The following is a 72089-nucleotide window of genomic DNA, read 5'->3' as shown; positions in this document are numbered from 1 at the left end:
GCTTCAAACGGGACGTTAATGTAACTAAAACCTTGAAGCCTAAAATTCGTCATCAACCCAAATTCAACTCATTTTCAACTTGAAAATCTTCAATCGACTGATGAAAATGCGATCCTTTAATAATTTTCTCACTTGTGACGCTGTTATCAAAATTACTAATTCAAGAAGTTTGGCGCCATGTGTTAGAAGAGGAATTCTCATCCGATATGGAATTACGCTATCAGTGATGGACTAAACATTTTGGTAGAGATGCATAATCCACGATTTTTTGAATAACAAATAATATTGCTATTGTTATTTTTAAATATGCGTTCCAAATATCTGTTATTTCAATCATATTATTAATTAAAAATTATTACTTAATATTAAATATAAAATTTATTAATTGTAATTAATACTTAATTTACTAATTTAATTAACGTGTGAATGAATTAATTTATCTGTTTCAGCTTACTTCTTAAATTTTATTTCTTTTCTCAAAACTATTTATTTAATTTATTTATTAGAGTGAACCATTTTCTGGAAAAGATGAGTTAAAAATATATGTCATTTCTTTAAAATGTTTACTTTAATCCTATATTCTACCAATAGATGGCGCCAGCAATAAACAGAGTACATGTAATCAAAGTCAATCATGTCACGAGCAATAAAAAATGATCTGTATGGAATAGTGCATCATCAAATACGAATATCGGTGACTTCGCACTTTCCAGTGAAGCCTCGCACTTTCCGGTGAAATCACCGCTGCTATAAATTTCAGTGATATGCAATTCAATGATACGATACGATAATTCCAATAACCGGTCCGTTCACTTTTCAATCCAATCACAGATTTCTTTCGAGAGCTTCCATTGGACAGATCGTATCGTCACCGCTCCGGCAAATTTCAGTGATATCGTATCGATTGTTAGTTTCTATCGTGATCCAAAACTTGTAATCGAAATATCATGATTAAGATCGTATGAAGGATTTAAATCACACCCCTCTTTGAAAAGTATTGATCACTTGTATTTGTGACTTTTTAATATTGGTTATGTAATAAGCGCTCTGAAAATATTCGTCATCCCTACATTTTGGTAGACAAAGCGTACATGTGAAAAGACTGGATTTGTAAACAACTAATGACTTTAGTCTTTTTACTATTTTTTTAGTTAAGATTTTCTCAAATATTTTAACTTTCATGTATATTATATATATTTTCTATTCATTTGAATTGCCTCAGGTTAAATTTATCTGCAAGATGAAAGCCAGAAGTTAAGTATTATTCCCAATATCTAATGTCTTTTGGATTTTTTGCTTTGATTATGCAAATTTACATTAATTTTGTTTCGAAATGGAATCTGGAAACCCGATTTAAAGTTAATTTCTTTTATGTTAAATTTTAAGTTATTAAAAAGAATTATCTTTAGAGCCCTGAGAAACGACACTAGCTCTAGAAATATCTTGATCTCATATAATAACCATATTTCAGATCCTTAGTTTTTTTTCCCCTGCATATTACCAAACAACGGCAAAATCCATTTCTTTTTTTTTTTCAGTGAAAAAAGAAAAAAGTTATAATCATCCTTTTACAATTACAAAATAATAAATAATAAATGAATCAATTTCCCGAATACACATTTCGTACCCATGGACTGATATCATCAAAGTGAAACTTATTAAATCTTATCAATATATAAAGGCTTTTGGTTAAATAAAGGTATCCCCAAAATTTGGAAATTTCAGAAATCAGCCTTATTCGAAAACTACTGAAACCGAATAAAGAAGCTTCTTTTTTGGGTCAAATCTTTCTCTCCTCTATGATGCGTAAAGCCTATCGTATGATGCTCAAAAAAATATTTCATTTTTCAATTTTTATTTGGACCATGTAGGCTTTCTTTAAAAAAAATATTGCAATTACATCCAATTCACCACAAAATTGTTAAGATTAAAAGTAATAATAAATGCATTACAATGATTAAATTGGATATTATGGCGGCTTATGATTCAGTGTGGTGCGATGGCCCCATCTTAATTCTTGCACCCACACAGTGGCGGATTTCGAAGTAGACTGTTAAGTACGTCCACTATGCTGAAAAGAGGCAGCACGAAGATCGAATGATATCTTAGTTGCCTAATAAATAAATTTATTAAAAAAATAAAAGACATAAAATATTAGGGTAAACTGATAAATTATTTTTCCACTAGGCATGTCTCGTTTCATCAATTGAAATTAATGATACGATGTTTGACTAGGCGACAAAAAAAAACTCCAATACAGAATATCACCAAAGAGGTCCTATATCAAAACTGCTCCATATTAGTACAATATTAACATTCTATTAAGTATAATTAGTCATGTTCCTTTATGTTTCATTACATTCACTCATTTATGAATCGAACATTTATTTCATTAATATAGTGTACAAACGAGGATACTGGGTAATCTGGAGTCATAATTTATAAATAAAATTAATAAATAAAGTTAATATTTACAAAGTGTTAAAATAAAAGAATATTAAACCAAAATAACTCATTAACATACTAAAAATGTGTTGAAATGTGAAACTAAATTGTTCGTCTTAATAATAGAGGGTCTCATAATGCTCACACCATAGGACCGTAAAATATCTAAATCGGCAAGTGTATCTACATTTCAAAGGAAGCCTTCTGAGATGCCTTTTTAAGTTTATGAATGAAGAGAAATTCTTAGTATTTTGAAAAAATTAGCATCTTATCAGAAAGATCTATTTCGTTGCATTCCTCAAGAAAACGTTTTAAGCGATTTTTTTTTTTTTTTTTTTTTTTTTTGACATCGTAACATTGGGAATGTCTTGTTATGCTTAAGCCGATAATATTTTTTTTTTACCCGATCCTATTATTCTAACTGCTATCTAGCAAGGGTTATCCATGATGTCCAATAGACTTTCTATAAAATTCATAACTGGCGCAGTATTTGGTACTTCACTAGAAACCTCATAAATGCACTGTGATTTAATTTTTTTTTGTATCAGAAGGCAATTAATAGTCATTTCCAAATAGGAAATAAATACATTCCTTGGAATTAAATGATTAACGTAAGCGGCATTCATCAAACCTCACATTTATTATTTAAACATTATTTCGATTACCTGAAAATGAAATCTCATTGCCAGTTAAACATTATTAAACAGTTAACTCTTTTTGACGTGTATACTCGTCATGGAAAAAGTACATTTTGCGTTATAAGAGTTTGTTCGTCAGGAATAATAAGTATTGACAATTTGAAGTTTGAATCACAAATTTAGAAAAAAACTCATACTCGTAAATTTTAAGCTGTTGAAAATCAAGGAACAAATAAAGAATTATTAATATTTATTATAAAAATACCCCCGTATATATTATGAATTGTCTTTCATAAATGTATCGCCGTGTTGTTAGAGATGCATAATCCACGATTTTTTGAATAACAAATAATTTTGCTATTGTTATTTTTAAATATTTGTTCCAAATATCTGTTATTTCAATAATATTATTAATAAAAAATTATTACTTAATATTAAATAAAAAATTTATTAATTGTAATTAATACTTAATTTGCTAATTTAAGTAACGTGTGATTGAATTAATTTATCTATTTCAGCTAACTTCTTAAATCTGATTTTTTTTCAAAACTATTTATTTAATTTCTTCATTGGAGTAAACTATTTTCTGAAAAATTTGAATTAAATATATATGTTATTTCTTTAAATTGTTTACTTTAGTTCTATATTCTACCAATAGATGGCGCCAGCAGTAAACGGAATATATGCAAAGTCAAGTCACAAGTAATTAAAAAGGATTTGTATGGAATAGTTCATCATCAAATGCGAATATCGGAAATTCAAGGTTACTCTCATGAAGTGAAGTGGCGACTTCACACTTTCCAGTGAAGTCACCGCTCCGATAAATTTCAGTGATATGTTCGATTTTGTGATAATATGCCAGTAGTAGAATTACTTTTCTGCAAACCAATAGAACACAAAACAATAGTGCTCGCAATATTTGCTATTTTAAATTATTTTATGAATGAGGCAAACATAGAATGGAAATATTGCCTCAGAATATGCACCGAAGGTGCTCGTTCAATGTTCGGAAGATTCCAAGGTACACAAGCACTTGTAAAACAAAAATCGCCTCAGGGGGTCTGGATACATTGTATGATCCACAGAGAAGCTTTGGTTTCGAAAGAAATGAGCCCTGGTCTGAATATTGTGTTAACTACGGTTGTAACCGTAGTAAATTATATAAAAAAGAGACCCCTGAAATCGAGAATCTTTTCCGCACTTTGTAAAGACATGGGTTCAGTACATTCAGCGTTACTATTTTATTGCGAGGCAAGATGGTTATCGCGTGGGAAATTTTTGCAACGTGTTTATGAATTAGGAGAAGAATTCGCCATTTTCCTAGAAAAAGAAAACAGACCGGAGACCGAGAAGTTTCGTGATGGTTTATTTGTAATGAAATTGAACTACTGGGTCGACATATTGAAGAAATTAAATAACTTGAACCTTCAACTCCAAGGAGCAAATAGACATATGTTGGATACGAGTGATAAAGTTAATGCTTTTTGTAGAAAATTGGAATTGTGGAACAGAAATTTAAAGGAAAAAAACCTAACAATGTTTGCAAATGTGGATGATTGTACTAAAACTTACAAAGCTGAAGAAGAACATGTAAAAGTTGTTTTTGTAACCATTGAAAATCTTTTAGCTATGCTGGTAAAGAATTTTAAAAAGTACTTTTTTGCTGACGACAAACTGATAGCAAGTTACGAGTGGGTTAGGGATCCATTTCATAAGACTTCCGAAGGACTCTCAATTGATGAGGAAGAAAAATTCATAGACTTCACTACAAGTGTCGAAACTAAAAGACAATTTAGTAATAAATCACTAATTGAATTTTGGGCAGGAGTAGAGGATGATTTTTCTGCACTAAAAACAAAGGCATTTCGCATTCTATTACCATTTTCAACATCCTACCTTTGTGAAACTGGATTTTATGCTGTGGCTTCTTTGAAGACAAAATACAGATCTCTGCTCAGAACTGAGATTGGCTACTTCTAATATTAAGCCTTCCTTCGAAAAATTTTGCTCTGAAAGACAGCCCAAGGTAGTCACTAATAATTATTAAATTTACTTTTAATTTAGTATATTTTAATTAAGTAAATTTTGATTTAGTAAGTTGTTTTATTAAAATAAGTTATTAAATATGTCGAAATGTGTTTTGTTTTCTATGTGTATGTGTGCTTTCCTTTCAATCAGTTGATCAATTTTTTTAAATAATATTTTATCTTGGATATTCTCGCCCCCCCCCCTCTAGTGAGCTCGCGGCTCCCTAGGGGGGTGCGCCTCACAGGTTGAAAATCGCTGGGTTAAAGCAATAGTAGATATCTCCAGGGGAGCAAGTCGCATCATTTTATATTGATTATGAATGCAAAAGTTCGAAATAAACTAGAATGTGGCAGTTATTTTTTTCTTACAACAAGCGAATCTTATTTTTTCTCTTTAGGAACGTCATATCGTTCTATACTTCGTGTTTACCAAAATATACTCCCATTCCACTACTTAACCATAAATCTGATCAATCACATTTATGTAAGATATATAATTTCTTGGCTTCCCATGTTTATATCAAGTAAATACCTTTGGGACGAATTCAGGTTTAATTCCATTTCTCCGACCTGCGCAGCTAGATAAATGTGTTTTTCTCCAATATATTTTTTAACGAAGCTGGCACAAATTCCAACATTTTCAGTACACCAATTATCTTCCAAGTCATTTTCCAAGATTTTTAGAAAGTAGAATCTTGCAAACGCAATTATTCAAAGTTTTTTCAGGATCATAAATTGCTTTCTGGAACAATAAGATTGTAAATGCAATTGATGTAGCAATGATAAATCTATTCTAGCAGCAATCAACACAATGGCAAATCAATAAGTTTTTAGTACAACCTCAAATTAAATCATTTTTTTCTTGCGAATTCGCCTAGCAATCCCTCAATTTTGCATGAGAGAAGATTATGTTATATTCACGGATAATTCAATGGCCGTAAAATTCCTTGAAAATATAAATAATAAACCACCTAGGATCATATTCATTCAGTAACAACTAGCAATTTCCCAAAATTTAATTCAATCTCTTGCATTAGTATGGGTATGAGATTATGCCAGCATCCCAGAAAATTAAAAGGCCGATAGCTTACCAAAAGAGGATCACATTTCTCATGTCTTAAAATGGATCTCTCTGGAAGACATATACAAATATCTTTAAAAAAACAACCAGTCATTGAAAGCAATAATAAGGAACAGAAAGAGAGCAAATATAGCAACTAATTTTCATATCTACAAAGTATCAAACCAAATTATCGCTACCGTTTATCTAATCCTAAAGAGGATGTATCACGATATTATATCATAATCACGAACTGGGGTCTTTCAAATTAATGAAAAATTTCATATATTTGGATTGATTTTCTTTCACATTTTTTTCCTGTAACGAAGTTTAAAGCATCAAAGATATTCTTTTTTTTTTTTTGCCGCAAAAGGTTCTCTCGTTACTTCGGAAATGTTTGGGAATCTGTGCAATTTATTTTCCTTGTCTTTATGATATTATGAAAAATGCAGGGGAAAAAATGCAATTCTCAAATACCGGCAGCAAATTTTAGACTCAAAATGTACTTGCGCCATTTTGTTTCTTTATTTTTCATCTGCAATGAACAAAGTTTTATGGGTCTCACCGTTTTTCCTCCCAAGAAATTATCTGGCCAGTAACTCGCAACCATTACTTATCTTTGATAGATGCAAGAAAATTTGAGACAAAGCGGTCAAAAGGCAAGCACAAAATTTAAAACCAGCCAATTACAATGCTGAATAATAAAAGGAACCTTTCTTTAATACAGAAATATTGGAAAAAAATGCACCAAAATCATAGTTGATTTGCCTTGTATATTTGAAATTTGAAGTCATAATAACATAAAGATACCAACTTCTTCTACTAACAACTGTCTTCATGTTTTAGAGAATAGAAATGTACAACTTTTTTTTATTTAATTTTAGTGAAATATTTATAGATATTTGGGTCTCTTTTCCACAATAGTTTTAGAAAACGTTCTTGTACAAAATTATTTCCACTCCATTTTAGAATAATCTTTTTGATGATACCAATTGCAATGCCATATAATCCCCCCTTTAAATTTCAACAATTCTTTAAAATTATCATTTTTAGTTGCGAGTTATTATTGAAAGGGCAACTGACCATGGCTATTGACATGAAGGACAAACACCTGTACAAAGATAAATAGATTTTAAAATGTTACAATTAGCAAAAAACCTTTAAAAAAGTATAAACGCTATGAATTATAAAAGTATTAGCACTTTGTCAAATTTCTATCTGCTTATAATGCTTACTTCTTTATAAACTCTATGGTCTGATTATATAACATGGATACTGTTCAGTCAGGAGTTATAATAAATAAAAAAAATATATTTTCCTAAAGTTATTAAATTAAAAGTTAACTTAAAATAAATAAGATATTGTTTAAGTTAAAAATTTGAAATTAAATTGATCAAAAAAGGTTATATCTCAGAATGTGCACTGTTTAGGACCGAAAATCCGTTACTGGTTTTCAATCTTTCAATGAAATTCAAACCATTTTTATACTCATGGAATATTCAATCACTGGCTTTTCTTCCATTGTGGAAAGCTAAGAAAGATTTTGTTTATTATTAGCATAGTTCATATGGAATAAGAAAGTGAAAGAGAATGTGCTATTAGAAAATAGATTACTCACACTATTATGCTTTTAATGATGCAATAATTTTATAGGACTTCATTAGGAAGATTCATATATTCATGTATACAACAATGACATGTGTAAGGCTACTAAAATAACACAGTTTTGCATCGATCACAAACTGATACTTAAAAATACTTTGTTGTTATAAGAGAATCATGAATATTATATATAAGAGATTGACAATGATCATTACTAATATTCCTCGTTAACAGCTTGTCACCACAGATGGCTAGTTTAGAAATAATAATGTTTCTTAACTTCAAGTATGAAAAAAAGAAAAGAAATTTGAATGAGTGTATTTTAGAATGCAGATTAAATAATCATTCTACTTCTTCAAGTCAATTTTTGGTGTTGGAATTCAATTGTCACAAATGTTTTGTTACAGTAGAGTAATTTATGAACAGTCTCATCTTTAACATTTTATGTAAGATTTTTGCTTCATTTATGTAAACTATTAATAAAAAAATGATTGTTATAATAATCATATTCCTTATTGAAATTAAGTTATGACAAACCTTTGTTCTAGTAACTTCAGATTTTTTATAACATATTTAAGTATTGTAATTTACAGGTACTTTATTTAAATGTAACTACTTTTATTTCTTTTTCTTTTTACAAAGTATTACAAGTAAATAGTAAAGCATTAAGACTTTCATTTTAATTATTTTCAACAACATTTACTGTTTAATAATAACTGTTAAATAGTTTACATGCAATTACCTTTTACACTTTTTTCACACATGCCTCGAATTTCTAATGCTAAATCATACATTTGTAATAATTGACTTCAAAACGCAATTAGAATTCTTGTTTTTACTCAAACTTAAAGAAATGAAAAGTTGAGTTCATCCAGCAATACACAGAGTTGAGTTGTTACAAAATGTAATGTGAGTATCTTGTGTATAAGCAATAACTGTTTAACGTCACAACTGAATTATCTTTTACATTCGACCATCCTGATTATGGGACGACCTCGTCCCTCTAATACAGCTTATAGTCTTTCAAGCGGTGTGGTATGCGTTTACCCTTGGTGGTCGAGTGTTCTCTATACATGAATTTTCATCGGAATCGTCATTGCAGAACTGGTCTGTTATCATCAGATAGATCTTGATCTTCTGTGATAAGATGAAACAGTTTCAACTGAGAAGCATGAGCGGTAGTTGTATAATTAGGTTGTCTTTTTCTCCCTTGTCCAACTGTGCGTAGGTCAGTAACTTGATAAGTATCCAATAGTAATACCTTGATAATTGTTAAAGGACTTCTGTACTTAGCTTGAGTTTTAGAATTCGGTAATAAAGTTTGTTCAGACAGTCGTCTTACAAGCACAACATCACATATATTGTAATTTTGTGCTCTACATCGATGTTTGTCATAATTCTTTTTCATCTTTTCTTGAGCAACCCTAATATTTTCCTGGGCATCTCTTTGCAATTTGATCGGCTTTACGTACTCATAGGACGTTGGTAGCAGATCTTGAGAAAATATCCCAATTTTACTTCTGCGTATCCATACAAAAGTTCAAAAGGAGGTTTAATGTTTTTTTGTGTATGCAAATATGTTATGGCTGAACAATCAGTGACCAAAGTGAAATGTAAACCTAATAAGAGAGGCCTAAGCTTAGTCATCGACCAGACAGCAGCTATTAGTTTCAAACGGCTTGAATGATACTTCTCTTCTTCATGAATGGTTCACGGCTTACACAATAAACTAACTGAGATGCATTATTATATTTATTTCGTTGTAATAGCATACCTGCTAATCTTACTGAACTAGCATCTGTGTGAAATTCAGTTTCCTCCTTTGATCAAATAATTTTAATGCTGGTCTAGATATTAACTTAGAGCGTAATTCTTCAAATGCTTCATTTTGATCTACAGTACATATAAATAAGAAATTTTTCTTTAGTAACCTTGTGAGGGGTTCAGCTACTGAAGCGTATCGTGTTATAAAACGGCGAAAGAAACTAGTTAAACCAAGAAAACGACGTAATTCATCTTTGATCTTAGGAACCGGATACTCGGCAATTGCAGCAAGTTTTCTTGGACCTGGTCATATTCCATCTTTGTCAATTACAAAACCCAGATATTTTATTTCTGACATCCCAGATTCACATTTAGATAATTTCAATGTCACTCCAGCATTTAGCACTTTTTCGAGCACTTGTCTCAGCTTCGATATCGTATCATCAAAATTGATCGAACCAAAGAATATGTCGTCCACAAAGCATAAGACACCGCTCCATAGCAAATCTCCTAGAGCCAAAGATATGGCTTGTTAAAATACAGGAGGTCCATTCGACAATCCAAAAAATAAACGTGTCAGCTCATAATGTCCATCAAGAGTGGTAAACGCCGCTTTTCGTGAGGATTCTTCATCCATGGATATCTGATTGAATCCCTGGCATGCATCAAGAATGCAGAACAAACTAAAACCTGAAAGTCCCTCAACCAAATCATCAATGCATGGAAGCTGAAATTTATCTTTAATAGTCTGCAAGTTCAAATGTCTGTAATCAATTACCATTCTTCTACCTCCTGTTTTCTTTGATACCAGCAAAACTGGACTACTATATTCTGAACAACTATCCCGAATGACACCCTGTCATTTTAGTTCTTGAACTATTTCTCTTAAAACTTGCCTTTCGTAGTTAGATGCTCGATATGGTGAACGAGATACAGGTTTGCTGCCTGGAATCTCAGTTATATGCATTGTTGTGTTAATACATCCTAGTTCGTCTGACTTTAGAGCAAAACACAGTTTAAATTCACTTAATAACTTGCCTAAAATTTGATGCTGTTCTTCATTTATGGATGTACCCAATTTAACAGACTTTAAATCGACAGGAGTTAGCAAAATTTCTTTTGTTAAAAGTACAGTAGACGTTGAAGTAATTTTTTCTTCGATATTAAAGTTACATTTGTTTTCAGGCACCCAATTTCCTCTAAAAATTGCACAATTTTTCTTTAGTTTTAAATGTAAATTGCTTGGATTCATTACAGGTACTTGCGCTTTGCCATCATATACAGTTAAAGTAACACCATGAGACACATTGTCTTGAGTACTGTAGGATACATATCCATCACGTTTTTTAATCTCACTAAAAACAGTGACCCATTGAACTGTGCGTGGTTCAATCACAAATTCTTAAAGAGTCCCTAACACTGCTCTATCAGGCATTCATCCACTTAAAAATTACGTAAAAAGTTCAACTCATCAATATTAACTAATTTGGATCACCCTTGATTTCGCACCATAACCACATTGGGAAAATCAATAACGTCATTGCCTATGAGGACGTCAAAAGTATCATCATTCACAACATAAAATAGCATTTCACGTAGATTTACTTTGTCTATAATCACGTTAACAATAATGATTCCGAAAGATTCTTTCACACCTCCAATACCTCTAATTGGAACAGTAACTTTTCTGTTTATGTTTTTATTTAACCGTTGAGCAAAACTATATTTCAGCATAGATATATCAGCTGCGGTATCCATAAGAGCACTTGTATTTTCTCCTTCAATACTGATATTCTTTGCTGTGTTATTAACGCAACTAGCAGCCGAAATTGCGTTCTGATGGCGAAGGCATTTTATTTGGACATTCTTTTATCCCGTGACCTTCCTTCTTACATGCAGGGCAAAATTTTGGTCGCTTTGTTTGTGCACAATTACGAAAATGTCCACTTTCAAAATAATGATAGCAGATGGTTGGGTTGTTTTTAAATCGACTTGGATCAGTTTGTTTACTAATGGCATAATTTTTTTCTTTTGGAAACTTAATGCTATTGAGTTTACTACTAAAATGACCACTTTTCCTGAAATTATTCTTTAGTTCAATAAATTTATCAACCTTTTCAGCAAGCATGTATGGGGAAACTATTTGTGTCCATTGATCTAAATAATGCTCACGAGTTTCTGGAGGTGCGCGGGATTTCATTTGATCTCGGATGATTAAATCCTTCAAACTCGCAAAACTGTTTATTTTAAGCCTTGCGGTCCACCCATTAAAAAATGTTTGCAGCTCTTAATAATATTCTTTCCATGTCTTACCACAAGTAATCTCATGTGAATAAAATAATTGCTAAATTTTTCAGCACTTAATTTATAACGTTTAAGTAAAAGTGACTTCACATACTCATAATTTTCGGACTATTCTTCCGGTTCTCTCACAATCAATTGCACAATTTCAGTTGGTAGCCGATTACCCAAGCATGCCATCCACAGCGTATTTTGTATTTGTACTCGTTTCTTGACCCTTTCAAAATGAACTAAATAAAGGCCGATGTCTTCACTATTAGAGCAAAATTTTCTCAATTGTGATTGCCAATCAACTTTTGGCGCCGATGGTAATAATTCTGAGCCAACGAAATCTGAAGTTTCAGCAGCAATCTCTTAACTTTTTTAGTTCCAAAGCCTGTTTTCTTTCTGCTTCTTTCCGTTTGGCTTGTCTCTCGGCTTCTTCTCGCTTGGATTGACGATCCTGTTCAGCTTCTTCAACTAAAATATCAACCATTCTCTTACCATTTCTTCATTATAGTTTTTACTATTTAATATTAACTTTCTCAAATCTAGAATTTTCAAGTCACTAAATGTAACATCTTCGGATAATTCTTCGGCTACGAAACGTAACTGTTCCTTACGTAGTCGCGTTAAAAACATTTTTTACATTAAACAGAATTGAAAATTAAAATGGCATGTAAATCCCACTTCTGAATTGTAATAATTGACTTTAAAACACAAACACAATTCGTATTCTTGTTTTTACTCAAACTTAAAAACGTAACAACAACAGTTTCAAACTTAAATGAAAAGTTGAGTTCATTCAGCAATTCCACAGAGAGTTGAGTTGTTAAAAAATGTAATGTGAGTATCTCGTGTATAAACAATAACTGTTTAACGTCACAACTGAATTATCTTTTACACATTCCTGCTTGGCTATTTCTTTTCACATGATTTAATTCATGCATATAAACAATTCATTGCCTGTTTAATTACAATTATTTTAAATTATTTTATTTTAAATATTTTTATATTAATTAATTATTTTAAAGACTTAATTTTCAATAAAATTAGATTATTGCTAATTATAGTAAGATGAAATAAAACAAAATCATTAATGATACCAGAGGAACAGAAATCGTTGACATAAAAAAAATATTGGATTTCTTTGTACATTAAAATATTTCTGTATATGAAACATTAATGTGCAATATTACAGTATTTTATTGAATTTGTCTGCACAAGAACATATTTAAAAGCAGAAAAGTATGTAATTTTCCTATTAAGAAAACAACAAGCTTAAAAAGAATTAAATTTTTGCTTAACAGATTTTTAAAACTATTCTAAAATTTAGTGCTTTTTAAAAATTTAATAAATTTGGCAGAATAATGTTACAATGAAATAATGAGTATAAATACAGATTGTTTGAAATTTAATAAGGCCTATTATTTCTAAAAATTGAAGTGCTTTTTATTTTATTATTTTGTTTACATAAATGCATATTTAGTAAATATTTAATGACATATGATTAAATACAAATGATTTACAAAATAATTAATTTTATTCTGCATAACATCTATTTATGTTTAAACTTTTTCTTTTTGAAATGTGATTTAACCCCTTTGGATTCTTCAGTATCATCTTCATCAACATTCTTCTGTTTATGCTTTCGTTTTCTATCTTTTCCTTCCATCTCTTTCATTTCCTAAAGTTCATTAAAAAAAAGAAAAGAAAAGAAGGTAATTAAACCATTAATACAAATTTCGGAATATTTTTTTATACAGCAAAAACATAAATTTCAAAGATATGATAATTAAAGAAACAAATGTTTTAACATATAACAGAATAGACTGAATGATTTATTTAATATAATTTTCAACAGTTTAAAACTTATTTGAAGCTCTAGAATGAATAGCAAAATAATAAAAGTGCAAGCAAATATATTTTTAAAAAAATTATAAATTGAAAATATTTAAAAAAAATGTATACTTGCATTTAAACATTTTTTTTCTCAATACAATGCTAATTCAAAAGATCAGCAATAAAATATTTGAATGTTTAATATAATATGGAATATATTTGATATTAATATCACGAAAACATTTGGGTTCAAGGTGTATTTCATATATAAAATTAGTTTGAAAAGTGTGGTGGAAGCTTATAAGCCAGTTAACAGCTGTTACAAGGGCAATTGCTTTTGTATTGGTCATGTTACTTGGCTGCAAACCACAAGGTCCCACGTTCTATCCTGGCTCATACCAATCCGCCACAAAAGTATCAGAAACATGTTTTAAGATTATTTGACAGAAAAAATAAAATTTATACCAAAAATGACACTTTTTTTTTTTTTTTTTTTTTACAAACAAAAGATATGATTAATAATTTTTGTCAGTAATTTTAGTAAAAGAACAAGGAAAGATAACATATCAAGCCAAAATCCAATTGTTATTTTTAAAATTATTTAAATAGAAAATAACCATGTAGCCTTACTGCAAAACTTTTTATTCTCTCAGGTGGAATCTTTATTTTTAAAAAAAATTACATTCAGTAAAGGTCTTTAAATTTCCACTATAATAAGAAATGGAACTAAAATTGAACCTGCCTGTGTTATAGCAGAGAAATAGTTTCTTAGCAGTTAAACAGTACTTTTACACGATATTATTTTTTATTTTCACACAATTTTTTTAAAAAAATGCCACACAATATCTAAAATATGATAAGCATTAAATGCTTTTATATCATAAAAATAAAAAACCATTACTTTATTAGCGAGTAACTGAGCTTCTGTCACTCGATCAACTAACATCATCACTTCTTCAGTCTGAGTGGGATACAATGGTAGCTTTTTACCAATCAAAGTTTCTATCTTTTGATACAGTTCCACATCATACCTACATAAAAGGAAACAATTATTATGATGATTTGATTCTTAATTGATATTGCTGTCTATCTACTGAATGTTTTTTCCACATTATTCTTTAAATACAATACATAAAAATTTAATTACAGAATCATATAATTGAATCAAAGATGTAATTATTAAACAATTTTTTTCACACATATCCCTGTCCCATTTTCCTAAAAAATTAAGCATTAGATAACCAACATTATTGAAAATATATCCCTATCATAACAAATTTTTTAATATAAAAATCCTTACTGATTTTCAAACTACTTAGTAATTCTTGCATAGTGGATATTTTGGAATCTTTGATTTATAAAATGGAACTTTCATCCACATGCACTAGAATGTTTCCCATTTAATTTTATACTTTAAGGAAAAGATAGTTTATGTTACAAAAAAAAAAAAAAAAAAAAAAAAATGTATTAGCAAAAGACTTTTTAAATAATAAATTTCGATTTCAAGCTCTGAAGTTCAAGACAAGCTCTCTGAAGACAAGCTCTTTGAAGTTCTGAAAACTTTTAAAGCATCTGCTTTTATTAGAACCTTCAAAATTCATAAATAAAAATATACAAATCATAAATATACATCCCCATATTAATTAAAACATAACACTGGATTTCTTTCTTTTTCATCCAGTTAGTCATTACTTTTAATTAATGACCCATTTCCATTCTTTATTTCCTGTATAAATGTATATTTAGGTATGATAAATAATTTTATCAAGCATGGAGATGTACAAATTTTTTTAACACTGAAAGGCAATTGGGAGTGGAAGAAGTTTAAGAAAAAGAGCACATTGTTACAATGATCATAATGAAACAATTCATGTGAGTTACAAATACAAAGGAATTAAAAAAAAATCATTATTTAGTGATTTTCTTAATTAGCATAGAAACATTTTTCTTACTAAAAATAAGAAAACTAATGTCCTGAAATTGACAAAATATAAACAAAAGAAATTTTAAATAATTGTATATGTTATTTAATTTGATATTTAATAAAACTTTACCTGCCAACCTAAAATATTAATTTTAATATGTATAAATACACATTTCTGTTTTATACCAAGAATATTGTAATTCATTTATAGAAAATATTACAATTACTGTTAAAATAAGTTTATTCAGCAACAAAAATCCGAAAAAGTAAGGAATTGTTCTTTTACAAAAATGAGCAGTTTGTAATAATAATGTTAGAAAAAGAAATTGTGCATGTGAACATAACAAATTTTGGAAGAATATTTACAATTAACATACTGTGTGACAAATGTTATAGATTTTCCACCACGACCAGCTCTAGCAGTTCTACCAACTCTATGAATGTAATCTTTTGAATTTCCAGGAATGTCAAAGTTTATGACAACATCTACATGCGGTATATCCAAGCCTCTATAAAAAAAAGGAATTTTTTTTAGTTATTTAAAAAAAATTAAATATTATTATTTTATTATTATTAAAATGGTACACATTTTACTTTCAAAGCCCTTAATAAAATTTACCTGCTGGCAACATCAGTGGCTATTAGTATTGATCTAGTTTTTGCTTTAAATTTCTGCAATGCACCCAATCTTTTAGCCTAGAGGAGGAAATAAAAACTATAGTTGTATATTAAAGTTAAAAAAAGTGTTTTACTAAAATACAATGCTAACTAATATATTTACAGAATGAAAAAGCTAAATAAGTTACCAGCACATTAAACAACAATTTTGTTTGCTTCTCCTGAAAACATCTTAACTATAAACAGATTTAAAAAAAAATAGCATCAGCAGCATAGAAGTTTTCTTATTACTAGAAAACTAGTTCATTGAGCTTCAATAAAAAATGGAAATCATCGAAAGAAAAAGAAAATCAAAACACAACAAAATTAATATGCACAATTCTTGAAATTAGTTTTAACACAAAAATTAAAAGTCAATCTTTCAATCAAAATGATGGATTTTCATTACAGTAATTAAAACTACGTCAGATTTGAAGCAAATTCCAATATTTACAATATTTTCTAAATTTATAAAACAAGGGGAAAAAAATCCCTATTTTTGACCAACGAAAGCCTTAAAAAAATTAATTTTGGTCTTCACAGTTATCTTATTTGAAAACAGATAAAATCCTGGCATTATTGAATGTATGTAGAAAATTGAAAATATTATTTTAATTCCTCCAATTAAATTTTAAATGCTTTATTTTTTTATTCTTTTCTATTCAAGAGAGCATCTCAATCAATAATTAGCTTAAGACATTGGAAAAGCTTTACATTTTCATTTCAATAATTAAGTTTAAAAAATGCATACTTCAATAAAAACTGGAATAAATTAATACTTTAGATCAATTTAATTTTTTAGAGGGATTCATACTGAGTAACAGAAAGGTGTTCACAAGTTATAATTCAAAAGGGAATAAATAAATAAATTGATTAAATTAAGAAAAGGTAAAAATGTTTAAATCAATTTGCTTAAAAAAATCAGAAGCTAACAGATACTTTAGGACAAGTTTTGTAATTAGATGACGAGACAAACTTCAGCAGTAAAAGTAGGCGGTAAGTTCATATTATATTCATTTTAATGAGTAAGCTGAAGGAGAGATGATTGAGATCATATTATCTAAGATATTAATTTGTCAACAAACATCAGAAATATATTTCAACACTCTGAATTTAATAAGCTGCAGGCCCATATAAACAATGGATTTTCATGAACATGGGTTACAAATCAGGTAGTTTCCCATTATAAAGCTGAGACTCTGTCACATGCTATTTAATCTGCACATTTAAAAAGTATTCTTATTTTTTTTTTGGATTAAAAAAATTACCTATATGATAAAAAATCTGGAATTCGAAGTAATTTCTAAAAATTATAAATAAGCTGTATAAAGCTAAGGGTTGTATTTTAATTTGATCCATACATTAGAACAGACTAACACATAGACCCAAAAACAGATATGTTATTGTTCCAGATTCTAAATATAATGCCAATTTAGAATATGGAACAAATAAAAATCCACAGAAAATGACATTTTTTCATATCAAAATTGGATTTTAATTATTATTAGTTCAAAGTAATGTCAACATATATAAATTACATAGCATACTTAATTAAGTTTAATTATGTTATGATCAAATGATACTTCAGATTGCAAAAATTAAACAATTATAGACAACACTTGATTAAAAGAATTTAATAAATAACAGAATGTACATATTCATAGGTACCTGACTGAGTTTCCCATGTAAAGGAATAGCAGTGAAACCAAGATTTCTTAAAAGAAAAGCAGTTCTTTGTGTATTTGCACATGTAGCGCAAAATACCATAATTGAATCTCCAGGCAATTCATTCAGCACATGCACTAAATAGACATCCTAAACAGGAAAGCAAGATAAAAATATTAGAATAATATATTAAAATAAAATTTTATATCACAGTTTTCATTATATAAGTCTCCCAAGAAAAATGCTATTAATTAATATAGCACTGTAAAAAATACAAAATAAAGAATTGACAGGGAGTTCATATAAAAGAAATTTAAATGAATGATTGCTTATAGCTAAAAAATAATTAAATAAGAATAATTAAACAATAAACAACAGTACAATAACAATAAAAAGTTTAATAAATTAAAAATTGTTAAACTTTTAAAATTAATCTGAGAGCAGTTTAAGTATTAAAAGAAACAGCAGAAGCTTGTGGAAAGCAGCTTCCTATTACTAAATAAAGATCTTTAAGGATATCAAGGTGCTAAAAAATTAAAAATATAAATATTTCCAAAAACAAATGAGAATTCTTTGGTTTAAATACTAAACAATATTTGATTTGAACAGATATTAAATGCAATTTAGTTTATGCATTTTTTTAAAACAATAAATTTAGATTATGCAATTTCTTTTATGAAAGTGAAAAAATTTTCAACACAGATTATTATCTTAACACATATTAACAGGTACAGATTTTTAATTTTTGATTATTATTCAAGGTTTGAGAAAAATAAAAACAACCATATTTATAATCAGAATTATTAGAAGAACAGAAGAGGATTTATTATAAAGTATGAGCATAAAAAGATAAAGTTTTGAAAAAATATACGGAGCAAGATAAGGAAGAAGCCACAATTAATTTTTAGTAAATACAATAAATATGGCAATCAGCAATTAAATATACATATGTAGAAATATATTGTTAATATGTTTTTTTGCCATTTAATTTTACAAATAATTAAACATCCATAAATATACATTTCACTTAAGTAAAAAAAATCATTCATTTATTTCATTTTGCAGAAAATGCATTCTTTGCAAAATGAAAGAAAAGAAATTCTTCTATAGTAGAAAATGTTTCTACCAATTAAACAGCTTAAATTGGAGATTTTAAGGTAAAGAGCAACAAAAACATGTAACCTACTTTATGTTTTAAAGGTATAAACAAATAATGCTGCTGTAATTTTTCAACTGTTTGATACTTTTTTGAAACTTCTACTTTGACTGGATCATTCAGAGAGGCCCTCTGCAACTTTTGAACCTAAATAAAAAATAGCAGGCTTTTGATAAATAAGTCCCATTTACATAATAAAAAGGCAGCAATTAGAATAAGTTATAATCTTAACATACCTTTTGGGTCATTGTAGCTGAATAGAGATATGTATTTCTTTCTCGTGGGATTACTTTAAGTAATTTATCTACTTCTTGTTCAAAATCCATATCCAAAATTCTATCAGCTTCATCCATTATCTAAATTGTAAAGGGGGGAAAGTAATGCTGTCATCTTTGAACAGAATGCAAAATAAATACTAATTCAAATGATTCAACAATATTTTTAATTATTTAGAAAGATTAATATGTGATGTCTTTTAACTCTCTAAGCATCCAGTTATTTTTAGATTTGAAAAGTTCTTCTGAATTGACAAAACAAAGATTTTCTGCATTTAAGAAAATCATGATTTATTCAAAGATTTTCCAGAAAGTATATACATTAAGTGAATAATCTGCTTTTGAACTGACTATTAAAAATGGAAAACATTGGTTTGGCAATTTGAAAGGCTAATTACTAATGGAATTTATTATTTCCTGCTTTTATTATGGATAAAATATTCTCAATAAAAATAATTATTAATGGACAATCTTAGAAAAACTTACAAGAAATTTCAAGGCCCTCAGACTGAATCCTTTTGTATTTTCCAAATGATCAATAAGACGGCCTGGAGTAGCTAATAAATAAGAAAAATAAATAATGTTAATAATCAGTTTCTATGAATATATATATATATATATATCAGAACCTAATTTTCAAAACTTAATATGGTTTCATTAAGGAAATATTATTGGTGATTTGAGATATAGCTTTGTACATACTAACGTCATTCTAAAGATCTTTTCAATTGCCCACATATTTTACACAGGTTATGTCATGGGACAAGCATACTTTTGGCTTAAACAGATGTTATCGGTGAACCTTTGACTTAATAACATGTCACTGCTGAAGGTAATCAATAAATTAATAGATTTAGCAATTAATTGCTAATGGCATGAAACATGAAAAGTTTTGGCAATTTTTTTTCATGATTTGTTTACAATTAATATACAAATATCACTACATATAAATCCACAATTAAAGATTAAAATTTTTATTTTTGTAAATGTATCTCTTATTCTTATTACTATAAGTTTTTGAAAATTAGAATGAAATCTTAGTTAAAAAGATATTAAATTAAGAAAACTTTACATAAAAATTTGATCACACTGCTAAAATTTAATTTGTAAAGATAGGGAAGCAAAGACCATATTACAAAAATACATTATAGAATGAAAATTTCAGAATACACTGAGACTTACCTATTATGATATGTGGCTTTTTAGAAAGTGCTAAACTTTGAGTTACCATATCTATTCCTCCAACAATTACAGCTACAAAAATAGACAAAATATTTTTTTTATTTGATTTATTCGGTGCACAGGCTATTGATAAATAAGACGATTAAAATACTGTCAGACTTAAGAATACAATTTCACGAAACTAACCTGTTTTTACACCCATAACTGCTCCTAAAGCTTCAAATTGCTCAGCTATTTGAAAAGCCAGTTCTCTTGTAGGTGTGAGAACTAAAGCAAACAGCCTCTGCGGCGTCTTTAGTAAAGCCTGTAATACAGGAATTGCAAATGCACCTGTTTTTCCAGAACCTGTTTCTGCTAATCCAATAATGTCTCGTCCTGAAAAGTAGAGAACTATTAAATCTGAAACTTCTTAAAATAATCTGTAAATTAAGAAATTCTGTGGTATCATTACATACACATAAAAAAAAGGCCACCTGGTTTGTTACAGATAAAATATAAGGCAGTTAAGCATAATACAGTGTAGCAAGTATCCAAGATTGAAAAAAATTGCACATACAAGCTTTTTTTTTTTACTTCTTTATGGCAGTAAAGAAAGAGGAGAAATGGTGGAACGTGGGAAAAGAGACAATTGGCAATAAGGATAGGTTGTATAACCTATATTTTCTTTTTGAAAAACTAAATTTTGTGCTATTATTAGCCTAGAGCTTCTTAAAAGTCTTTCTTACTTGTAGCCCTTATTAACACAATGAGAAAAAAAAGTGATTAAATGCATAAAAAATTAGCTGAAATATTAATTTATGATTATGAGATAACAATTATAAATAAAAAAATAATGTAATGCTTCAAATAAAGGTATAAAAGAAAGAGAGGTAGAACGTATCCCATTAAGATTGTTGTTGGGGATGGAGTTGGATTTTAATGGTGCAAAAGCCATACATGGCTATGCTGTGCCACATGTATGGTGAATATATAAACATATGGTAATGTAAAATTACAGTGAAAAAAAATTCCAAATTGCACCTAATTCGTTTAAAAAAATGGTTAAGTATTTAAAAACAAGTGGCACATGATAAAACTAATCATACAAGATATAAAAAGATAATCGACTATAATAAAAGGAAGATATTTGTGTGAGGATTTTCTTCCACTAGATCATTAAGAGATAAAATCCTTATATTAAAAAATGATCGGTGCTGGAAGTTAAAAACTGGGCACTTGGTTAAAATATGTACCACTGAATAGTGTATTTGGCATGCTCTACGAAAATTGCAGCCCTAGTGTCAACCCAATTTGTGCAGACATTTGGTCGATGTAGTTGTTTTGTGTTATTCCCCAGTTAATTTTCTTTGTTTTTTAATTTGCAAATAGCTTCATATAAAACTTCTGATGACTCATTTGCATTGCTACAGGCAAAAATAAAATTATGAAACCAGTGTTATTATTTAGTTAGTTTTATTTAGATTATACCACAAACATTTTATTTTGCTTTCTTTTATTACTCCAATATTTTCATTTTCAATATTAGTTGTAAAGTAAAAGGCATGCCAAAATGGTATGGCAAGGGTCAAAAGATAAATTTAAAATTTTAATTTCAATTCAGAAATCTCGATGATGAAGTTCAAGAAGACTCCTGAAGGTAAAGATAAAGATCACTGATCTGAGAATATAATGGAATTAACAAATTTTTTGGAAAAAGTTTTTGAATGATCTTAAAGACATTTAAATTTGTTATATACATTTATAAAGAATAGATGAATCGTTTTAAATGCTTTTAAGCAAGTTTTATAAAAAGGGAATTACAATTAAGCAGCAGGAAACATAAACCAACATGTTTTATATGATGATTCAACCAATGATTCAGTATTTTATTATTATACTAATTTTAAATTAAATAACTAATAAAATAACAATAAAAATGGAAGACTTTTTTTTTATATTATAACTTGGCAATAAAGACCAAAATATATTCATTTGTGCCAAAAAGTTTTATTTTTTATTTTAAAGCTTATGTTTTTAGTGTGGTCCATATTACTAAAAATAATTTAATTTTTGTAAAATGTAAAACACGTAAATTGTAAGAAAATTTGTTTAACTTAACCAGTGCAATTTGCACATACAAGCAAAAATACAAGCAATTGCAAAAATTGCACATACAAGCTTTTTTTTTTACTTCTTTATGGCAGTAAAGAAAGAGGAGAAATGGTGGAACGTGGGAAAAGAGACAATTGGCAATAAGGATAGGTTGTATAACCTATATTTTCTTTTTGAAAAACTAAATTTTGTGCTATTATTAGCCTAGAGCTTCTTAAAAGTCTTTCTTACTTGTAGCCCTTATTAACACAATGAGAAAAAAAAGTGATTAAATGCATAAAAAATTAGCTGAAATATTAATTTATGATTATGAGATAACAATTATAAATAAAAAAATAATGTAATGCTTCAAATAAAGGTATAAAAGAAAGAGAGGTAGAACGTATCCCATTAAGATTGTTGTTGGGGATGGAGTTGGATTTTAATGGTGCAAAAGCCATACATGGCTATGCTGTGCCACATGTATGGTGAATATATAAACATATGGTAATGTAAAATTACAGTGAAAAAAAATTCCAAATTGCACCTAATTCGTTTAAAAAAATGGTTAAGTATTTAAAAACAAGTGGCACATGATAAAACTAATCATACAAGATATAAAAAGATAATCGACTATAATAAAAGGAAGATATTTGTGTGAGGATTTTCTTCCACTAGATCATTAAGAGATAAAATCCTTATATTAAAAAATGATCGGCGCTGGAAGTTAAAAACTGGGCACTTGGTTAAAATATGTACCACTGAATAGTGTATTTGGCATGCTCTACGAAAATTGCAGCCCTAGTGTCAACCCAATCTGTGCAGACATTTGGTCGATGTAGTTGTTTTGTGTTATTCCCCAGTTAATTTTCTTTGTTTTTTAATTTGCAAATAGCTTCATATAAAACTTCTGATGACTCATTTGCATTGCTACAGGCAAAAATAAAATTATGAAACCAGTGTTATTATTTAGCTAGTTTTATTTAGATTATACCACAAACATTTTATTTTGCTTTCTTTTATTACTCCAATATTAGTTGTAAAGTAAAAGGCATGCCAAAATGGTATGGCAAGGGTCAAAAGATAAATTTAAAATTTTAATTTCAATTCAGAAATCTCGATGATGAAGTTCAAGAAGACTCCTGAAGGTAAAGATAAAGATCACTGATCTGAGAATATAATGGAATTAACAAATTTTTTGGAAAAAGTTTTTGAATGATCTTAAAGACATTTAAATTTGTTATATACATTTATAAAGAATAGATGAATCGTTTTAAATGCTTTTAAGCAAGTTTTATAAAAAGGGAATTACAATTAAGCAGCAGGAAACATAAACCAACATGTTTTATATGATGATTCAACCAATGATTCAGTATTTTATTATTATACTAATTTTAAATTAAATAACTAATAAAATAACAATAAAAATGGAAGACTTTTTTTTTTATATTATAACTTGGCAATAAAGACCAAAATATATTCATTTGTGCCAAAAAGTTTTATTTTTTATTTTAAAGCTTATGTTTTTAGTGTGGTCCATATTACTAAAAATAATTTAATTTTTGTAAAATGTAAAACACGTAAATTGTAAGAAAATTTGTTTAACTTAACCAGTGCAATTTTTTTTTTAAATCTTTTGATTAGCTTTAACTAATTCGAACCAATAAAATAAATTTTGCGTTAACTTTTCCTTAAGTGGTTTATACTAAATGTTTGATCATCCTTAATCACTTATTACAGCTAATTCATATAATTGTACAGAGTTGAAATATATTATACCAAAATAATTAGTCATTTGGAAGATTAAACAATCAAAATAACAAAACAGTTTATAAATTCAGATTTTTTTTTTCAGGAAAAGAAAAACCTAATGTATTTTTTTTAATAAGGTGACGATTAATCTTCATCTCTAAATTACCTCCTGGAAAAATTTGGCAACATGTTAGAATAATTAATTACATATCTCATATTTCTTGACTTTAATACAAAAATGCATATTATGTAGAATAACTATTAAATCATCACAATTTTTGTTTTTTTATCAAACATCCGAGTTGATAAAGAGTACTAATTGTCAATTTAATTCAAAGCATTAAATATATAAGATAAAAACCTTGAAGAGCAACAGGAATTGCTTCCTTCTGAATAGCTGTTGGAGTTTTCCATTTCAATTGTTCACAGGCTTCACAAAGAACATCAACGACACCCTACAAATTAAAAAGAATGACTTATTAAAATGAATCGTGTAATGGCTTAATTATTCATAACATCTAATTAAATGACATTTTCTGCTTTAGGAATTTATTATTGTTTTAGTAAAATTCTAGAAATTTATAGAAAATCTGAAATGTGCATGGATTGCTGAATTGCACTTTAAACAACACAGAGATAAAAGATTAGAAATTGATAATTCTCTCATATTGTTGTGGTTTTGATGTGGCAACACATATATGTATAGGTATTTTGTATGGATTAATGGCCAGAACTTTATGAACATTTATTTAGTTCACACATTTGTAATATTATTAGCTGATATTTACATATATACATTAAAATGCAGTTAAAAATTTGATATATGATCATATTGATTGTTCAATAAAGGCCTATAAATAATTATTAATATTGGCAATTCTAAAATGTTAAATAAACTAAGGATTACAGATAGTTTAGATATTCAATTCAGTCCCTTAGGAAAAAAGCACCACGTCAACACTCCTTTTCTGTTAGTGGCATTCTCTAAGCAAAACTAATAATTCCTTTGATTTATTATGAAAACTATCGAAATGTGAAAAAAATACATAACAGCCATACATTGTTTTCACTTGATGAATTAGTCCTTGAAAACAGGCCTCTAAGTTGGTATCTGAATATATTATCAGATTAGGAGAGCAAGAGATGGGATAAGAAAGTCAGAATATCAATTTTCCGTCATCAAATAAAAAGCTAATATTCTAAGGAAAAATTTAAGTTGAAAAGCTGTAAATATCATTAAGGCCTATAGAATGAGTTGTTGAATGTTAACTTAATTATATTAGGAATAAATTTGAACAAAAACTTAAATTTCAAAAAATAATTAATTCCCCTCCACTTTAATTGGATTTTTTCCCCTTCATAATCCCTCTTAAATATGTAATAAACTGAAGGAGATGTATAGTAAAAATTTTAGAATGATAGCTGCATCATTTTTCAAAAATTTCACCTTTGTTGAAAAGAACAAAAAGAGTTACAGAAAATAACAACAAATACTTTTCTATCTGCCTAAATTTACAGACTTAAAAAAAAAAAAATGCTGTTTTATGATTTCAGGTGGTATAATAATTGTGTGAAAAAAAAAGTAGTGAAAATAAAAATAAAATTATTTTGAGGCAACGGGCTTAAAAAAAAAATTAAATGGTAGTATTCCCTAATGTAAAGGTATTAGGAAAATGTGTTAAGATTTAATAATTAAGGCAAAATGTTCATGGTAATTTAATTATCACTCTTTCCCCTCTCCCTGAAAATTGATTGTCATAATGCTAACTGAAATCATAGAGCAGCATTTTTAAAATAGAAACCTCAATGCACCTACCAGTTTGTGAACCAAAAATGTGGCAGAACATTTCATTTATTTTTCAAGGATCTATTGAAAATATATATTCTAGGGCTCTAAATACAACAAAATAAAACTAAAGAAGTTCAAAGAAATAACCCTGTCACTTGCTTAACAATACCTTTAACTTATGTGCATAAAAATTTTAACTTCAGCAGAATCATGTTAAATATGAAAAACATATAGCATTCCTTTAGGTATGAGACTACCTGCTTCGAACTTCAAAATAATAGAACATCTACAATTTTTATAATTTTTTATTTGATCTTCTAATAAATATTTTAAATTTTAATAATATACTAAGCATTTACTTTTGTAATTAGTTTATTACTTTTAATTGATATTTATATTAAATTATAATTCTTATTTTTTTAAATTTACATTTACCATATTTGGTTATATATCTTTTACAAAAATTATTCTAAAGTTGTGGACATAAAAATGTTTATTAGCTTAAGAAATTTATAATTTTTGTTATTGTCAAAAAAATTTGTTAATAATCTCAGATTTTTTTTTCTTTCTGACAAATGAAATGCTATAGACAGGCAGTGTCTTTAAATAAACCCTCTTAATAATAGATTTTGAATAATGCCATTTATTGTGTTTTTACATTATATTTCAAAAATAATGCTAATTTTTGAGAAAAAAAACAATAATAAGAAATGATCATAATATCAAGGCATGGCAATGATTATGCAAAATTTTGAAACAAGAAAAATGTAAGCTCTATATTCAAGATAAGATAGAGCTTACATTAATTTTCATATATATTTCAAGTTCAATGAATTAAATATAAACAATAGATAATCTAAATTTTAAAGTTTTTTTTCCTCAACATGCATAAAGTTAATTAGACAAAAACCAAATTAATATTCTTCAGTTTAAATGTTATCACAAGTTTGATTTATGAACAATACTTAAGTTCATTTGTGAAAAATAGTTAAAAGTATTTAGCTCTATTTAAAGATGCATCTAATTATTTTTATTTTTGAAGGTCACTTACATTTTGCACAACACTGAACCTTTGGTATTCAAGGCAGAAAAAAAAAAGTCAAGTAAAAACAGTCTAATGTTTTAGGATTTTAAAAATTTATATGATTCACATGTGGATATAAAGATGAATTGTTTTTCTACTGAAGCATAAGAACTTTGCACAATATCTTAATTTTACACAAAAAACTTAAATCTATACAATAGAGACAGTTATATTCAAAATTATTTTACTAGTACACCTTACAAACTTCATTTCACATACAGAACAAAAAGATTTTCAGAAACACAGTGCTATGAATATCACAGTGAGATATATAATACATAATTTGTTTTTGTTATTACTATACATTTGAGTTTCGGAATTATTATTAAATGTAGACACATCAGCCTAATGCTTGAAGGGAAGCTTTTAAAATGTCATTAGCTTTTTTAAATTGAGAAAAAGAGTGTGCCAAGTTTCAATAATATCAAGTTATTTGGCAAAGGAGTTTTTTGTTTTTTGAGAAACTTTTCATCACAATAATATATATATATATATATACACTCAAGGGTGGAAATTATAAAAAAGAATGAAAAAAAGTCAAAATTAAAAATAATTTATTTCATATTCAATTATAATAAAAAAATGTGAATCAAATAATTACATATACATAATTATTAAGTATATATTTTTTCTATAGAAATAAAAAAAAAAAATTGTTTTTCAAAAGCAAGTAAGATTAATTCATTTTTAAATCAGCTCAGAGTAAAAAAAAAAAAAAAAAGAGATAAAAGATTATTTACACATTGAGATTTCATTTTTAATTAATTCATAAGAGAAAATGTGCATTTCAATTCCGTTATATCTGATTTTAAAGAGATATAAACTAATAAGCATGAGATACTTGAAATGAAAAATGCAAAATATTAGTATAAAAAAATTGATGCACAACAAAACAAAGAAACACTTTATAGAATCATAACATTTTATTTCATATAATTAATAAATCATAATGATATTTTTTTATAATGCTTTAAAGTAATATATATTCAGTTTAATATGGAACAATTCTAATTCATAACAGATGAAAATTAAAATGCATGTTGTGTATTAAACATACCAAGGATTTAAATGTAACTTCTGTTTCTTCAACATCTTCAATATTATTTTCTTCAGTGGATTCCATTTTTTAACCAAGTACAAAAACCAAAAATTAGAAGAAACTGATATTATACTGCCGTCACAAACATCAGCAGAAGCACATGGATGAAGCAAAATATTCGACATTGATGCCAACAGAAAATTTCTAAATATTTTATTATTCTTTTCTTTGGGAATGCGGTTTTTTTTTAAATATGATCTACATTCAAAATATTTTTTTCTTTTTTTAGAATATGAGTTCTTTTTACATAATTTCTAACATAATATTCTCCTCATCGCTGTTTCTAGAGATATGTAATCACATTTTTTAAAGATATTTAAATTTATCTTCACTTTATATTAAAATTATATAACATTGGTGAGTTTTTAACTAATTGTGTAAAGAAACTAATTGACGAAAAATTTAACAATGAAACTACAGAATAAATGAAATTGTTCATTTTAGAGAGCTAATGACATTGCCATTAAAGGAATAGAAAATTCACTCATGAACTCTGTTTCAGTGGATTAACTGTAACCTTATTGTGAATTCATAACACATGGTTCAAAATTTGTTTATACTTGTAAATTTATTTCCATGTGCCGATTGCTGAACTTTAACTTAATGGTTTAAAGCTTTCATCTCTTTCTCTATATATTTATATGTACATTCTGTGAAACACGTTTGCAATTTAATATGAAATTCTCCTTTAGAGTAAGTTTTGAAATTATTAAAGTGCACTAAAATAAATCATTATTATGATGTTTGAGCTTACATTATCTATTAACAAAATTTTTAAATATCCGAAAAATTTCGAAGATTTAGCAATCAAGCATTAATTTGGCACTTCATAGGATTGAATGTTTTCTTAATTTTTTAAAGTGCAGGCGTTGTTCATTGGATTACCAGTAATATAGAAATTGCAATATATAATGGTACATTCAAATGTATTGTTCCACGACTTGTTTTTGTTTGATGTTTCTTTCATGAAGTTTTGATTGTCTATGCTTATTACAATTCTTACTAATTTAACTGTACTGATTAGATTTAATTGATTTTGGATTACATTTTAAAGAATTTTTTATTTACTCTGCTTATTTCTTACTTTTTCATATAATTTGATTTATAAAATATACATGTTTGAATTGCTGAATATTATTATTTAAAAATGATGCTTTAAAAATTGTGCAGCGTCAGCCAGTAGCAAAGTAGAGAATATGTGTTTTAGTATTTTACTTAAAATTACTTCCAGTTTATTAAATAATAATCGGCAAGCATTTGCCATAAACCAGTATTACCATGCCAGTTAAATCATGGATACACAGGAGGCTATAAATGCTTTAAACAATAGCAATGTCTGTCCCAATAACTTTATGCTCTTGCTTTAACCTTTTCTTATTTTGTGCATGCATGAATTTACTTGAGTAATGTAAATATTCCTTAGACATCTTTCTGGTAACTTGTCAGTCACTGAATGTATCATAAATACAGCTATCTTACATTCAGAACTTGGTGAGATATGACAAATTTCTTGATTTAAAATTGTCACATAATGATTTGGTCAATTAAAAAATAATTCTGAATAAAATTCTTTTATTTTCAAATGTACTGCAATTTAAAGTGAATTAGACAGTCTTGTTTATGTAATTGTGCAATTTTTGTTTGAATATATTATTTACTTTAAAAAAATTTATTCTAGTTTTAGTTATATTATGACATAAATGGATGATACTGTTATTATCTTTCTTTGAACATTAATAACAGGAATTGGGTTCTTGCTCTAATACAATTTCTTCTTAAGCTTCCATTCTGTGGAAATATTAAATGTTGGTGATATATATTCATTTTCATTGGTAGAATTTAGAGTCCTAAACCCTTAGTAATGAAACATTTTTTTTTTTTTTTTGCTGAAGGAAATAATGATGATGAAAATGTTATAAAATTTCTATTATTGATATATCAATTCTAGTTCTTTTTATCCAACAGAAAGGAAAATTAATTTAAAAGTGTGACGAATATTTGAATACTAGAAAATTATTTTGTTTCTTTAATCAATTATTTTAGTAAATTTATTTTAATATTTTATGTTTTACAGTTCTCAAATTTAGTTGGTACTGTTTACCACAAGGGTAACTTGCTTTTTACTCCAGATGGAGATATTTTAATAAGTCCAGTTGGAAACAGAATTAATCTTTATGATTTGAGAAAGTAAGTATTTCTGATGTTCCTATAAGTCTGTGTTTCACATTGATTAAAATATTTGCTATAATACGAAAACAGTATAAAATTAATTAGTTAAAAGTTTGAATTTTATGTTCATTCAGTTCAGATTAACTCTAATGAATAAATCTGTGTCTGTAGAGAGTATAGTTTTTATGTCTGATCAAAACAGCCACAGTGCTTCTTTAATATCACAGTGTTGTGATATATTAGTCCATCCTTATTTAATTTATATTTGTCATCTTTATCAATAAATATGCTTACATAAAATTTGAATTTTGCTGCCCTCAGTGGCTATTTGAATTGGTAATATAAAGAAAATTGGAACTACATTTTTTTATGAATGTCACAAAAAGTGGACCTGTGAATTCTAAGTAAACGGGGAAAAAATCTTTGAAATTAACCATTTTTTTTTAATTCTCAAATTTTGTTTCACCTATTATCTAATATCACTGCTAAAAGCTAAATTCTATTTCAAAAATTTTTTTATTCAAAAGAATTCTATTTCAATTTTTCAACCTGCATTTTCTTACTTAATAATTATAATTATGTATAAATGTATAAATATTTTTTTTAAAAAAATTCTTTTTTGTGTAGATTATAGAAATATTGAATGTAATAGTTAGAATAGGAAAAAACAATTATTATTTTTTTTTAGAAATCTTTATTTATGTTTTTTTTATATGTTTGTTACTTTTAGTGTTGAAAATCAGACTGTATATTAATTTTTGATATGATCATTTAATATATTTAATGAAATTACAAAGTACTATGTTTTAAATATAGGAATAAATCTGAAACATTACCTATAGAAAGTAGATATAACTTTACTACACTGGCATTGTCACCAAATGGAATGCTACTCGTTGCTGTAAATGAACGTGAGTATCTCTTACTCTGTTAAAGTACATCACTTTTTATATAAAATGTCTTATTTTTCTTCAATTCTTTTTTTTATTTAATTCAATTTGCAATAATAAAACCTACACATTTTGAGATTTAAATTTAATTAAATTATTTTGTGATGGATAAAATATTGAATACTGCATGAAATTCATTCAATTTGATCTAATGTAATACTACATATTACAAGGAACGAACTTCTTTATTTAATTTTATTAAAGATAAAGTAGAAATAAAGTAAATTATAATGAGTTTTTAAAAATGAAAATCCATTTTTATTGTTCAAAAGCTTTTTATTGCTGCTTAGAAAAAGGAAAATCGCTCGATTTGTGGATGTGACTTGTGATATCACTATGCTGCATGTACATTTTGTAAGATTAAAGAAGCTTTCTTTTCGAAATATATCATAAAAAAGTAACTACTGTGCTAAAATTCCCTTTTATTTTTTGATCTAACAAACATATTAACTTATTTGTGGCATTATATGTATATCAAAAGAATAAAAATTTCCATCAATTTTTTCACTGCTCATTCTAAAAGTACTATCACACAATTTTCTTTGAGAGTTAATGATTGTATTATATGATGCATACTTTTTAACTTGCAACTAACTAACTAAAAAAAAAAAAAAAACTGAGTATTATGAAGACTGCAATTTATCCATAAGACTTATTTCAATTTTTGCATCAATATAAAAGATCAAAATTAACAATTTTTACATCAATATAATAGATTAAAATTAATGATTTTTATCCTTAATAGTATGCAGCACAAGAATTTTTTTGACACATGATATATGATGGAAATATCTTTCCATAGATTAATGATTGCATTTCGTTTTCCTAAAATCACTTCTAATTCACATAAAAACACTTTAACAACTGGATGATTTTCAATTTCAAGAAAAAAGTAGGAACCATTTTGTCTTGCATCTGTAATAAGTGAATTCCAGACATGCTTTTAATCTTGAAAAAACTTGTCTGTCAAGTGTGAGCATGCGATGAAAGAATTTTATATTTAGGGAAAGAGAACATAAAAAACATTTGTAAGGAAAAACTGTTAAATTTTATGCCTCCATTTTTTTAGATGCAATTCATCATTTTAAAATAAAGAAATAAGTCAAACTTCAAATATCAATAAATTTTTATGTACAAATTTATTTAATATTATTGAGGTTAATATCTATTTTAAATGTATCTTATTCTGTCTTTAGCTGGTGAAGCTTTACTCATCAGTATTCCCCACAGAACAATTATTCATCGTTTTCATTTCAAAAGACCTATATCAGATGTAAAATTCAGTCCTGATGGAAGGTAAAGTATTCTATTTCAAATGCAGACTTTTTTTTAAATATATGATCTATCAATAGATAAGTTTTTAATTTCTTGGTATAAAGAAGCTGTTTCATTATTAATTATTATTGTTCTATTCATCTAATTGTTACAATGTTTTTAGTCTTTATTTTACAATTTTCATAATTAGGGGAAATGCTTTTTTGTCATTGTTTTATATATCTCTTTTATTGATGTTGAAAATACTGTTCTTATAAAATATATATGTTCCTGATTTTATTAAATTTTTACAATTATATGAAATTCTCTTCACCCTTTTTTTCCAAATGTGAAATAATATTTCTTTTGAAGGGTTTTAAATGCTAACAGTTGACATGGACATATCATTTACTGATGAAAAAAAAATTGCAAATTTGCTCATTTATACTACATAAACTAGATATTTTAGAAATTTTTGAAGAAAGTTGAAATTTGTTTTTTTTTCTTCTCCTGTAATTATTTTAAATATTAATAAATTTAAAGTTGTAAAAATATAAAATTATCTGAACTATCTATCAGCGGTGGAATCTTATCTCGTAAGTATGATTTGAATTTTGTTTATTAGTTATGAAGATAAAATAATTTTGATTATATGTGCATAATATTGTTTTTCTTGCATCTGTTGACTTCAAATAGCAGTGAAATTTTTTTTTTATCTTTAATTTTTAGGTATATAGCAGTGACAAAAGAAAATAACTTGTTCATTTATCAAGCTCCTAGATGTAATTCTAAACAGTATAATCCCTTTGCATTAGTGAAAGTTTTTCATTTTTCATATGACAGAACATTGTGCATTGATTGGACTTCAGATTCAAGGTATATAATTTACTGACTTTATTCTTAAGAGTGATGATAAGTATTTAATAGATGTGATTTTTGTGTGACAATAATCTTTCTTATGATATATTTCATTACAAATTCATGATTTCTTAAAAAAATTTCAGTATTTTCTGAATCATTGACTCATTATTATTAAATAACATGAATTTTTATGCAAATTAATTAATCTTTTATCTTCTATTTATTGAAGTGTTTTGCATGAATGGTGACTTAGTAATTTTCAAAAATTTTATAGAAAAATGGAATAAGAATAAAATTTCTTTGTTCTATGATTTTATTTATTTCTTCTTTGAAATAAAACTTTTAAAGTAATGAAACTTTGGATTTTTTTAAATTATAAAACAAATGAATAATTATATTATTGGCTGTTAAAACAGATAAAACAAATTAAATATTTTTATCTACTTTATTAAATATGATTTGATTTTATATATTATTTAAATATGTAAGAAATGTTTCCCCAAAACAGAATTTATTCAGTTACAATTTTAAGGGATAAAATTTTTCTCATCTTTTATAAATTGGAGTTGACTTTTTTTATTAATAACTTTATGGATATTTATTCTTTTTTAATGTAATTTTTTAAAGAATATTATTTTCTTAAAGAAGAGAACTGAATAAAAAAATAATTTCTCAAGCAATTATTAAGAAAATAAGAGTGAAATTAATAGAAGCATTTAAAATTTTTTTTTTTTTTTTATATTTATTACTTTAGAGTCCTAGCTGTTGGAGGTGCTGATATGTCAACAAAAATTTATGCACTTGCTCGCTTTGAAAATCTTTTTGCCTATACTTTGGGAAGTCATACTGATGCTGTAGTTGGTTGTTTCTTTGAAGAAAATTCTCTAAATGTATCCTTTTGAAGATGTTTTGGAAAAAATTTTTGTTGACATTTATTATAATGTGTAACATATATTGTCTGAAAAGTATATTCTAAATTTATTATTAATTTTTATCTTAATAAAACCAAGATGTATACTGTTAGTAAAAATGGGCAAGTCTGTGCATGGGAGTGTAGTATAGAATTAAAAGATCTAATACCAGAAAAAGAGGATATGACAGAATTAGATAAAAATGGTGACAATGAAGATGATATTCTGCCTGAAGAAAAAGGTAATACTTAAAAGGTTTAATGACAATAAATTTTGTTAGATTAATATATGCATGTGTGCTAAATTTTGCTTTTTGACAAATTTAATAGACTGCACTGAATTTTTTAAAAGTTGTTTTAACTTAGAAAAGCAAAATGCATTGGCTCAAAAATAAGGATTTCTGAAAAAAGTGCTGAATTAATTAATTGCATTGCAATCCAGAGACTTATTTCCATCCTTTGTTTGTTTAAATCAAATTTCTGCCTATTCACCGAGGAAAAAATTTGAAGATAACTGTTGTCCCTATAAAATTGTTTTTTTTGTTTTTTAATATACTACTTCTCAAGATTTTTCTTTATATTTTTATTTTACATCTATATAAGTTATGTTTTTTTGCATTTAATATTGCTTAGTATTAGTTTAACAAAATCAACTGAGAGCAAGTAATTTTGTCATTTTTTTTTCTTTTCTTTTTTGTTTCTCAAGTTGTATTTGAATATATTGGTATTAATCCTTTACTTACATATAAAGATAGTTATTTAGCATTGATAAAAATGTTACATTTGTAGAACTATTTCAAATTGTGATGATAGGGTAGTAATTTTTGGTTATTTATGTAAACAAAAATGAAGGGGAAAAACTCATTATTTCATTTATAATAATGATAAAAAAAAAGGATATTTTATTTATTTTTTCGTGGTTCTATTATAATATTAATTATTGCATTTCTATCTGGATTTTTATTATTTTTATGGTTACTATATTTTTCTATTTTTGGCTACTATAATATCTTGTCTCTGATATTATATGAATGTCACGACTTTGATATTTATATAGTATCAGAGTCCTAAATATTAAATAAAAATTAAAAAAAAAAGAATCTTGTTTTTTCATTAGTTTCAAAACATTAGATTTAATATTGGTAAATGTCAGTAATTTCATTAAAAAAAAAAAAGAAAAAAGAGAGAGAGAGAGAGAGAATTTGAAATTTGTGTCATTTATAATTAAGTGAAGTGAAACAGAAGTGATTTTTTTAAGCAAAAATGAATTTTACTTTTTAAAGTATATTGTTTTTTAAGAATAATTTGAAACATTATAAATAATTCTTCAGCATTATTATTCTTTTCTTTCTTTCTTTGTATGTGTCAGAATGTATATGTAGTTTGTTTTATTTTCTTCTTCATTCCAGAAAAATTGGCGGAAGAGAAGAAAACAGATGAAAAATTTTTTTATAAAAGAATTGGCAGGTTTGAGAATATTTACATCATCTATCAAATAATTTAATATGCTATTACATTAGCATTGGCATTTGGAGAGAAAATATTATGACTATCTGTAATTTAAAAATAATTTTTATTTAACTTTTGAATGCAATATTTATTGCAAATATGTATTAGGTTTAATTACATTTAATTATCTGATCATATACAGATTAAAATGCATTTCGCAATTATGGATGAAATATTTTAGAAATTATATGTGAATCTTTCTGGTGTATTTATTCTGTGTTAAATTTTCAATTTCATTATCAATGCCATTCAGTTAATAACATTTTGCTGTTAAAATACCATTGAAGGTTACAGTTTTAATGCCTTAAATGCCATTGAATATCTTTATCGTAGTTGAAAATTCATTAACTAGAATTGACTATCCAAAAACAACTAATATAGCAGCTAATATTCATTCTTCATGTTTATTAATTTTTATTTACATTCATATTTTAATAGACTAATGAAGAAATACATTGTATCATGTTTTTTGTTGCTTTTCACTGCACATTTCCAGTTATAAATTCAGTAATAAAATCATGTTTTATACTTTTATGTCATTTAAAAAAATATATTTTTTGAAAGAAATCATTGTATTATCAATGATTATAAAAGTTTGTTATGCATTGTGCTTATTATTATTTTTTTTTATTTCTTCTTCACTGAAAAGTATATATTAGTTTTTATGTGATCATTGCATTTTATTTGCTTTGTAATTGGTAGATAACAAATCACCTGACCCATGACATTTGAGATTTGTTTTGCAGAATTTTTTGGAATATTTACTGAAAATTATTTTATCATCATAATAAGTTTTTAAATTGTATTTGACAGTGGAATGGTGACAAAAAATAAATAAATAAAAAATTAAAAAAATAATGAAGTAAAGCTTTAGTTATCACCAGATTATCATCAAATGAGTTTAAAACAATATTATTTATTAATTTTACTTTTAGATGCACAGTTTGTGATAACACTAGTGAATAGATTTCTAGTTTCTTTATCTTTTCTGAGTAATGAAAATTTTTCTTCTCTCAGCTAGCAATATTCTGATTACCTAAGCAATATATGTGTTAAACCTGCATTGTTTTTTTAAAGTAATAATGGGGCACCAAGTGATATCAGATGCAGTAAAAAAATGTGAAGAAAGACTGAGCGATAATCTTTCAATTTGAAAAGAACAGCTGTTCATGAAGGTGAACACAAAATGTGAAAAACTGATTAAGTATTAGATATTAAGTTTTCAGCATTGAATAAATGGCCAGTGGAGTTTAGAAACTTGCTAACTGGAACTGATGAACATCACATATAACATCGGGGTGGGTGAGCGAAAGCAAGGAGGGGATGAAGACCCCTAGTATATATATAAATAAATAAAAACTGTAGTTTTCTTACAAAAAGCAATGGAAATTGAGGCTTATTTTTTAAATTCTTATTCTCTAATATCATTTCATATTCCAGGAACTCAGTGGACTTATTTTTTTTATTTCTAATTTTGTTCCACATTCCATTTACACATTGAGTTAAAAGTGCTTAGTGAGCAAAGTTTTCAAAATTATATAAAGTTGCAACTCTCCACAATCAAGGAATTTATAGGTTATCAAAGATTATGAATATAGAATGCATTTTTTTACCACATTTTTATGTGAACATAAAATTATTTTATAAAAAGGAATGAGGAAAGAAAGCTTAAGGATTGAATTTTAACTTAGGAATTCAATATACATCATATAACATGCATATATAATTTCACAAAAATTTTTCCTTTTACAGTTTTAAATTTTATTTTTTGATTGATTTGTTTAAATTAGATACTTCTTAAAAGATGCTCTAAACAGCAAAGAAGGCTACACTGCTCTTACAGCTGCTGCATTTCATAAGAAATCTCATATTTTAGTTACTGGATTCTCCAATGGCTCATTTCTGCTTTATGAAATGCCAAATTGCAATCTAATACACTCACTGTCGTAAGTACTTGATATTCATTTTTATTGAATTAGGGTTATTATTATTAATTATTTTAACATGAGTTTGTAATTTTTACTTTACACATGGATCATGAATGCATTAATGTTGTATTTACTTTTTATGTTGACATATAGATTATCTAATCAAAAGATAGGAAGCATATCTTTCAATAGTACAGGCGACTGGATTGCCTTAGGAAGTGAAGGTATTGGTCAGTTGGTTGTTTGGGAATGGCAAAGTGAGTCATTTGTAATGAAACAGCAAGGACATTTTAATAACATGAATTGTCTTGCTTATTCACCTGATGGGATGTATATTGCATCTGGTGGTGAGGATGGAAAGGTAATTTCTTTTTTATATTTTGAGTATTGATATATTATAATTCATTAATTTTTATTTCTTCAGTTTTCCTAAACCTTTCCCACTTGTTATCCCTTTTTAATCTTTTCCAGCACAATGGTAAAAAAACAAACTATTTTTAATTAAAAAAAATCATTTTTAAATATGATAAATTATTGACAAAGTGTAATTTTGCTTCCTTTCAGAGCTATAAATGGCAATTCAATGGAATATTGCTTCTTTATAAGATTAATTTTAGATTTAAAATTAATCCTATAAAGGAATCCCAGTTATTGCTTCTACGTTGAAATTAAAAAAAAAAAAAAAACTTTTTAAAGATTAGAGCTTTAACAAAATCATTCATAATACTTTCCGAATATCATTGAGATATTAATTTATAATTTTGTTTAAGAATGATATTCATTTTTTGAATGTATCAAAATATATGTTCCAAGGTTGTCCTGATATGATGACACTGCATGTTTAGCAACATCTTTCATTTCTGTATATGAAAAGTGTAACTTTGTATAGAAAACATGTTCAATGTATAAAAATGCAGCATCCCTTATATGTAAGACAGAGAAACACTGCCACCTGCTTATAATTTAATTGAAACTAATAAAACATTTTCTATTTTTAAAATTTATTGAATATTTTAAATTTTAATAATTCACATATAATGTTTAATTTTTGTATTTTAATTTTTAGTTAATATTTGTATTTAATTGGAATAATTTTTATTTTTCTTAATTTACATATGGATTTAGTTTAAAATAACTTTTGTAGAAGACACATAAAATTTTGTATTTTAAATGATAAAATTTTCTTAAAACATAATAAAAAATATTTATGAGCCTAAGATGTATGGAATTATTGTTACTCTAATAATAAATTTGTGTAATTATCTGAAGATTTTTCTTCTTAATGTGTTAAAAAGTAACTTCTAGCTTTTTGTCCTTCAAACTTAGAAAGTAATTACTATTATTAGGAACTAATTAAGGTTAATAAAATTTGATTTAAAATATTTATTTTAAAAGTTTTAAAGCTATGCTATATTCTAAGGGGATTTTCTGAACTACTTTTAATTATAAATATTAAACAGAAAAACAAAATCGAACTTGAAACAAGAAGAAATGTAAAATTTTTCATATATAATCACTGGATTAGTCACATTTACCATAATATATATGTCTGTATACTTGATATATATATATATGTTTTATTTTCCGTCAATAGGTTAAAATTTGGGACACATATTCTGGTTTTTGCTTTGTTACATTCACTGAACATGCTAGTGCAATAACAGGTGTTGAATTCTGTCAAAATGGCAAAGCTGTAGTTTCATGTTCAGTAGATGGAACAGTAAGGGCTTTTGATTTAATAAGGTGAGATATATTTATTAAAAATATCTTATTAAAATATTTCAACTATTTTAGTTTTCATTTTTTATATTTATCTTAAACATTTTATCTGAAATTTATTAATTTTGTAACTTGTTCATAGTAATTCCTAGTAAATTTCATCAAGTTTTATATTAAAATTCTGTCATTTCTACTTTATTATCACTTTTAATTTTTATTATTAGGTTTTTTTTTTTTAAAAAAAATTTAACAATTTACTTAAGCCTTTAATTTCATAATTTTTTTTTCTGCTCTTGCAATAAATTTAATTAAATAAAATACTAAACTGTTTAAGTTTATTTTGGTTTGGTTTGGGTTTCCCTACAAATTAAATTTTCTTTTAAAAATAGAAAGTAGATCCATTTTTCTTTTAATTGTTTATTGACAATATTGTAATCATCATTTTACAGTAATTTCATTATCATTAATCCATTTATTTTATAATAATACATTTATTCATATTATCATACTTTACTCTGATTATTCTTTTTTGAGGGTGGGTTGAGGGAGTTAAAATTAGTAAATTCCAATAATTATAAGATTTAATTTTTTTTTATCTAATCATGAAAATTAATTATTTTAGTGATATTGCTTTTGTTCAATACGATATGTATTTATCCTAGGTTGAATATTTCTTCAGATTATTAAATTTATACTTTGCATGCTGAAAAGGCTAGCTACAATTAATCACATTATTCATTAAAAAAATATTTGCATTATTTGTTTCTACATGTTTGGACAGAAGGCAAATATAATAGAAAAACATTTTGAAAACAAAAAAGCTAACATACAGATTTTTTTTATTTTCTACTTTATAATTTATAGTTCTTATATGAATATTAGTCGACTTTGACATTAATTTTTTAATCAAATTCTTTACCTGATAGTTCTTTTAGGATGGATAGAAAATTCAATTAAATGAAGTAGTTAACTTATAATTCTGAGAATGTTATAATGTATAAAATTTGAAAATTCCAGCACATTCAGGAATGGATAAAAAATTGTTAATAAAATTTCTTTACAGGTATGAAAAATTTGTCAAGTTATATAAAAGCATAAAAGTAGAATGTGGAAATATAATTCCAATATATAATTTCTATCTTTCTGTTTCTAATGGATTTTTGCTAGTCAGTACTTAGTTAATGAATTAATGACGTAATTTATCTTTGAAAATTTATTTATCTTAGCTTTGAATATATTTGTTCAAATGTAGTCCTTATTTTTTTCTCTTACTATACTAGAAGAATGCAGATATAATATGTATTTTAACAAAATAAAAGTCATTTTTCTCCTATGTTTTTTTGTCCTACTGTGAAGTAAGAAGAGCATTTCCTTTGAAATGCTATTTCTGCTTCAAAATAATTTTATTATTTTCAGCTTATTCTATGACTACTCATTTGAGTTACATAATTGTTTTCCAATTTTTATTGTAGATATCGTAATTTTAAAACATATACAACACCTGAACCTACTCAGTTATCATGTCTTGCTGTGGATCGTAGTAGTGAGATAATATGTGCTGGGTCGCAAGAAAGTTTCGAAATCTATATATGGTATTTAAAGACAGCTAACTTATTGTCTGTGAGTATAAATCGTTTATGTTTTTCATTTTATAACAGTATTGCATTTCAATTTTTTGTAGTAATGATTAATAAGAATATTATTGAAACAAGCATAGCTATAGATTATAGATGGCACAATAGACTTAGGCATTATATTGTCAGAATATTTTTCTTTTATTTTAATGATTACTAAGGGCAAAATGAATTGCATAATGAATAAGAGTTAATGACTTATTACATGCTAACAATACCTATTGTTTTGGTCTCAGGTTTTTCTTTGTATATAGCTATATTTAGAATGCAATATATGCAACAAACCAATCAGTTATTACTATGAATTTGATGCTTAAGTAGAACATTTCTTAGGCTTGGGAAATTTTTCTACTGAGTAAAGTTTCACTAAAAATTTTTTTCAAGATATATGTGTTATAATGTTCATGGAAATTTGCTAGTAAATCTTATTGCCTGATTGGACTGGAAATTTTCTTTTTCAGAAGTTGCTTTTGATATAATTTATTCAGTTTATAAAGAGTATCAATAATAACGCTAAGCCAATGCTTGTAATATAATACAAATGGCTTTTTAGGGGTGGGGACCTGATATTTTGTCTGCTTTATTGTAGTTTTCCTATTAAAGTTAGCTAATTTCCTTATTTCAAACCTCTGCTTTGTTATTTTTGCTGAAAATGAGTACGCTATTTCTTTTCCCTTTTTTTCCCAATTCGAAATTAAATTACTTTTTAGTATAAACCAACTGATATCAGTAAAACATTTTTCAAATTATGTTTCAGTTTCTTTTGCTCAACTATTATGGTTCTGAAAATAATATTTTTAACTGTAGATCAATCTGTTTTGAGAAATCTCCTTTGAAAATGTAGCAGTGATCTATATGATAGAAATGATAAAATATAGATTTTATGAAATTCATTTTCTCTCTTATTTTTTTGAGAGGCTTACTATTTTAAGATACTTCTGGACTGAACATTTTAAGTCTTTCCCATTCAGTCAATTGAAAAAATATTATAGTTTCCTTTAATCTTTCTCTAAAATATATATGAATATCTAAATAAAAGTGTTACTGTTATTATAGATTGAGAAATTTACTTCCCCCTATTTTATGCCGACTTTTTTCTTCTTTTTTACTATAATGTGGAATATTTCCCCAGTAAACAAAGGTTAACCTGTGCCTTATCAAATGAAATTGAATTAAAATATAGGAGAAAAATTTAGATAAAACCTAAGCATTTGAAAATTTTTAAAAAGTGTATGAAACAACAAATTTGTTTCTTAACAATGTATTTAAATAAACTTTTTTTTAAGAATAAGCTTGCCTTCTAAATATTGCTTTCTGTTGTATTCAAAACATTAGAGGAGAATTCGGCGAATCAATAAAATCTTGCAGCATTTTCACTCATCTTTTGCCGTATAAAAGTCTGGAGCACTTCTTGTGGTTTTAAATAAGCATTATTCCTGTTCCAATGAAATTCAGAAAGCTAACCACCATTTGATTCTTTAAGAAATTTAAACTTTTGATAAATAAAATTGCAATTATTATTATTTTTTTTCTTCAAGGAAATGGACTATTTATTTGATATCATAATCGTAATTCTGAGTGGCTTAGTTTGCAAATATTTCTAGGAAACATTGCTAAAAATTTGCTAAATGATAAAAATTGACCGTCCTTATATAATCAAAAAGTAATGTCTAATAAAAGTAATTTTAATAAATGGAATATATGTTACTGAAATTAAGATCTTAGATGAAAAGGAGCCCCATTTGAATGAATTGTACAGTTTCTTCTAGTTTTAAAATTCTCCTCTGTCAAGTTCTCTATTATTGGAAGCAATAATAACATTTTTATCAAAAATTGTTAAATGCTTGTCTTTTCACTTAAATACTACATGCAATTGGAAATTTTTTTCAAACCAACAGATGAAATATCCTTTTTTTAATCTTTTTTTTTATTTAAGTCTTTTAAAAATCATTAAATGGAGCATAAACTCTATAAAGTAATCCCTATTAACTCTAACCAGACTTTATTAATCATCTTCAAAGGAAACAAATAAGTGCTTATTAGAGTTTTTTTTTTTTTATTAAAGCTAATTGATATCTAGATAAAAACAATTTAAAGGAATAAATTGTTTTGATTATTCCTGTGATACGATATTAAGCCCCCCCCCTCCCTCGGTGGCCCATTTTGATTGCCTGAGTTCTATCTGATAATAATTATATATAATTGAACTAGCTTTTATAATAATGCTTCATTTTTTCATTTTTCTGTGCATTAAAAAGATAATTCTCATTTTCACTTTTAATATGTGTTTTGTTTAAGTATAGCTGAATTTATTGCTGCATAAATAATCTTCCTTTCTCATAATATATATATATATATATATATATATATATATATATATATATATATATATATATATATATATATACAAAAGTATTAGAATCAAGTTAATAGGAAAAACAAAAACCAAATAAAAATTAAACCAAAAAAATTATTAAAAAATATTAAAAAAGAATCCGGCCTGAAGACTTTTTCAAGGGTCACCCTCAGGCAGGGATTCAAATAAAGGGATTTTTTCTGTGAGGACATACAGACATTAAGTCTAATAATGATTCCTCGTGACCCGAAAATCCCCCGAAATTATGCTCAAGAGATATACCATTTTAACAGAAAGGAAATACAAAATAACAAATTAGAAAAAAACCACAAAGTAAAAATACAATAAAAACAATAACAATAAAAACAAAAACAGCATTAAAATTAAAATTAAATTTATTGTTATTGTTTTTATTGTATTTTTACTTTGTGGTTTTTTTCTAATTTGTTATTTTGTATTTCCTTTCTGTTAAAATGGTATATCTCTTGAGCATAATTTTGGGGGATTTTCGGGTCACGAGGAATCATTATTAGACTTAATGTCTGTATGTCCTCACAGAAAAAATCCCTTTATTTGAATCCCTGCCTGAGGGTGACCCTTGAAAAAGTCTTCAGGCCGGATTCTTTTTTAATATTTTTTAATAATTTTTTTGGTTTAATTTTTATTTGGTTTTTGTTTTTCCTATTAACTTGATTCTAATACTTTTGTATCAATTCATCTGTGTTTTAGAAGTAGCTGCAATTGCGCTCTCTAAATACTATGAAGTTCCTTTTTGGTTTTAGTTTAAATAGGTAATAAATTTTAGTTGCGTTTTCTTAACTGTTTTGTTTCGTTTTCATTTTAGTTTCGTTTTCAAACTTTTTCTTACTTTAGATTGGTTACTATATATATATATATATATATATATATATATATATATATAAAATTTTAAATGATTTAATTTTTCTTTGATTTTTTTTAAAAAGAAAAAGTGTGAATTACTGGTCACTTCAGGTAATTCATACTTGAAAATACTTTCTGACACTTTCATTCACACAGACACGGAAAATGTGCCATCACTTGCTTGGCGTATTGAACTAGAAATTATCAGTATTGGAAATGTTTGTATCAGAAAAGAAAATTTTGACTTTGGTTTTTAATACTCAGTCTGTCAGAACATTTCAAACAACCAAACAATTTGCTTGAAGAATTTTCCAATTTAGGTTCCTGAGGAATTAAATGAAATCTCTATATGGAGCAATGACCAGTGTTTTATTTTGTAAATCATTCAGATGTAAAATATGTAGCAATTAGGTATTACAATTATAGTAATACGTCATACTAGGCTCATTTTCTTCAAATAGTTCTTTTACCTTAATGAAATCTTTAGATCATATTTCAAATTATTTCCAAGGCATCTATGTTTTGGTCTAAAACTTTACTGCTTTTATAACAATTTTTCTTTTGTTATTGTGGCATTAATCAAGTACATACATTATATAAATTTTTGAAAAATGCTTCTTCTCATGTACGTTTTTCTTCCCTGAATCTATTTGCATATCTATATTTTCCTCAAGTGTTTGTCAAAGTAATGTTTGATGAAAACCCAGGTTGATCAGAAATACCCTTGATACCTGAGAATTATTTTGATAAATCTATACAATTGCCAGTGATGGTTGAACTATAAGTTAATTCGATCATGACTATGATGTTTTTTTTATTCTTATTTTAATATCTTAATATAAATATTTCAATACATTCCTTTTGTCTTAACTTTCTTTGTTCCAATGAAAAATTTCTGCCATCTTCAATCCTTATTATTTTAATTTCTTATGGAATATCAAATAAATTATATAAATCTGATATAAACCTACATTCATGTTTTTTCTGTTTGTCTAACATTAATAAATTACAGACATTATATATAACAATGTTTTTTTATTTTTATTTTGTTGTGCCAATGAGATACATAATTTTTTTTCTCAGTACAATGAAGTATCTCTCCTACAGGAATCCTTTCTTTCTCTCTCTCTCTCTAAAAAAAAAGAAAAGAAAAAAAGAAAATGCATATTATGAAATTAGCATTTCTAAAGAATTGTTGAATTTCTCATAAATTATAAAATAACATCAATGTTATTTAAAGAGAAGTTTTCTTCTGGTTATTTGGTGACATTCACTGCTAGTTAAATAAATATTTCAGTTATGTTGCGATTCACCAACCATAATCAGACTTAAAGTTTTCTCAAAAATTAAAGTAGAATGAGAGTGAGAGGACGATGGAAAGTGAATCGCAACATGAATAAACAAGTTGCTGTTTGCACATGCCGGCTTATCATTCCTTCTGTGATGAGACATAGAATCTTGATTTCTGATTTCAATAAATGAGATCTAAAATTGTTCTTGGAATGAAACAGAAAAAATGATAAGTATATGAACTGAAATTAAAACATTAAAATATAAGGGTCATTCTACTGTAGGCATTAAAATATAAAATACTGATATGAAAAGGTGAACAATATCTTCCAGTTTCTTGCAAATTTATTTCTTATGAAGCAAACTGTTAGGATAGTAATCAATCCACTGTCACCAAATCTAATTGTTCCATGTCAAAATTGATTATCAAATTGAAAACCAATCAAAAATAGTATTTCATAAAACAAAAGATTGAATTTCTATATGGTCAACACATCCATATCTCATTTGTTCTGCACCATTTGGAATGAATGATCAGTTAAACTGGGTAAAGAAAGAGATAGAGGCTTTGGGGCATGGAGATAGGGAGGCTTGCATAGTTCCCCAGCTAGTCATTAACTGAGGGGATTGGAATGAGATTCGCACTGAGTTTCATTGGAAGACCTGCGGTGGGTGAAATATAAAAGCTATCACACCACTGGCATGGCTGGGTTCAGTTATGGTTTAATATAACATTAAAATGCATAATATAAGCATTTAAAGTATTCAATGTCTTGTAGATATCATTTTGAAGATTCCCAAACATTAATTAAAATAAAGGTTACTGCAGATTTCTATAAAAGAAAAGGTTTTTGCTGTAATATAGGCTTGGTTTTATGAAAATCTTCCTTAGTCATTTTTAATCTCTTTTTTTAACATTTCTCAGAGTTAAGTTACATTTAAGTTCCATAAAATTATGGTAATGGTCAAGACTTAAAATCCAATAAATTTCCAAATGCAAATCTTGAAAAAATAAATCAATAGCCATGTTCCTTGTAGCATTCTTTTGCTGCAATAAGAGCACTGCTTTCTTTATTCTGATAAGGATGCTTATGTAATGCATAATAACACAACTTAATGCACAATTATAGTATTGGGTTGGCAGCTAAGTATTTGTGGATTTTTTTCAGAAAATCAAAGACAATTTTTTCATGGAACTAAATAACTTTATTCTGTAATGTATTGCCCATTTTGATCAATGACCTTTTGCCATCTTTCAGGCAACACCATAATCCCACGTTCACAAAACTTCTGGTTTTTATTAGCAAAAAACTGAATCAGGTACGATTTGACATCACCATCATTATTGAAATTTTTACCATTCAAGGAGTTTTGTAAAGATCGAAACAAAAAGTAATCAGATGGTGCAAGGTCAGGACTATATGGTGGATGTGGCAAAACATCCCAACCAAGCTCCAATAATTTTTGCCGAGTGACCAAAGATGTGTGTGGCCTTGCATTGTCATGATGGAATACAACACCTTTTCGGTTTGTCAATTCGAGCCGCTTTTCTTCAACTGCATTGTTTAATTTCGTTAGTTGTTCAATGTAGACATCAGAATTGATCGTTCGGTTGGGTGGTAAGAGTTCAAAGTAGACAATTCCTTTGTAATCCCACCAAACTGATAACAAAACCTTATTTTGATGTTGTTTGAGTTGGTTCACCTGGCCTGCTCCACGATCTTTTCCGCTTGATATTGTTGTAAACAACCCATTTTTCATCGCCAGTTATCAGTCGTTTTAAAAATGGATCATTTTCACTACGTTTCTTTAGCAAATCGCAGCTGTTAATGCGTTGCGTTAAATGCGTTTCTTTCAGTTCGTGAGGAACCCATGTATCGAGTTTTTGAACATAGCCAAGTTGTTTTAAGTGATTTTCAATGCATGTATGTGATACATGAAGCTTCTCTGCAATCCCACGTGTTGTACTGTGACGATCCGAATCGATTATTGCTTTGATTAGGACGTCATCAACTTCAACTGGACGACCAAATCTTTTCATCTTTGAGTGAAAAATCACCAGAACGAAATTTGGCAAACCAATTTTGACAATGCCGTTCTTTTAAGGCTTCGTCACCATAAACAGCACGTAACTTTTTATGAGCTTGCGATGCGTTTTTTCCTTTGCGGAAATAAAAAAGCAAAATATGACGAAAATGCCCCTTTTGATTTTCCATTTTTCAACGAACGCCAAACAAAAACTACACAACCGATCAAAAAACTTTTTTTACTGGTTGACAGCTGAATTGCCAACTATCAAATAACAAAATGTGTTTTACATTTGTACTACGTCTGCAAACCTAAAAATTCAACTGATGCCATCTATGAGTGAAATCCGCAATTACTTAGTTGCCAACCCAATATATATTTACTATCATTCCCTTCTGTTATCACTAAATATATACTAATTATGCACTAAGAAAATTAACAGAATGGTAGAATATCGTCATAATAGACAGCACAACTGTGTCACCTGTTAAATCTAATAATCTTTCTATCACCATTTCCAAATTCTAGTCTCTTTTGTAATTACTAACATGAAAGCACACATTCACATTTTATTAATTTGAATTCTGTGTAGTAAACATTTCATTATTTAATATAGTTTTCTCATTTGTGTTGCAAATCTATTTAATAGCAATTCAATAAATATTCAGTAACATTCAGTTTGATTAAGTTAAAATCTTAGTTCTATTAATCCATTGCATTGTTTTTAAAACTTATATTTTATTAATTAATATAACTTATTAACTTTTATTAATTAACAGAGAATCAGAATGTTTTTATTTAAATTCAATTTATTTATTTTTATGAAGATTAGTTTACAAGGAAGTATTTGAATTTATTAATTTTTTTTACTTGCTTATTTATTGCTGTAGGTTTTATCAGGTCATGAAGCTCCCATCAGTGAAATAAGTATCAGTCCTATTGACCTTTGTTTAGCAAGTGCATCTTGGGACAAAACAGTTCGTTTATGGAATATTGCTGGGAGTAAAAGTATTCGAGAGACGATTACATTGACATCAGATAGTAAGAATTGATAATTATTTATTAATTGTCTTTTTAAGTAAAAATAAATTTTGTATTAAACTGAATATGTAATAAATAACAAAAAGTTATATATTCCTTGAGAATTTGATTGCATTTTAGTATGATAAATATTTTTAATGCATAATTGAATATTCATTTCTATTTTTATATATTGCTTTCAGTTAAAAAAAAAAACCATTTTCTAAACTAATAAAATGAACTTTATGAGAATGAATTCTAATCTTTACTTGAGTTTGTACTTATTAGATTCTCAGGTCTGAATAAAAATTTTAGATCATTGAACTGTTTAAAATTTTTGGAAAAGTGTCAGAATCAGAGTTATGTTTTGTTTTGTTATAAATTGGCTTTAAATATCACTGTATGTCCTATTTTTTTTTTAAACCTTTTACTTTAGATAAATGATAATATTTGCATAGTTTGGTTAGATTTATATCTATTTCTTACCAAAATGATTCGGTATACATTACTTGCTTCAATACCAAGATTTGGCTATTCCAATTGATGTATATATTATTATGCATTTGTGTTAGTATAAAATCGAATAATTCAAGTATTTAAAGTGAATGTGCTGTATTTTAGAATTACATGTTAAAAAAGCTGAAATTTTTTAAAATCTGACCAGTTTGAATCTAAATAAGTTAAATATGTAATTTATTTTTTTACTCTTAATTTGTAAAAATTTGTTTGAATATTTTTTGCTTTAATTCCCTATTTACAAATGGATTTTTATGCTGGTAATTAATATTATCAAATCTCAGATTAATGAAGCAGATAGTGGGTCCTTTTCCTTCGTTGGAATTGTAAAAGTCAGCCAGTTCTTTAATTGTGTAATGAGAAGCAAGAGTTTCAGATTTTGGGGTTTAATATTAGAGCTATAAGTCTCTTATAGAATGAGTTCATTTACAGATATCATTTTATATTTCCATGTGATAATTGTTACAAGCAGGTCAAAAAATTATACATGTACGCCTTTTTGCACTCACTCAAATGAACTCGCAGTTCTACAAATCAATGAAAAATCTTCTAGCTACTATGAGCACTACCAGTATTTATTTTTTCTTGTTTACCTGTTAGATTACAAAAAAACATTGCCTTTTCCTAGAAAACAAAAAGTTTTAATTGTTAGGTGTAAATTGTTAATTTGTAAAATCTACTCAGTTTACAATAATTATTATCCATGTGGCGAGAACTTCATTATAGAATTTGAGTTGGATCAATATTTTTCTCATAATTCTGCTTTATTTGTCCAATTAAACTTGCATATATGTTTAAAGCAAGTGTTATAAGTTTCTTATTTATTTATTTATGTACTGGCAAATTATCTGTATGCTAATAAATATTTTTATTAATATACTGATGAGTAAATAAAAGAAAAAGTCCAACAAAAATATGATAATAAAGTGAAAACTGAAAGTAAATCAAAATAAAGAAGAAAAATGTCCAAATGTATGAGTAAGATGAGGAGGTAATATAAAATACAGGTGACATAGAGTCCCAATTGGTTTCATTCCCTGATTGGCAATTAATACATTGATTTTTTTAAGTTTTATCTTAAGTTTTTGCAGTTTATTTCTATCTTTATTGTTGATATGATACATTACATGTGCTTACAGTATAATTTGCTAAAAAGACCAGAATCTCAAATACTCTCATAGTATATTATCGATTTCCTCAGTTCTTCTCCTTTTGATATTTTTTATTAATTTGCTAATATTAAATTGTATGTTATCAAAGGGAATGTTAAGGCAACACATGGAAAAGTTAACATCATTTGTTAAAAAAATATTTTGCTGTAATAGAGTCTTTTTCTGAAAGGGGAAGGAATTCTTGGAAAATTCTTTTAGATTTAGAAATATAAAAATTTCAGATTGCTACATATTTAGATATTTTCATCATTTGAATTTTGTGACTGGCATTAGGGATGTCATTGCCTTTATTAATATATCAACAATTGCTTCGTATTGTAATTTTTGTGGAAATATTTTCTACAATTCATTTCATAACTGCATTTTTTATTTTAAAGAAATTTGTTAGTGTTGAGAGGGATTTATGTCTTCAGAATATGAATAAAAATGGGCATCTACATTTCAATTGGAGCATATATTTCTGTGTTTAAAATAAAAAGAAATTTTGTTTTAATTTGAAATAAATATGAATATTTATTGTTTATTAGTACCGATATTATCATCTATTCTTATTAGAAACTTTTTTTAATGAGCATAGAATTATATGTGCATGTTTAATTTTATTATTTTTTATTTTTCTAGGCTTATCAGTTGCATACCGACCAGATGGAGTAGAACTAGCTATAGCTACATTAGATGGACAAATTTTATTTTTCCAACCTTCAACATTGGAACAAACTGGAAGTATTGAAGGTCGTAATGATTTATATGTTGGACGTCGGGAAACTGATATGATTACTGCAAAGAGTCTTTTAAAATCTCAGTATGTTAAAATTTCTAATGCTTAATTTCAATTATTTTCACATTCATTTGCATCTAATTTTTTATTGAAAGCACATATGTAGTTTTTTGACTTATCAGTGTTAAAGTTATAATCTTTTATAAATTTAAATTTCCTATCCATTTATGATGCTATTTTGTTACTATGCTATGATGCTATTTAGAAATACACCCATTAATAAATAATTCCAACATTAGTTTTGCTAAAATTCTGAGTTCAAATTTTTAGATATATATTAGATATTTTAAGTAGCAAGATATTTAGTAAAATATATGGTTCTAAAAATCGCTATGGAGTTGAATGTTTTTTTTTTCTTTTTTCAAATGATTTATTTTTTTTTGTAAATGTGGCACAGAATGGCTGAGTTTACATAAGAATTATCTCATAATGATCTCACTCTATCTCATAATGCCATATTTATTTATATATAATTTCAAGGAATATTTACCTTGATTGTAGATGAAATATCTTTATTTGTTTATTACTAAGGATTTTTAAAAAAAGTATATATCACTGAATCTTTTACTTAGTAATTAATCAAGTATCTGAACTTCTTGTAAGTCATAATTGATCTGTTTTTGCTGAACAAATATTAATCATCAGACATTCAGCTACATCACCAAATGCATTTGATGGATCTTTGATATATTTATTATGCACATTTGATACATTAATCACTCAGCAAAACTACTGTGAAATATGCGAGAGATTATATATTATTTTACATTATTAAAAATAATATTTTTCCAGCAATTTTTCTACATAGCAGTATATGAAGTGGCAAGAGAAAGTTTTTATTCCAAATTTAAATGCAGATGTTTTTTTATGCAATTTAATTTAGCCGAGTGCCAAATTGGCATTGTCACCTGCAAAACGTTTTTGGTTTCAACCGTATAAACACTTTTTTAAAGTTTCATTTGAAGGAAATTCCATCAGCTATTGAAAACTTTAAACCCCCAGCAAGTATTAAAATGACTGTGAAAGAATGTAATTGATTCTGGACTGAAACTGCTTAACTACATTTTTATTTTGCTTTCATATTATCCTTAATTTCATTCACTTATAATCTTTTCCACGCCCTCATTTACAGTAGAAAATAGATTACTTGAGAAGTAAGAAACAAAGGCACAGAAGCAGCTTGATGATATTAATTTATCTCTGATTGAGAAAAAGAAAAAAATCTTTGTAGATTGCCTTTCAATGTTATTAGTTCAGATTATGTTTAGAAAGGATACTAAAATATGCAATTTTTTCCTCTTATGAAGAAAAGGAAAAGATTGTATCATACCTTTCCTGAATAGATTATTATTTAAATTTAAAGTTACCGCTACTTATTTATTCTAAAATTTAAGAAGACATGAACTCGATTTTAACAGGGTGCGTAGCGTCATGAAAAGTCATTAAAAAGTGCTTAAATTTGAAGACCATTTTTAAGCACCTTAAAAGTGCTTAATTCTGGAAAAAAGGTCCTTCAAAGTGCTTAATTTTCTTGAGAAGTGCAAAGAAGATATTCCTTTTTGTTTCCTTAGGCGATAAATACAATAAATCGGTAAAAATCATACATTTTTCTTTACTGGATATTTTAAAAAAGAAAATAGTGAAAGGATACTGGAGTTTCAACCCATGTTAAGAAAATTCTTTATTAACTTTTTTTTTTTTCGCTCCTTCTTTTTTCAACAATGGGCACCAGCATATATTGAAGTATTGGAATGGTTATTCCGAAAGAGTGAAATACGAAATATGCTGAATTGGTTGCAACTAGAAAAGCATTTGAACTTCTTTTACAATTAGCATTCTAAATAGCAAATAATTTATTTTAGTTATGCCTGGTGACTTTATGCTCAACTCTTTATGTGTCCTTAAAGACTATGCAGATTAACTCCGATCAACGAAAAATAAGACAGTATGGTGTGTAAAAGAAATAGATACATCATGGATGAGATAAGTTAACTTGAAAGATATTTATGGTATTTAACTGCTTTTATTCTGATTACCATGAAGTCTCATTGCATATTCAAGCATCATTTTCGTTAATATGTTGTTTTGAGCGATTTTGAATGACTGCAAAAGGGATTTTATTGTACAATTATTTACTGCGATTGTAATTACTTTAGTCGACTGTGCAAAATCTAGTGAAGATGGAAGTTTTCAATAATTTCTTTTGCAGTGTACTTTTTTTAAATGTCCCCATTCTTTTGAAAATTTTCATTTGTTGAACCAATTTTGTCACATGATAGGTTTTTATTTTTTCAAAATTCTGTTAGGTTTGATATTTAAAATTTAAAAGAAATAAAAAAAGTTTTAAGAAACCTTTATGATTTAGATTATATCATTTTTTTAAAGTTTTTTTTTCTCTTTTAAAAATTTTTTTTTGGTTTCCCTGTGAAATTTTTCTTCCTCGATATATTAAGATTTGTCTGATTAATATGGAGCATCATTGAAATAAGGGATGTGAAATTTAGGCGGTAATTACTTTTTCGATATTCGAGGCTCACTAAGGATGGATTTTGTAAAATTTTAATTAGAAATTCAATTTAAAAGTTAAAATTTCTAACGTACTTCCCACATAACATAAGAAATATTATGATAAAAAATTTAATTTTACATCTTCTTAAAGATGTTTATGCAATATTTTCCGACACTCTTCTGTGAATTTGTTTGCCACTTGTTACATCCCATTTAGATGGCCTTGTCAGGCTTGCATTAACTGTGATAGTAATAGAAGGATTTTTCCATTAACAGCTTTCAAATCTGATCTTCTCTTATAGTATTTTGATGGATTTCGTTTTAAAGCTTCAGAAAAATACTAGCCACTCACATTCCATAAATAAATTCTCATCCCTTTCCATTGTCAACCAATTTTTTAGAACGAAAGAAACAAATTCATAGTTAGTACATAAGTTTGGAATTCATTTACAATAAAGAAACCTGATGCAAAAATCTGTTAGTGAACACAAAGCGGAAAGTATCGCATACAGCAGTTGTAAGTCATCCTCCTTAGAAAATGAATGCTAGCGACTTTCCCTTGAATATATTCAGCAATCCATATATACTATACACTGTAGAAATTAAAGATCTGTCATGAATAGTTAATTTAGCAAAAGATTTTTCACTCATAGCGAAGTGAAACAACATTCAAAGAAGTAGGATGGGGGAGGGGGGACTTTTATAAGATGTAGAATCTGAAATTGTAAATGTGAAATTTTTTTTAAAAAATGTAAAATTAGTTGTAATAATAATGTTTCTCTACTTACCTACCTAATTAGGTGTTCTTGTTTCTATGCTTATTATTTCCATTCATATAAATATTTATATAAATAGAAAATATCTTATATAATCAATTTTTTTTTTTTTACAAAAATAACATTAAAATAAAAGCTTATGTATTAGTTAATTTAAATTATCAATACAAAATAATACTGTGAGATGTTTGTAATTTAAATTTTAAAATTTGGGTTGAGTATTTTAAAAATTAGAGAAGGGAAGCAGTCAGTTACTTTTTGTGTGTATTTTTTAAAAAATTGTACACATAAAAAAGTAAAAATTATTAAGACATAAAAGTTATTTAACTATATTTTTTCTGATTTTTTAAAAAAAAGTTTAAATTTAAAATTATTCTGATAAGAATCTGTCAGCATATCTAGTATTAATGAATTTAAGTTTTCTAAGCTAATATGTAATTTATTATAGTTTTTTTTTTTTTTTTTTTTGTACAATTAGCAAAAAAAATTTTTTGTCCGATGTCTTGTGAAAATAATTTTATAAACCCATTTTTGTTGAATTTACCAATTAGTGAGTCTTTAATGTTTGTAACATATATTGATTCTATTCAGTTTGCTCTTAATTCAAATCTTCAGAGTTTCTTTGTATTAATTATTGCTGAAAGTAATGTTGCCAATTTAAATAAATGCTGAGGCTGGATTCAACATCCAAACATCGTTTAAAATTAGAAAAGCTGGTTTTTAATCAAAGATTAAAGTTTAAAAACAGATATTTGTAAAAAATTTTTTTTTATAAAAGCTATAATTTATTATGAGACAAAAATATCCTATGAGAAAAAAATTCTTGAGTTTATGTATTCGTGCATGTACAAAAGTGCTTTAATTGTTTTCACTAAGGTGCTTAATTTTTGCATCCATTTAACACTATGTACCCTGTTTAAAGTTGATAATTCAGTGAGAAAAGATATTGTATCTATAATCTTTTTCAAGAATCACCCAATATATATTTTTTTCTTTTTTATTTTCTATGTACCAAAACCAGTGTGCATGATGTATACTAAATTTTTAAATATAATTTTCTGTAAGGTGAACATTTCCATTTTAAATATTATAATGATGATAAATTTACATACAGAAATGTCATTTGTTATTTCTACAAATATAATGAAATTGCTTGTTATTTTAGAGCTTTTACTACTCTTTGTTATACTGCTGATGGAGAATGCATTTTGGCAGCCGGGAGATCTAAATTTGTCTGTATTTATAATGTCCCAGCCAAGATACTTTTGAAAAAGTTTGAAATAACTTGCAATTTATCCTTTGATGCTATACAAGTAAGTTTTCTTTAATCTTTATGAAAGAAACTTACTGCAAAGATAAATATAGTTGTATTTCATAGATTTCTAATTTATTTGAGTGGAATTGTTTGTGCCTAAAGCTTTAATATATGTTGAATACTTATGTTAGTAAACTAATATTTAAATTTGTCTAGGATTTTATCAACAGAAGAAAAATGACACATTTTGGAAATAAAGCTTTGATTGAAGAAAGAATGGATGAAGAATCTATCACAATTCCTGTGCCTGGTAGTAAAAAAGTTGATAAAAGCTCTAGATCATTTAAACCAGAAGTATCAGTCACATGTATTCGATTTTCACCTACAGGTATTTATATGGTTTTCTGTTTTTAAAATTAAATTTTTATGAATGAAAAATTGAACAAATGTCTACTTTGAGACACAAATGTATTGAAAATATAATAACTGTCTACATCAATATTTTATTTAGATTTCTACTGTATCATTATTAACAGATTTGAACTGACTTTTTGTTTCAGGAAGGGCCTGGGCTGCAACTACCACAGAAGGCCTTCTTGTTTACTCTCTGGACAACAATCTTGTATTTGATCCATTTGATTTAGATATTGACATTACCTCAGATAGTGTGCGGAATACTTTAAAGAGTGGCGATTTGTCTAAAGCAATTTTAATGGCTCTTCGATTAAATTTATCTGCAATAACTCAAGAAGTATTGGAATCCGTGAAAGTTGAAAATAGTAAGTTGCCTTATATTTTTTAAACATTGTGAAAACAATGGCAATTCCTTATTTAAATTAAATGTTTGCATGTCATAAATGTTTTGTAATATAGCTGACTATAAGTAAGAATAAAAAAAAAAAAAACTTCTCTATTTTTTTTTAATTTATTGCACTGAGTTTCAATTTAGTAGGGAGAGGGGGCGACATACAGATTTTATATAATGTGACAAATTCAACTCTTTATATGGGTCGATAATTTTTTTTAAAAAAAATGTCTTTGTATCACATTGCTTCTTGATAATTTACTTTTAAAAGATAATTATTTATAACTGTACTTTAAAAATTGTTTATTTTAATATTTAATATCGTTTAGGGATTGTATATATCAACTCCTAATTGTTGTTAATTATAACTTGTACTTTTGGTTATTTTACCCTACTGTTCTGTTCGTATTTACTTCACATATGTAGCATTTGGGTCAATATGACCGACTCAGAAAACTAACCTTTCTTGCGGTAATTGATAGGTGTCATTTAAGAAATGATTTAAACAATAGTAATACAAGTTTAAAAATAGATCTAATAATTCAAAGCAGCTATAAAAATAACAAAAATATATTTGAAATTGAAATTTAATATAATATAAAGCATCTATAAAAGTAACAGAAAAATATTCGAAATTGAAACTTACTTTTATTTACAATTTGAACAATAATGTTTTACTTGAGATTTGCAAATGTGATTCTTACAATTGCAGCATAACATATTAGTTTTGCTGTCATTGCTTGACGAACAGAGCTTTCATCTTGCACGTTTGACACACAATGAAGTATTCTCTGCAAATCCCGATGGTACATTTTTCCTTTTTCTCAGCATAATATATTAGTTTTGCTGTCATTGCTTTGACGGACAGAGCTTTCATCTTGCACGTTTGACACACAATGAAGTATTCTCTGCAAATCCCGATGGTACATTTTTCCATTTTCTCTGTATTCGTTTCATTATTTTTATTGAGTTCTCACTTCTTGGTAGGTGTGGCCTTGCTTCAGTGTATGAAAAAATGAGTGATTTTCCCAGTTCTTCCAAAAATAGCCTTCATTTAGTTAATTTGTTTTTGTTCTATTCACTATTTATTGAAGTCCATGGAACAAATGCATTCTACGCAGAAATTTCAAGCATGTTATAGAATACTATCATGGGCCAGCAATTTGTTTTTCTTTTATAAGTGTATGTGTTTAAAAGTTGATCAAGAGTATCCACAGCCCCTTTTCATGAATTATAATCTAAGATCGTTAATGGTTTTTTGTCAGGTCTGCTAACTTCTTTGTCATGATGCAAAGTGCTCATAAGAATAACATTCGTGTTCTTTTTTGGGGATGTAGTTTACAATTGTTGTGTCTTCTGTAAAATAAAATAAGGAGCTGTGAACTTCTTTGTTTGATATTTCTTCAGGAAGTTCTGATTTATTTTTTCTAATAGTGCCAAGCATAATCATTTTCCGCTTTAGTAGAAGTTATCCTAAGTTTTAAGATGTGAAAACATTATCACATGCAATATTGTGCCCCAAATACCCATAAGTAAGATCACATGCACGTACTTGCATTCCCTGATTTTTCTCTGGCTTTGACCCTTGTTCTTTAACAGTGTAAAATTGTGTTTTCAGTACATACGAAGTTTTACTTTCACATAAAGTCCATATTTTGATCCATATTTAGATGGCTTACTTAGTATATACTGTTTGAAAGGAAATCGGCCACGAAATCGTACTAATTCTTCATCTACAGTAATATTTTCATTCGATTGTATAATTTCGGTAGAATTTCTATCGACTTTTCCCAGATATCTCTCACTGCAGCTAATTTATCCAAATTTCTTTTTTCTTGATGAGTGGATTTATTATGAAAACGAATAGCTCCCAATATGGTGCAAAATGTTTCGAGGGACATTGTCGCACAAAATATATTTCTGCCAGTTTTTTTTATCCCATACTCTTTTTGTTGATTCTCCATATGATTTATAAACATCAGCTAACAATAATAATCCAATATATGCTTGAAAAATTTTACTTTCAATATTTTCCCACTTTTTTCCAAAAATACTTTTTTCTTCAACATTAGTCATATTTATGATTTCATTTTCAATTGTAGAATTGAATGCTACCTTAAATACACTTTTTACGTCTGATATCCTGCCTGTTGAATATCTTGTGACCCCTGGAGTAGTTTTTATACTATTAGCATGGTTGATTGAGAAGAAAATGGCAGCAGATCCAACTTCCACTTTATTTCACGATTCTTGGACTGAATACTCCCTTTACAGTTCATTTGTTGAATAGCGGTATCAAAATCGTTGTCAGAACTTTCACTCTCAATTTCATCACTTGTATGATTTTCATACTCCTATACTTCTTCTGCGCTGTCAGAAGCTTCTATTAGTTTAGCTATATCAGTGTGACTCAAATTTCTGTGATTCACCATTTTTTCTCTCACATTCACAACTCTTTTACAGTGTATCAGAAAGTGAAGTACCGCAGAAAAAAGAAATGTTGCAATACGAGCAAAGAGATTGGCAGGGGGCCAATTGTATCAACTTTTGGGCCTTGCACATTCTCTCTTGTCATGTGACCAGATACATACATCAATGAACAGGTTTCGAAAATGGATAAATTACATAAACTATTGTTATTCTTTTCTTTTGAATTATTTTAAACAAAAGTGAACATGTATGAGTAAAAATAACTGATTTTTTTTTGCATTGGGTCATATTGACCCGAACGATACAGTAGGTATAAATTGAATTGCAAGAAATAAATTATTCAAAAAATTCTTTAATTCTTTAAACTATAAAATTCTTTAAAATAAGAATAAATAATAAGAACATTGTTGAAAGAATAAACTAGAATTTTCATAACATTAGTAACTGAATTAATTTTTGCTATAATTAAATTTTTAAAAGAACTTGAAATTTATTTTCTGTACAGTTATTATTAAAAATCTGTTTGATATTATCATTTTAATAACATAAATAATTTGATTTGAATATAATTTAATTTCTTACAATTTTCAGTATGAAATGCTCTTTCTTATTTATTATTTAATATATTTAATTTTTTTATTTGTATCAGTGAATAATTTAAATTATTTATGATTTTATTTTTCTTGTATAGTTGAAACTTTAACTTCCTATTTGCCTGAACTGTATGCCGAAAAATTATTCAGATTTGTTGTTGATCAACTTGAGACAACTCCTCACCTTGAATTTTATACCACTTGGGTACAGCATCTTTTAACAGCTCATGGGATTAATATAAAAAATCGCTCCCGAGCCAACATGGGTACTTTGTTAACAATGCAGAAATGCTTGTCTCGACGGTTAGAAGAAATTGGAAAAATGTGAGTTTTCATTTTGTAGTCTTTTTTCCTCTCCATATTTGTCAGTTTATTTTCATCATCATCCTTTTTCATATTTGTAACTCTTATACAAAATACTGTTAAGATAGTGTGGTGATCCAGCTTTCATCAAAATAACATTGTGGTTTAAGGTGCGTATTCATGTCCATGGATTAATCATGTGATGCATGAGCCAACTCTATTTTTTTTCTAGTGAAAATGTGAAAAAATACTTTTTGGCTTGTGCATTGTTTGTTTACGAATAAGCTGCTGACACGAACACACAGCTTAAACTGAGACATTATCTTGATGAAAGCAGGGTTACCACAATAGTTTTGTGTTTTTGAAATCTATATATTATTGTATTTTTTCAATGTCTTAGTATTTGAATAGTACTTATTTTTGATAAACCACAGGGCTATATATATTTATTTTGCATTTCATTTTGGATATATCTTTGTTTTTCTAGAATTGATAAAACTAAATAATTACTTATTGATAGTTTTAATGTTTTAATCAATAAAGCAATTTCTTACACCAATTTCAATTAAATTGGTAATCATTTGTCATCACAACTGATGAATAATATTACATATTTCTTGAGTAAAATCACTATATACTAATGCATAGAGTTTTCAAAATCTGTGTCCTATCTTATGATTGATTATTAAGCTTAATTTTCTCGAATGATCTTTAAATAAAATGTTAAAATAATAGATACTGAATATGTACATATGACTAGGAATAAAATAAGTTAATATAAAGCCTTTTAAAAAAAATTATTTGATTCTTAAGGAAATTTTGAATTTGTGAAATATTTTTATCAAATATTTGAAATATTTTATTTTTCTAGTTAAGTTAGGCAGAATTTTAGACTTTTTGTTACTTTTTATTTTTTACTAAACAATATTGAGTCATTATTAAATGCAAGTAATCCCCTGCTTTTTTTCCCCTCGTGGTACTAATTCGTGGTAATAATTCTCAAATTAAAATAATTCTTATAATAATCTTGCAATAATTCTTAAAAGTTAAATTGAAAGTTTTTCGTTATATTTTAGAGATAAATGATGTTTTAATGTTGAAAGCTATGAGAAAAAGTTTTCATGATATAGGAACTATTTACTGTGAATGAAAACTTTAATTATTATGGGTAAAGCACATAAAATAGATATGGATCTAACTGCAAAATCATTTTGTTTGAATTTTAAAATTCTGACTATTCTTCCAATCTACCTGTTTTCGTTAATTTAAAATCTCAATATTTCAAAATACTTTGGAAAAAGAAAATATATCAGCATTAGAATATCTTTTTAAGGCCATAAATAAAACTATGTGTTTTGGGTTTTTGATTGTACTGATGGGAGTTCCCTTTCCCACTCTTTTTATATTTAGTTTGCTTTGTTAGTTAGTTAAATACTAAATTAAGGAGAGAGATGTGACTTTTGAAATAACTTTGCATGTTGTAATGTAGTTGACTATTTTGAAATAAATATTTTGTAGATATAGCATCTTTCAATTTTAATTTTTTAAAAACTGTTTAATAAAAATGAAAGACTAACTATATTTAAAAAAAAAAAAACATTTTTGGAAAATATGATTTGTTAAAAATTATATTTATATTTTTTATAAAATGCAGAACTTTAAATAGTCTGTTAACTAGCTTATAAATTTGCTGCTAATTCTTAAAATCATTTTAATTATCTGTATGTGGTATTCAATTATTGATAGATGCATGTAAAATAGATTTTAATTAATTGTAAATTACTGATATAATTCATTTCTTGAAAATTGGCTAAATAAGCATTTGTAATTTCCTATTTTGAAATAAGCTTGTGTTTATTTCAATCCTAAATTAGAAATCTAATTATTAATTGTATGCACTTACAACAAACTTCATTATGAATAAAAATTATAGTTTTTATCTTGTTATTTCTATGTTTGAGTTAATGAAACATGTTTATTTAATAGGTGCGAAAATTCAAAATTTTTGCTAGAATATTCATTAGCTTTATGTAATATGAAAAAACGCAAGATTGATTCTACTGAAGAACAACTAATGTCAGAAGATGAAAGGGTATTAATATCTAAAGATGATGCAATGGATATTGATTCTGTTGAGCCTACAGAGAGTTCCGAAGCTGATGAAGATCTGTGATATCAGTATTGTATAATTGATATTTGTAAATAAATTATTTTATTTAATATATTTGTTTTTTATTTGCTGTTTTTTTATACATTTCTAGATTTTAGATTATATTTTACCATAACTGTGGACTAATTTATCTGTAAAACACATTAGGAACAGTAAGTTATATGAAAGCTTATTGTTCTGAGCAGTTATATATTTCCATAATATTGTTGCGTATATAAATGCAGTAATAAAACAACAAAAAGTTTTGATTTAAAATGCTTAGAAAAGTTATTAAAATAGGGAAAACTTTATATGAAGATAAAATTAGTATCCCTGCTAAGCTAATTTTTAGATAGTTATAAAAAATTTTATACTATAAAAATTTTTATGAAATTCATTAGGTGTTTGATTAATTTTTAATTAAAAATCTAATTAAATGAAAGAAAATTTTATTAATTTTTAATTAAATGAAAGAAAAATTTCTTAATTAAACAACTACTTCTTAAGAGGTACTTAAAAGGAATAAATTTAAATTTTGTAGCTCCATATTCAACACCCTGCCATTTTAAATGTTTTGAAGGATTTTTGTATCATATATGATACAATTTATATAGTTAAAAGTTTTGATGTTAAAAGTGATTCCTGGATTTTGATTGACAAAGTCTTTTGAGAAAAATGCAGATATATGTTTCTTTTGAAAGAACATTGCTTAAAAAATTTTCAAGACAAAGATAAATTCAAAATTTAATGTTTTGAAAAGTAAAAGTGGAGAATCCATTTTCCCCTCTGATAATTAAATTCTTTTTGAAACAGACAAGTAAGATAATTACTTAGTTCTGTTCTAATTGAGAAAAATATGAATCTATGTAATATGTTTTTAAGGTATTTTATTTTGTAATAATTACATTTAATGAATTCATATTTTGTTTTAATTTATCTTTTGGTCAGATTGATTTTAGTGAAAAAATTTAAATTTTTGTTGTATCCTTACTTTAATATCTCTTAAACAGGGGTAAATCATATACAAAGAATATGAACTTTATCAGCACCTGCAATTTATTTCAGTGATTTTATTTAATCACTCATTTGTTTTTGTTTTGCATGTGATATCTATATTCATCAACAGTTTAACTTAATTTCATTTGATATATCAAACCAAACTGCTGTGGGGGGGACTACTTGAAAGTAGAATTAAGGAGAGAGAGGAAAATTTGTCACTTTGGAATTTTTTCTATTTGTAGATGTTATTACTGTAGATGTTAGCTCATACACATTTGCTATACTCGCCCCTTTTTTCAAAATGTGGTATTGAGCTCTACTACTAATATTAGAAAAAGTAATTTTTTTCCTCTAAAATTGTTTTTATGTATGAATTTAGTTTATCAAGTTTGGAAATAAATGAATTTAAAATTAAATATTAAATGAAACTAAAGATGTAAGTGATGATAAATAAAACAAAACATTGTAGATAAACTTGAATAATTGTTATTTCTTATAATTTTGTTTAAAATGATTTTTTTGGGAAAGTGTTTACCTACACATGTTGAAAAGGGGGAAGAAATAAAAAATGCATTCAAAGTCTTTGCAACACCATTAAATATTCAGTTCAATCCTATTTGTGATTGTTAAGAAGCACTGATTTATAATAAAAGACATGTATATTAATGGAACAGAATTACTTCAAAAATATCAAAATTTGGCAGCTCTTGTGCTTCATATTGTGCTATCCTTCCAACATGAAATATAGGAAGTGTATTTTAAAGAGCTGTACTAATGTTATTTTCTTTGAAAATCTTTAGAGATATAATGTAATAAATAATAATTTTTGCCTTTTTTCAGTATTGTTATTGCAGAAATGTTCAACCTTGTGATTTTGAGATAACTTTACATTTTAGGGTTCCTGAATCCCCCTCTCTGGAAAAAAAAAAAAAAAAAAAAAATAATCGAATCATAGTTGTCTATCTGTCTATGTATGGGAACATTAGTTAAAAAAGACTAAATAGCTAAAAGAATAACAATAATATATTAAACCAAAGTTTGGATTTGTATCGAAATTTAGACAAAATTCATCTAAAGGAATTCTGTCTCTTTGTGTAGCTTTGTGCATTTTTGTGTGATTTGATAGTTAACGAACGTCAAAGAAAAAGTTATTATTCTTTTCACTCAAAATAAAATCTAAAAAAATATTTTTTTAATAATTATAATAAATTATTTTTATCTTTATCCTTGCATTTATATGAATTTTTAATTAATACACTTTGAAATTTTTTAATGTTCTGTCCAATTTAAAACTTTATCAAGAATGCTGGAAAAAATAATTAGAAATTTTTTAAAGCTAATAAAAATGTATGAAAAACAAATATTTTTTTATTTAAAATTTCGTTATTAAAACCTTTATCATGCCAAAAATATAATAATAATAATTATATTTCTTCAATGTGTGTTTATTAATTAACAACTACTCATGAATAATTGTAAGTTGTTACATCCCCTCGACAGTAATGTGTGAGTCGATTTGGGTTTTAACTGAAATCTGTATTATATTATTCAATGAGAAATTAATCTGAAAACAAGTGAGTTCTGTTTTTTACATTCTCTTTCTGTTTAAACATGTTACTGAAACACATGTTAATATACATAAGATGCATTACAGTGACTTCAGTTACTACACATATGCAAGGGGTGTTCAACTGAAAAGGTTCGGAACGACACTGTGGGTATAAATGAAAACTTTATTCAAAGTATACACCATAGGCCTGAGCACAACGATCCCATTGATTAATGAGCCGAAGAATTCCTTGTCCCCAGAATTCCCGTGGCCGTGACGAGACCCAATCCTTCACAGCGTCCTTGAGTTCCCCGTCCAAAATCAACTACTTGTTGAATTCCTCGAGCACAGAAGAGCAATTAACTCCGATGTGTACTGTGAGACACTCCGAAGACTATGTAGGTTCATCAAGAAAAATAGACCAGGACTACTCACGGAGGGTGTGGTTCTGCTCCATGATAACGTGCGTCCACACGTTTTCAGGGTCACACAGGGAACTGGCCAAGTTCAAGTGGGAGCAGCTCAATCATCCGCCTTACAGCCTAGACATGTCGCCCTGTGATTTTCATATGTTTGCTCCCTTGAAAAACATCTGAAAGGAAGCGCTTCAATTCGGACGGTGAACTCAAGGACGCTGTGAAGGACTGGCTCTATTCACGGCTACAGGAATTCTGAGTACAAGGAATCCTTCGGCTCGTTAATCAGTGGGATAGTTGTGCTCAGGCCTATGGTGTATACTTTGAATAAAGTCTTCATTTATACACACAGTGTCCTTTCGTACCTTTTCATTTGAACACCCCCTGTACTTCAATTTAGTCTACATATACTTCAATTATTATATTAGTATCTAAAGAGATACAATATAATAATTGTGTCTAAATTATTGTATCTAATTGTATCTAAAGAGATACAATAATTAGTCATTTAAGGATTAAATAAAAAATAATTGTCTATATCAAAATTATTTATTGATAATTTTAATTGTTAAAACAAGAGAACTATGCCGGCGTCCTGGCATAGGGATAGCGCGTCTTCCTCGTGATCTGGGCGTCCTGTGTGAATGTGCCCCCCTGTAAAGAGGGGTTGTGCAAGCGAATGTTTGTGAGTTTCGTGAGCTAGAAATCAGACTTCTACCTTCGGGTGCTCAGGGGTCTTTACCCTCAGAAGCTTCTGCACCCCCTTTCCGTGGTAACGGGGACATATCATCATCATCACAAGAGAACTATAAATACAGCAATTCTCATAACTTAATAATCTTCCTCAGGTTAAAAAAAAAAGCAAATAAAACTTCTATGTTGCTTTAAAAAAATGTTTAGTTGTATAATGAATTAGCTTTGAACTTATAGTGAATTAAATTATAATTCATATATTTAATGAACTTTGAAAATTCCATTAAATGCTAATTCAGAAAATGGTCATTACATTAGCAAGGAAATTGTTTAAGAATATGTTTGTATGTAACTATCTATATCACATTAATACTGAATTCTATTTCCAATTATACCAGACATTTACTCCATAGTTGTATTCAGGATTTTTTTTTTTTTTAAATGGCTGTGCACTTAGCTGAAGAAACGCTTTACATTCATGGAATGTGCTTTGCTGATGAATTGACAAACCCATATTTCGAAATTACTGCTTTATGGACTTTTCAGATGAAATATTTTGGATGATTACGTCCGTTTTGAAATTTTTGATAACCCACATGTGCCAATTAAACAAGTTGAAATCTTTATTTAAGAATTTGAAAGATTTTATACTTGGTTTGGTTTAGTTATATTAATGTCTCGTTTTAAAGCAGCACAAGGGATATTTTGGGACGGACCTCTTACTTTTGAACCGCGGCCAGATGACGAGAACGACACTTGATACGGCACCCCCCCTCCAAACTTCCACACCGCGCCAGCGGTAGGGCATTTTGCCCCGGCGGATTTAACGTTCACCAGACCCGCTTACACGGCGGTTCTTCGTTTTAATCGGGTCTCGAACCTGAAGCCTTCCGGTTCCGAAGCCGAGCCCTTACCACCAGGCCTCCGCGGCTCCAAAGATTTTATACTAAAAATAATTTTGCAAATTATTGATGACATTTTCTTAATTTTTCTTTTATCTTTGTTCATATGCTTTAAAGATAATATATCGCCGCATCCATCGCATTATATTGAGGATTCTATTAGTGAAATATCGGATGAAAATATTTTTTTTTAATCTTTCACACGTGAGTTCATCTCCCGCAAATATGTAATCCAGGTGTGTTCATTTTTTTTAAGACACTCATAGCTTCGACTCATGCTCGACAATAGAACCATTTATAATTAACCATCTTTAAATGAGATTTTTAAATACATATTCCGATTTTGTAGGCCGTTTTGAAACGCTGTTTAATTAATTTAGAAAATTTTGAAAATTCCTCTTTTTCACCATCTCAGTCAAACTCAAGTGACATGTGATAGAAATATAAATGAATTTTTTTAGGCTCAATATACTGCAATAAAAATTTATATTTTTAAGAATATTTTATTTGTTTTATAACAACTATCTTCTTGAATTCTATGTTTCAGATTCCACTTTCCAAATACGTAAGGGTTTCTTTTTAAAGAAACTTGTGTTTGAAATTATTTTGCTGCATAGATTTTAATAGCGAATTATTAGTAAAGTATACAGGAAAGTATTTTGAACAACTTGCAGATTTTGATTTTATTACACTCATTTTGTAATTAATAATAAAATGAGTGTATAGACGGCAACAGATAGTTAGTAAATGCATAATTAAAACAGCAATGGAACTCCTTAACTGTAACTGCTTAAGATATCTATGATGTTGGTTATTATTGGCTTAAAGAAGTGGCTTTCTGTCATATATTGTACTATCATATGAATCGATGCCATCATAAACAATTTTTTCAGTTAATGTTAAATTTCAAATAAAGGCAAAGACTTTTTTTTAATGTCTTATGTACCTTTCGAATCGGCACAATTATATTCAGTCTAAAATTACCTTATTAGGTAAATTTTCCCTGTCGATTAATTGAAGCGAGTTTAATTACTAATATTCCTCCAAATAATTCTCTCCTTCATGATAATGTTGATTTTTCCAGAGTAAAATTATGCAGTAGTAACTTTCTATTCTCTTTTGTTTTGGAATTTATTTCCTTTTCATGAAAATTTCATAAATGATTTAAACAATTTAAATAAGATACAAAAGTTTGAATGCAACAATAAACTTTATTTTAAGATCGGAAAATATTATACATCCTTTTTCGCAGTGTCATCTTGCATATTTTTTTTCTTTAACCAAATAGTCCATTAATGTCGCTAGCAATATTATCAAAGACAGCTGAAATAAAATTGTATAAAATGTGAATGCTTTTTTGCAACATTTTCTGTATTACAAATAAAGTAGTGCACCTAAAGAAATTATGAACTTCAAGAAAGAGAAATTATATTTTTAAAAGAGCCATGGTCTTAAAATATAAGCGTTTTTTTCACTGTTTATATTTTTTAAGAACCTTAATTGGAGACACTTAAAAAATACATAATTCATCTCTTTAAATTCGTTTAACAAGAAATCTACATTATTTGTATTTAAGTAACTTAAATTTGGGTATGATGTATAGGCCGCAATGATTCTGAAATTTAATTTTTTCCCCTTATACACATTATTTGAAAAAAAAAAAAAAAATGCTTTTAACCCTTTAAAGGGCCATTTTTTTCTGGTCATATTATGTTAAAATATTTTTAGGCTTGAAATTAGAATAAGAAAAGGGATTCATTTAGCTTATTAGATAAATTTAATTTGATTAATAAATTAATTTGTTTAATTAATAATTAAGTGACAAACCAAGACACATCATTTTGTGTGAGATAAAGAACTAAAGCATCTAAGTTTCTGTCTTTCTAAAAAAAATTGTCAGAACTTATGCCAACCTGCATAATTTAATACAAAGATTGATAAATTTGGCGGGAAGCATACTTTCCACGGCCTTAAAAAGGGTTAATTAAAAAAAAATTCTTCATTTAATCATGGAATGAAATGTAACTAATGTAATCATTTTTTTATTTAATCAGAAAATTTGTAATATTGTTAATATTTATTTTATATTTAATTAATAATTTACATTTGGATAGCAGAAAAAAATACAACTATTGTATAAAAATACAGTAGGCTAACTTATGGTTATGATGTAATGGATAAATTGTATTTTAAAATGTATGAAAGTTTTGTCAGATGAGTAGTTCGTTTTTGTAGGTTGTTTAGAACTGCTGAAAATTGAATAAATCTAAGATGAAAGTTATGTTTTTATCTCTTTAAAAAAATAAACATGTAAAGATTATTAATTTTTAGAAGTGTCGAATATGCTACTTACTTCCACTATTTTCGTCTTCTGTTTAAAAAGAAATTATAACTGTTAGCGATGTATATTTATAGCTATAAAGTTTTAGAAATTTCTTTTTAAAGATTAGATAAAAGTTAGATTAGATTCATGTTTACTTACCATCTTCTAAATGAGAGAAAAAAAAAATGTATACTTTAGGAACTCAGTATTGTTAATTATAATAATATATATGCACTATTCATAAAGCATTAACATTTACTATTTGCATATTTTTTGATATATATTTTTTTATATTTACACTTAAAATGATGCGGAACTTAATTTTAAAATGGCTTTATTATTCTGCGTAACAAAATATCTTTTAAACTCTGCATTTCTTGAATTATTTTATAGAATTTCCATGATTTCGATTGATTTTAAAAACCAGCTCATAGGTATTATTATTAAGTGGATTTGAATATAATATAAAGTAAATAGGAAATTATTTAATTTGAATGACATTTCATACTGAATTATATTTTTATGCTAATGACGAAATGGCTATTGCATGAAAAGCCAAATGTAGATTTTTCTTCATCTTTTTAAAAAGATTCGACAGAAAATATTTAGGAAAATTTAATTTTGAGCTTTTTAATGATATGTGGAAACAAATGCGTTGAAATAATAAATAAAAATATAATTTATGACGTTAAATTAGTTGAAAATGTACTCCCTATAAATATATCTGTTTTTCAAATATGTCCCTTTGTTATTTATTAAAAATAATTAATATTTCGTTCTCAAATGTTTTAGTATGCTCTTTGTTTTATAAAACAGCAATAACAATATCTTGAGAGTTAGAGGGGCTACATTTTCTTTTCACACATACCCGCTTTCATTGTCGGAGGGGAAGGAATGATAGAATGAACGAATGAAGTCATTGAATTCTTGAAACTTTATTTCTCGATTGATTTATTGATCTCCTGTTTCTATGTGAGAATTCTTTTCTGCCAATTCTTTTTGTTAATTTAAGATTTTTTTAAAGCTTTGTTTTCAATATGTTAATGCTCTGCGATGAACTGCGTATGAATGAAATTCTAGCATTGACCACATTTAATTTAAATACCTAAGATATCGGTCACGTGCAAAATCGTGTTTTGCATTCAACTAAGGTATATGTGATCTAAATTAATTTTTGATTTATGTGAATCTAAAATTTCTTATTGGTTTTCGTAGGTAAAATATTCCCAATTTTTTGTACGCAATGGGATTTTAACTTTCTGTTTAGAAATTAATGAAAGTGAAGATACAAAATCTTAATATTATTATTCTTTAAGAGTTTGTTTGCCTAAATGAAATTATTTGTTTGACGCATAACAAAGAAAAAACGTTTTTCTTTATGTTATAGAAAATGCAAAAATGTTTTTCGAACAGAATAATAAATAGCAAAATCTTATATAATTTACAATACTTAAATTTTCTAAATATATCTTGACAAAAAAAAAAATGTATTTTTCTATTTGCTAATTTTTGATGTAATTACTGCTAAAAATTTAAAAAGACAGTGTGAGAAACATTTTTTAAAATTAATTTTAGAAATTTAGTTTTTCAAACATCAAATTAAAATTTAAGCTTTGATAATAGAAAAATAAGTCCACCGTTAGCATGATCATAAAGATTGTGAAACAGATAAGTAATATGATATTTTGGCATTTTCAATAATAATAATTTGTTTATTTGGCATATAAAAATAAATTGCTCAAATGTGCCTTGTCAAAGAAAATAATATTTTCTCATATTATTACAAATATATGAATAATATTTCTCCATTGCATTCTCAGTTATTTAATAAAAGCATAATGAAATAGCTTGGAAACAAATAAGAGTTTACTTACCGGGTACTGTAAATAGAATACAAGAAAAAGAATTAGTTATTTGTTATGAGATGTATTCATTATCATTAAAAATACTGCCACCTCTTGGTCTTCATTAAATACTTGTTAATATATGTTTCGGAGGAGTCATCATTTCAGTAAACAGTGATTTATAATTCGAAAATAAAAATGAGCACATTTAATGATATTCATTGATGGATAATATCTTACTTCTTTCTCCACTTTTGGTAATTTTGTAATCTACAAATATACAAAAGTAATTGTAATTACGGTGAAAATGAAAAGAAAAAACATGCAGTTTTATATAATAACAGTGAAAATAATGATATATAATATAAACAAATTTATAAGAAATTTGACATGTATTATCTAAAATATCGTAGCTGTTAGACCGTGACAGGCTTGTGGAATAACATATTGCTATTAAAAAAGAAAACGATATATATTTTTAAATTTTGTAGTAGTACGATTTGTAAATAAATAACCTTTAACTAATATTACCAAATATTTAGTATATCATGAAATTTTTTCTTTTAAATGGAGAATTATCTTTTTTTCTCTAGCTTTTTTTGTTGCTTCTTTTAGTCTTTGCAAATAAACAGAAAATCTATATTTGTTTATAAATAAGCAATTTATAATCATATTCGAAATGAAAAAAAAGTTTGCAATATTTTCAAATGTATAATTAATTAAGTTATGTGTATATAAGTAATGTGTAATTAGCTAGTTAAGAGACTTCTGTTTTGAAACTCTGAAAGAATATACTCGAATTATAAAAATGTGATAGACGCAAAGTGGAATCTAATGAAGTATAATTTTTCTTTCCTAAATAGATGAATTTTATTCGGATTTTAGAATTTTATTGATAGAAAAGATTTTCAACTTTATCTTTGCACCATTAGTAGTTAAGTTCTGATGCATAATAAACACAGGAAAGAAGAATTTTTTAATTAACTGGAATAACAATTAATTTAAATAATAATTAAATGTTTTTAAGTACTCTTTTTGGATAATATCTGCAGTTTTGTCTGAGTTTCACTCTTCGTGTTTATTCGTTTACCGGAAGAAAAAAAAAGATAATAATCTGAAGATATCCTGATTCAAACGTTACCTTAAAGTACTGTCATTAAACAAAGGACTAACATATTCCCTTTATATATTTTCTGGTTTTGAGCTTTTTTTTTTTTTCAAATTTATAATATATAAATTTAAAATTCATGACAAATA

The 72089-nt window shown here is 26.9% G+C and overlaps 2 protein-coding genes and 1 long non-coding RNA gene across 3 annotated transcripts; 1 reads left to right on the top strand and 2 right to left on the bottom strand.

The window, feature by feature from the left end:
• Window positions 1-13340: 13340 nt before the first annotated feature.
• LOC129958592 (probable ATP-dependent RNA helicase DDX47) lies at window positions 13341-28428 on the bottom strand. The gene is made up of 12 exons (XM_056071178.1): window positions 28270-28428; window positions 24701-24794; window positions 20704-20892; window positions 20518-20589; window positions 19822-19892; window positions 19297-19416; window positions 19091-19207; window positions 17908-18054; window positions 16202-16278; window positions 15960-16091; window positions 14560-14689; window positions 13341-13503 (listed from the first exon to the last, which is right to left on the bottom strand). The coding sequence occupies exons 1-12, from the start codon at window positions 28333-28335 to the stop codon at window positions 13375-13377; spliced, it is 1344 nt and encodes a 447-aa protein (XP_055927153.1). The 5' UTR covers window positions 28336-28428; the 3' UTR covers window positions 13341-13374.
• A 433-nt stretch (window positions 28429-28861) lies between these two features.
• On the top strand, window positions 28862-62165 carry LOC129961937 (periodic tryptophan protein 2 homolog). The gene is made up of 19 exons (XM_056075581.1): window positions 28862-29004; window positions 30386-30498; window positions 31297-31391; window positions 32627-32726; window positions 33414-33560; window positions 34300-34435; window positions 34556-34697; window positions 35865-35922; window positions 37755-37910; window positions 38046-38253; window positions 39487-39635; window positions 41084-41231; window positions 48692-48842; window positions 51131-51311; window positions 55737-55884; window positions 56043-56214; window positions 56387-56605; window positions 59753-59978; window positions 61944-62165. The coding sequence occupies exons 1-19, from the start codon at window positions 28987-28989 to the stop codon at window positions 62128-62130; spliced, it is 2754 nt and encodes a 917-aa protein (XP_055931556.1). The 5' UTR covers window positions 28862-28986; the 3' UTR covers window positions 62131-62165.
• Window positions 62166-67856: 5691 nt separating this feature from the next.
• LOC129990651 (uncharacterized) lies at window positions 67857-69055 on the bottom strand. Its single transcript, XR_008785829.1, has 2 exons — window positions 69019-69055; window positions 67857-67988 (listed from the first exon to the last, which is right to left on the bottom strand). It is a non-coding gene; the product is annotated as an uncharacterized LOC129990651 (long non-coding RNA).
• Between the last annotated feature and the right edge of the window lie 3034 nt (window positions 69056-72089).

The sequence above is a fragment of the Argiope bruennichi genome, chromosome 2, assembly GCF_947563725.1.
Source record: "Argiope bruennichi chromosome 2, qqArgBrue1.1, whole genome shotgun sequence".
NCBI lineage: Eukaryota > Metazoa > Arthropoda > Arachnida > Araneae > Araneidae > Argiope > Argiope bruennichi.
This window is presented reverse-complemented; position numbering and strand designations above follow the sequence as displayed.

What these genes read in the sequence shown, in the direction of transcription:
- LOC129961937 (XM_056075581.1), top strand. An exon ending in TTGAAGAAAATTCTCTAAAT is followed by an intron (nt 34,436 to 34,555) that starts GTATCCTTTTGA and finishes AATAAAACCAAG; the next exon opens with ATGTATACTGTTAGTAAAAA. An exon ending in CTGGTGGTGAGGATGGAAAG is followed by an intron (nt 38,254 to 39,486) that starts GTAATTTCTTTT and finishes TTCCGTCAATAG; the next exon opens with GTTAAAATTTGGGACACATA.
- LOC129958592 (XM_056071178.1), bottom strand. Translation starts at nt 28,335, where the DNA reads ATGGAATCCACTGAAGAAAATAATATTGAAGATGTTGAAGAAACAGAA. An exon ending in TACATGGGAAACTCAGTCAG is followed by an intron (nt 16,279 to 17,907) that starts GTACCTATGAAT and finishes TTCCTCCTCTAG; the next exon opens with GCTAAAAGATTGGGTGCATT. An exon ending in CTCAGTTACTCGCTAATAAA is followed by an intron (nt 13,504 to 14,559) that starts GTAATGGTTTTT and finishes AATGAACTTTAG; the next exon opens with GAAATGAAAGAGATGGAAGG.